The following is a 63,382-nucleotide window of genomic DNA, read 5'->3' as shown; positions in this document are numbered from 1 at the left end:
CCCAATTTCTTAACTCAACCCCTTGCGGGCAAGGGTAAACTAATGGGAGAGACGAGGAGGAGCCTTTAGAGATGACAGCAACCGATGTCTCAAAACCCTTGTTCTGCTTTGTTGTCTCGTTGTCATTTAAAAGCAGTTCACCAAACTTGAAATATTGAGACAAATGGGCTATTTTCATTTTTTCTGCTTAACTTCACGTCCCTCGAGGCGTGCATTTCATTTTTCCCTTTTCTTGACTCGTACTTTCTCCAACTCAGCAGTTGTTGGCCTATACCCCAATCTGAACCTTTTCTTAGCCCTTGGAAGAAAAAGCACCTCTGGATTTCCTTGGTCTTTTCATAGTCCTCTATGCAATTGAAAACCACTTCTTATCATTGTCTTTGCAAACAATGTAGATGTTTTAGACAGATAATGAATTAGATACAAGCCCTCAGTAGAAAAAATGTTAGCATTAGCAACTTCAAATGACCTATACGAACACTCCAAAGCTTCTTCTATCGCCTCAACATAAGGGGGTGTTGACGTCTTTGTCACAACCATGTCCTCTCCATAGACGATGGCTTGACCACATTCCACAATAAACTTTACTCATTGTTGTAGTGAAGATGAGACTACCCCTACTGAATGGATCCAAGGTCGTTTGAGCAGACAACTATAAGAAGAGTTCACATCCATTACCTGGAATGGCACATTGAAGGTGGAAGGTTCAATTTTTAGGAAAATTTCTAATTACTTCTCTATGAGCATCGTCAAAAGCCCTAACAACCACCGTACTTGGCTTTAAGTAGGATGGATCTACAGGTAGTTTTATCAAAGCAGATCTTGGCATAATATTCAGAGATGATCCATTGTCAACTAGGACCTTTGCCACATGGTGGTCCTTGCATCTTACAGATATATGTAAAACCCTAATGTCTCACATGCCTTCAGAAGGGATCTTTTCATCTATAAATGAAATACAATTTATTGCAGTTATATTTTCAACAATCTCACTAAGTGCATCATTGAGATGTCCTATTCCACGTGTGCTCGATTTAAAATATCATGCAAGACCTTGCAATGAGGTTTAGAGTTCATGAATAATGACAAAATTGATATACGAGCTGGGGTACAATGAAGTTGTTCAATTATTTTGTACTCATTCTGTTTGATTAGCTTTAAAAACTCACATGCTTCCACTTCAGAGATAGGTTCAGGATCAATCTACTTTTCCATTAAAATAGTTTTCTCGATAAAAAACTTGCTCAAAACATTCAAGTCATTTTCACTTTTTACCTGAATGGCTTTGCTCTTGCGTTGTCACACTTCATCTTCTAAGTTTTTTTGTGTGTAGCATCTTCCACTACTAGTCATCCCTCCTGCTGTTATAGAGGCAACATTATCTGTTATGAATTGGCATTCATATTTCCATGGTACAACTCGATTATTCTTATAAGAAAAAGGACCCGATACTTCTATAATCATTATCTTCGGCATCTGAATACAAGTGGTGCTACTCAACTTCCACTTATATTTGATGATTAATGGTTCTCGTATAGATGACGCCTTTCCAGAAGCATCAGAAATCATATCAATCTTAGCCTTTTGTTTGTTCGTCTGACTCACTATTAAAATTTTTGCGTACATTAACTTCTGTCTTCATTCCTAAACTCAGCACAAGTTTCTATGGAATGCTCACATGTCTTAGAATGACATTTGGGTTTTGATTGACATTTGGGTTCCTCTCCAATCTTATAAAATTTCAACGAGCCAGCTTTTAGTAAACTTTGTACTTTAGCTTTCAACATATAGTAATTTTCAGTAGAATGCCCCATCGCTCTAGCATGCTACTGACATTTTGCAATTGGGTCGTACCACTTGGAGTATGGTAGTTGTAAAGTCGCTTAAGAAATTAAAGCGACCTGATGACTCTTTAGTAACTGTGACAATAATTCAGTATACGACATGGGTATAAGGTCAAAAGGAGTCTTCTTCCAATTATTTTTTACAAAACTTGAATTTGGCTGACGTTGTCCACCATCGTGAGAATTAGGAGAGTAATTTGTTTGCCCAACTACAGGTGATGGCATACGTGTAGCTATTCTTTAGGTCGAGTTCACCTTGTGCACCTCCCCTTCCTTCGTTTTTGGTGTCATCACTTTTATTGATTCTGAAGCATAATCTGTAATTCTTCCATTCTTCACTCCAAAATCAATTGTTTCTCCAATCATAATAATGTTTGAGAAGTTAGTCGAGGCACTGCCAATCATTCTATCGTAGTATAAAGTTCGTAGAGTATTTATGAACGTAGCTGTGAATTCTCTATCTGTCAAAAGAGGTTGTACTTGTACGGCCACCTCCCTCCATCGTTGCACATACTCCTTAAACGACTCAACACTCTTCTTCTTCATTCGTTGGAGGTCCAAACGATCCTGTGTCATATCAATATTATATTTTTACTATTTTAAGAAGGCATCAGCGAGATCCTTCCATCCATGCACTTGTGAGCCAAGTAACTGCATATACCAACAAGAGGTTGGGCCAATCAAACTATCCTGAAAACAATTAATGAGAAGCTTGTCATCGTGAGCATAAGCTGACATCTTTCGACAGTACATAACCAAGTGACTTTTTGGACATGTAGTTCCATTATATTTCTCAAAATCTAAAGTCTTGAATTTTGAGGGGATTACTACATCTGCGATCAGACATAAACGCGATACATTAACATCCTCGTATACATTTGCACCTTCAATAGGTCGCAACCTTTCCTCCAAAAGTCTAGTCTTCTTCTGCTCCCTTGATCCTCTAAGACCTTTCTACCACCCTCCATGATAGGGGTGGATACTGGATCACTTGTTTGAGCTGCTTATTGCGAGGTCTGATTTAACTCTAGTATAGGAAATGACAGGGGACACTGTGTACCCTCCAAGTCTGGGTAGACATCATTTTTGGAGTAAATTCAAGAGGGAATGCAGATGTGTCATCTATTTGATTCAAACCGATCTCCACATGTGAAGATGTTTCTGCAAGACCCTTCTCTCTCCTGACATTGAGTAATTTTAGAATTTTTTTCATCTGCTCTTTCAAATCCTTTACGTCTGGATGTACTGCCTGGACCTGATCATTAACTTGATCATCCATGATCCTTGCCTTTCTTCTCGTCTAGTAATGATGATGAGTGAATCCTGAGCTATGTTGTAACATTTAACCTTTTGATCTTCCTTCCTTTTATAAAAGAACGAAAAAATGATTTAATTAACCGAAGAAAAATATACATAAATAAAAGAAAAAAGAGAATGATAAAACATAGTCTTTCATTTTAAAATATCATTAGATAGGATGACAATAAACCTTAAAAGTCTACAACTATTACACATGAAATTTTAGAAAGGTACGATGAGATATATGTCTATGACTCTAATGGTAGCACCCAAAATGTCTAAGATAATGCCCTATAATCCCAAAGAAATAGAAAAACTCTTGATTGCCTCATTGTGTGGGTACGATGTCTTCTTGGAGGGATATAGCTGGCGTTGAGAACTAATCTGCCATTCTGGCCATATGCCTCAGCTTTTCAACTCCTTGTTCAATCTGTGTTTTAACAGCCTCATATCTGTGTCTTAGAATGTTATATTCATCTCTCCAAATTGCAAAATCTGCTAACACTTCTTTATGCTCATTATCTTCTATTACCACCTCTTGTGCATTGCGACAAATCAACAACTAGTGTTCAAAACTTGTAATAGCTTCCTGTAGAACTGCATTTTTGCGCTCTTCTTCTGTAAGTCGTATTTTATATTCTTTAATCGAATTCTGTAAAGTCTCAATTTCTGTAGTGATCCTTTGAGTTGATGTCGCTTGCTCATCTAATGCACTTTGAAAATCTACAGCAACCTTGCTCACTCTTTCCAACTCCTGCTTCAATTCCCTAATGCACACCTTTTGAGCTTCAGCTTCATTATGCAAAAGTAGCAATATCTCTTAATAGTCAATTGTTTTTCTTTCCTATCTGAATAGCCTCAATGTTTAAAAAATCCATGTCCTTTTCCAACTTTGACTATCTTTGAAGATGTCGTTTGGCCTCTTTCAATTGTCTTTGAGAAGTTGTAGCTTTTTGTACCCATCACTTAACTTCTTTCCTCAACCCTTCATTCTCTGTTGCTATGACATGGTTCATTTCTCTTAATCATTTCAAGTAATTTTCCTAATCATCATGGTTTATCCTAAAAACATTGCTAGTATCCAATGATTGTGGAGCAATAGCAAATTCAACCCTGTTTCTAGCAACCCTTCAAATGTCATATTGATTTGTAGTACCCTCTTAATGTTGTGGACTCTTCATTCTTCTTACAACCTTCCATGCCTCTACTGCTTCTTGCACCTTGACAACTGTCTCATCAGCCTCGTACGAAAGACCCCAATCTTCCAACCTATAGATGACTGGTGCAAATTGTTTTGACCATGTCTGGCGCAATACCAATAAAGGAGAATAAGCAATTCCAACATAAGCCTAAAAGTGGGACAAATAGTAATTGTCCACAACAGTATGTTAAAGACCTTGTGGGCACCCATGGTACTCTCCAGACTATTTCTTCCATTGTTACCTAACTTAGGAATTGCATCCAAAATGAAAAGTTCAGAGTCTCGTGATTCCAAAGTGCAGCATTGAAGTCTCAAATGGTATTCCTCATAATTTTCCAAGGACTGCTAAACTTTATCCAAGGACACTCAAAATCACTTGGATATTTCAAATGACTGGAAATCCATATGAAAAGCATTGAAGCGTAGTCGAAGAATTTTCTCTTACCCTTCACTCAACAATAGCTTAATGGTCTAGAGGTTTCTGCTAGGATTGAAATGATTGGATTAGCTCCTCTTTCCATTCCAACAAATATTTTAACCGCTTCTACTTCTACGTACGTACCCCTTGATTCTCAGGAAGATAATTGTACTGTAAATACATAGTGCCCAAAGAGATAGATCTTTCTTCTTCGATAAATATTCGCGTGCAAGATTAATTAAATAATTAATAGGGATACAACTTCTCCCTTCCTTGGTCTTCATATTAGATTTGTGAACGTCACCCATAAACTTAGATAAGGACCTTTGCAAAGTTAATTTTCAATTATGCACATAGACCTTACTTCCGATGTAATGTGGTATACTGACTAATGCTTGATATTCCTCTAAAGTAGGAGTTCAATCAAATGCGTTGAATGTGAGACATTTCAACACGAGATCCCAAAAAATGCACCAAATGTTGGTATACATGAGGTCAACTATATTTATGTATGCCTTTATGAACTCCATTATATACTCCTTGGTCAAAGTCTCCTGTAAGCTCTTCATACCTTCCATGTTGTTGACAAACCCTAAATGACATGTTTGAGGAAGAGAAATTTCCAAACTCTTGGGCCAAACTGTATCTAATTCTTTCTGCAACTGCTCTGACCACTGGGCCAAACTTTCTCATGAGTCTTCACTAGGAAACTTTTGGGCAAATAATCTAGGCGAATTGGTGTTGACCATCCTAAGATTGAAGATAATAAAATATGAGTATGAATGCAGGGCATGAAATAAATAAAGAAAAATGCAAAGGCTCAAGCAAATTAGTGAGGATACTGCTAATGTCTTAAATGACCAAGGTCCCTAACTTATTATGTAATAATACTTTATCACACGACCAGATTGAGCGAGAACTTTTTCTGTGCCAACACGAAAGCATAAACTCCTCGATGGTCAACACTACTCCACTCTCAAATCTAAACCTAATGGGTACAACCCGAGTAGAGGGCTCGTGATAGTGTGTGGAAGATATATGAATTAATAAGGTAAACATGTAACGCCCCAAAATTTAAGGTAATTTATTTTGATTATCTTAAGTTTAAATTTTATAATTTTGGGTGTTTTTTGTTGTATTTGAGAAAATTTGATTAATTGTATAGTTGATTGTATAATTAGTTAAATTTTGAATGTAAGATAATTATATTATGTGGATAATATAATTAAGTAGGGATATTTTTTTTTTTAAAGCTAAAGATGATTGGTTTGAAAAGAGAGGAAAATTTGAGTTTAAAGAGGAGATTTGGTGGGATTTAAATGAAGAGAGAGAGTGTGAAGATTTTTTCGAATAGAGAAAAAGAGAAAAATAAAAATAAAAGGATTTATTTTTATTAAATAAGCTTCGGGATGCATGGAAACCCATCATCTTCTTCAACCAAACCCTAAAACTCTAATTTCTTCTCAACCGCTACTGTCGCCGCCTGACTTGTCTGCCGATCGCCGTAAGGAGCACCAAGCCGACTGAATGTCCTCTACACTGCGTGTTTCCAGCCAGCCGATCGCCCAATCCGACCCGAGCGTCTGCACGTCACAACCATTTGTGCTACATCGTCGTTCTCCATGCAGCAGCTCCGCCAACCAATCGTTCGCGCAACATCGTGGTTCGCCGTGCAGCAGCACCGTGAACGGGCCATCATCAGTCAATGATCATTGCGTAGCCGACCTGTCTCCGTCAGTCACCACGAAAACGATCCGCGCCTTCACTGATCGCCTCCTAGTCGCGTCTGAGCCGCGTGCACACTTACGAGCTACACCTAGGCCGTTCGAGCCGCATCCCCCAGTTGTCGAGTCGTCTTCTCCTTCAACCGTCCACAAGCTGCGAGCCGCGTGCATGTCCTTCAGCCAAGTCGTTTCCCTGCCAAGAGAGCCGGCCGTTTTCCTTTAGCGGAGCCACCTAGCCAGTTTTTCCCCTAGCCAAGCCATAGTGAGCCACCAAACTTATTTTTGGCTTTTTACCTAATTTTTGGTAAGTTTGAGTTGGGTTTTGGTTAGTTCCCAATAAATGTTGATTTTTTTACCCTAAATAATTTAATTATGGTTTAATTGAATTATTTTCATGATAGATCAATTGGAAGTTGAACTGTGGAACCTTGTCCTAAATTAAGGTTGAGTTGGATCCGACCTCAACTTTGGGTAAGTTGAATTAACTAAATTTTTGGATCCTAAATTAACTGCAAATTGAGTTATTTTCTTAGCATTTTACCCTTAATGCTTAGGATCTTTCTTGGAAAGCTTGACCTAGCTGTCAGGACTTTAATTCTTGGGATTAAGCTAATCTCCAGGTAAGAGATTCTACTACTAGACTTTCGATTGAAATTAAGAGATCGCATGTGTGTATGGTTATGCATGGACGATAGCTAAATTGCATAACTCGATGTTATTTATGAAGACAGACATTGTAATGATGATTGATGTTGATGAATGATGTTATGTTATGACTAGTAGTATGTTGATGAGGACGACTGCATTATGTTATGACTAGCAGTATATTGATGAGAACGACTGCGTTATGTTTATGACTAAGGTATTTGGATAAGTATGCTATGCTATGATTGTTATGTTATACCATGTTTATGATAATGTTATGACACGTTACATGCTATGGATAAGGTGCACTATTAGCTTCATCTATTACAGTCGTATCCACATGAGAGTCCCTCGAGATCACCACCTTTTATGACTGTGTAGTCCAACGGGATCACCAGTCCATTATGACATTGACATTGACATAGACATGATTATGAGTGATTCGACGGGGTTACTCATAGCCCGATCATCTTAGTGCTTCCTTTGGGTACACTACAGACTAATTTGTCCTAGGTGTTCCTTTGGGTTCACCGAGGGCCAGATATGTTCCTACGGGACCACAAATTGTACGTGTTTGGGAACCTGCCAGTTCAGGGGTACTACCTTTATAGGACTCTAATAGGAAGTTAACATACACCTAGCGGGACTAGTAGTGGGTCCCTAGTATATTTTTTATACTCACTCTTTCTTATTTAATTTTACAGGCAGGGGTAGAGGTAAGAGCCGAAAAAAGCTGGCGAATGACAAGAAGTGGTTGTGGCGAGCCATAGGGATCTCTTTTTTCTTCCGTTTCATGTCATTGGATCTGACGCATTATTTTATTTTATTTATTTATCTTTAAAACTAGATAGGGCCCGAGCTAACAGTTTGTTTTAATTTTATCTTTAAAAAATTTGTTTGTGAATTTAATAAGTATTCGAGGTTTTGTTTCCTTTTCATAATTTTTATTAAGAAATGTTATTATCTTTTTAATTAGTAATGACCTCAGCTTAGTATAAGGACTTGGGTCGTTACAAAACAAATATGTGAGGTTAAATGTAAACCTAAAGGGTAAAAGGTCCCCAGTTAGGTTATTTCATGTGCCTACATGGGAGCATAAACTCATCGAAGGAAACACCACTCCATCCACGTTTCTAATCCTATAGGTAAGCTCAGGTAAGAGGCTTATGGGTGTGTGTGAAATATCAAAGAAACATAACAAATAACATTAACAATAAAAGTTAGAGAACAAAAAATGGAAAAGAAAAAAATGCAATGTCAAACTCTCAAGGTGGGACCTCAAGTCCTTAGTGGAGTCGCCAAACTGTCGCCACGTGCCTGAGACGACGCGGATCAACCGATACCTTTAAAATGGGTTAGTTTTAAAACAAAATAAGAGTCACCATCAATCTTTTTTACTGTGAGATTAGACACCGAAATATATAGTAAACACTTTTTATATAAAATCATAAAAAAAAAATGGTATGTGAAAGCTAGAATTGAGTTTGGGAGTTAAATGTGTAAAGGGAAGGTGTTAGCATACCTTAACACCCGTAAAAGCAATGACCAATATTTTTCTTTCCTTTTTTCCTTCAAAACTTAAATCGAAAATGTTGTTTGAAAAACTTTTACATCTTTTTAAAATGATCTCTTATTTTATTCTCATTACTTCCATATTCGAAGCAACAATCCCCCTAAAATAAGTGGAAGAAATCCATTCATTAGGCTATATTGAGAAAACATTTCCTTTTCTTCTCATCTCAAGAAAGTGAGAAATTAGTACAACTTCTCAAAATCCATCATCAGAATAGCCTTCTAATAAAGATATTTTTTTAAAATATTAATTAAAATCATTTTTTCTTGGCAAAAAATCTTGGACACCCATTATAAGATTTTGTTTAAGGAAAACGGTACAAGTTATTAGAAAAGATTGATTAAGAAAACCTGATGAAATCATAGAATAAATTTTGAATGTTTGAAAGACATGAAAAAAATAATCACATTAGAGACAAATTTTCTAAAGGATAAAAAAGAATCTTTACGAAAGATCTTAAAACTTGAAGAATTTTAAATTAGAAAGGTTTAAAAATATTTAAAAAGTTTAATTAGAAAGGGATTAAAAATTTAAATAGGAAAGAAAATGATGTTTAATAAGAAAATTATATAAGTAGAACAAGATTAAAGAAGCAATCACAATAAATTAAGCAAACATAAAATAGCATATTGAGATTTTGATAAAAAGAAATATTGGAGATCGATCTCGGACTTCTAAAGAAACGATTTTCTCATCTCAAGAATTCTAGAAAATTGGACTCCCAAATTTCCTAGATTTCGTTGTCAGATTTTTTTTTTAAAAAAAAAGAAGAAAATAAAGGAAAATCAGATACCATTAAAGAAAAATATCACATGCATTAATAAAAAAAAGACTTAAAAAAATGAGTAGATAATAAAACAAAGAAAAACAAATAACAGAAACATAAGATCAATATACAAAACAAAGTGAACTTTAGCATAAGTAGATGATGATGGTAATGGTGATGGTAATGGTGATAATCATAATAATAATAATGATAAATAAATAAATAAATAGTATATTGGTTAAGTTTCATAAATATAGTAAACCGGTAAAATATTTATGGCTTGTGTAACAAAATCCATGAAGTTAGCCATTTTTTAAGTATTTCAGGTTTGCCCTTCCGTCTTTCTTCTCCATTCGTCTGTTCCATCGTCTTTCTTCTTTTTTTTTTCTTTCTTCCCATCTTCGTCTGTTCCATCGTTTTTCATTCTTTTTCCTTTTTTATTGGTTCAAGATCGTGTATATAATATAAAAGATCTATTTTTTTCAAACTTTTATTTGGTTGTTCAAGATCGCGTATTGAATTTAAAAGACTGGAAACAAATATCGTTTAGATTTGGGTGTTTAGATTTGGGTAGCCAAATCTACCCAAATCTAAACGATCGTGTATAAAAAGTTGTCAAATTCAAATGATCATGTACAAAAAATCTTAAAAAAATCTATTAGATTGGGGTAGGCAAATCTAAACGATCGTTTACAAAAAGTATAAATCTAAACTATCAAATCTAAACGATCGCATAACCAGATTAAACGATCGTGCAACCAAAATTAAACTATTATGTACAAAAAATTTAAAAAATAAATCGTTTAATGGTTACCCAAATCTAAACAATCGTGTACAGACAATTTAAAAAATAAATCACGATCAAATCTAAACGATTGTGTGCCAAACAATAACCAAATATATTACACGCATTGTTGACGGAGTGGTTCATTGGGTATTTTTGGTATTTTCCATGGAGGGCTATTTTCGTTTTCGAAATTGTTTTATACAGTGTAAATATTTTATTGATTTGTTATATTTGTTATAATAAATGAAACTTTAAGACTTTTTTTAATTAAGCAAAATTATTTTATTTTCTCAAATACTCACATATATCTAATTTTAAATATATATATATATATATATATATATATATATATATATATATATATATATATATATCATTAATGCAATAAATAAATGAAGACATAATAAATAGATAAAAAAAGAATAAATATAAAGAAAATAAATAAAATACAATAAAGTAAAAAAAGGATATTTAAGCAATAAATAAATAAGGTGGTATATAATATCAAGGAAAATTTTCATAAATATAACAAACCACTAAAATATTTACGACCCGTGTAACAAAGCCCATGAAGTTAGCCATTTTTTAGATATTCCAAGTTTGCCCTTCCGTCTTTCTTCTCCTCTTTGCTGCGATTTCTTTCAATCGTCTTTCTTCTTTTCCTCTTCTCCTTTTTCCAATGCGATTTATTTTTTATCGTTTTTCTTCTTTTTCTTTTTTTTTTTTTTATTTCCATCGCCTTTCTTCTTTTTCTTTTCTTTATTTACGTCATTTAGATTTGGGTGAACATATATAAAAATAGTCAAATATAAAGAATCGTGTATAAAGAATCTTGAAAAAAATCGTTTAGATTGGGGCCAATCTAAACGATCGTGTAAACAAAATAAACGATCGTGTAGATAAATCTAAACGATCATGTACCAGAAGAATTATAAAAAAAATCGTTTAACTAAATCTAAATTACAATCGTGTCCAAAGAATCTTGAAAAAATAAACGATCATGTAAACAAATCTAAACGATCGTGTACCAAAAGAATCTTGAAAAAAATTGATTAGATAAATCTAAATGATCGTGTATCAAATATATTATACACGTTGTTGACAGCGTAGTTGACGAGACATTTTTTGGTATTTTTCATTGTGGACATGTGGCCTTTTAATTTTTTCGGAATTGTTCTATACAGTGTAAATATTTTGCCGCTTTGTTATATTTTTTAAAATATAAGGTTAATTTTCATAAATATAACAAACTACTAAAATATTTACAACTTGTGTAACAAAGCCCAAGAAGTTAGCATTTTTTAAATATTCCAGGTTTGCCCTTCCGTCTTTCTTCTCCTTGCTGTGATTTCTTTCTATCGTTTTTCTTCCTTTCCTTTTATTGTTTTCCGCTACGATTTCTTTCCATCATATATCTTCTTTTTCTCTTCTTTTTTTTACATCGTTTAGATTTGGGTAGCCAAATATGATTTATTTTTATCATCTTTCTTCTTTTTCTTTTTTTTCTTTTGCTGCGATTTCTTTCCATCGTCTTTCTTTTTTTTAATCTTCTTTTTTACGTCATAACCAAATCTAAAAGATCATGTATAAAAAAATCTTTAAAAATTCGACTAGATTAGAATAGTCAAATCTAAACTATCATGTATTAAAGAATCTTGAAAAAATAAATGATCGTGTAAACAAATCCAAACGAACGTATACCGAAATAATCTTGAAAAATTCGTTTAGCCAAATCTAAACGTTCGTTCATGTAACCAAATCTAAATGATCGTGTAACCAAATCTAAACAATAGTGTAACTAAATTAAACGATCGTGTAACCAAATTAAACGATAGTGTACCAAACAATAGTCAAATCTAAACAATCGTGTACCAAATATATTACGCCAGTTGTTGACGGCGTGGTTGACGAAGCATTTTTTGTATTTTCTATTGTGGGTCTGTGGGCTTTTTACATTTTCGGAATTGTTCTATATAGTGTAAATATTTTTCTGCTTTGTTATATATTTTAAAAGACCCCTAAATATAAAAGTAACAAACATAACAAATAAATAAATAAACATATTAAGCAATAAATAAAAAAATGTAGGAAGTACATAAATATAAAAAACAATAAAATATAATAGAGTAAAAAGAAAATATTAAACAAAAAATAAATAAATACATGGAAAAAATGAGAAATATATAACTTAAAAAAGTAAAAATCAAAAATCAAAAGATATTAAAACAATAAACAACTAGATACATAATAAAAAGTACAAAAATATAAAGGAAATAAATAAATAAAAACACAATAAAGTAAAAAGAATATAAAAGCAATAAAACATAATAAATTAATAATAACAATGCTAATAACAATGCTAATAACAAAAGAAGACATAAATGTATAAAAAAACAATAATGAGACAAATACACTCATGGAAAAAATAAAGCATTAGAGACATGCAGCAGCGGAAGTTAAAGATCATGCTTTACTCTATATGCATCTAAACGATTTAGAAGTTAACATGCATCTACTAAGTGATGGACTTAAACGAAAAACCAAAAGGTAAATGATGTTTTTACCTTTTTAATTCTGAACTTCTTCTTTAATCCAACGCTTCTTCTCTGCCTGAAAAACACGAGCAAGGACAACCACCAAGCTAACCTACTATGCTCAGGACCAAGAACGGAGTTGTGGGACTTGGTTTTATGAAGTGGAATATTGAGAGAGATGGGGAATGTATCGTTTAGGTGTTTGTTATTCAGAGAAAAACTCATCATCTTCTCATTCGGTAATGAGAAGTTTTATATGAAATTTACATGCAAATTACATGTAAATTATTTCATATCTTATCAACACCTAACCAATTCATTAACTCTTTAATGAAATTAGTGGCTTCAAATTCATAATAATTTGCCACATTTCCCATTAACCGTTAATTAATAAAGTAATTAGTCAAAGGGACATTTTGGTCATTTGACCAATTTAAGTCAAAGTCAAACTTTGATTTTTTACTAATTTTCTTGTCTTGACTAATTCTAATCTTCTGAGTATGAATTTTTATTCATTTCTCTAGAATTCAAATCATATTTGGATATAAATTCGATCAAAGTTTAAAATCAACATGTTGACTTTTTTATCGTTCTCTAAACTTTTCAAGCTTTTAAATATGAATCTATATTCATATTTATTTAAATCATATTTAAACAGAAAACTTAAAGTTTATTTCTACCGATTTATATCTTATATATTTGTCGGTTTCTCTCTCTTATCTTTATTCGAACAATTCGAATTACTTCAACATACTTGTTCTTAGTTGAATCCATATAGCTAGTAGGGGAACCTAATGGACCTATAGATCATGGGCTCCAACGATCCGAGATTAACTGGCTAAACTCTTTTAAACCATAGTTAATCAACCTTCGTTAACTAAAAAGTCATTTCACTAAAGACTCTTAGTTGCACTCCCCTCACTATAGATACATTTCTGTCCACCTGATATAACCATGATGGGTAAGTTGATCCTTCACAGGTTGTTCGTAATCTTGGTTCAAAACACTGTTTTGCCCCAGAGATTACATCTTGTTCCTTAAGACCCACTGATCCACTATTGAACAATTGGTTTAAGGTCCAACCTTTAAACCAGAATCCTTCTCGGGCCAATGAGAAGGTGGGACCCCTTGTTCAAGACTTGGATTCAGTCCTTAAGGGAACAACCTATCTACTATCCCAGAAGTGGGTATGAGTGAATTTCATCTTGTACCCTATGTCCCTAGCTATCCACTCGGTCTTACCCCTAAAATGGGAGGCTTATTGGGCCAGCAATGTTGAGCTGCCCTAACCTATGAAGATCTAAGGAAAAAAGTTAGTTTGCCCCTAAAGAGTATGCTCTCTTTATTACCTAAATTTGAAAAACCTTCTCCAATAGTAAAGAAGCCAAAAGATGAAGGGAAATAAAAATTAGGGTTTTTTTTATCCAAATTATATAAATATTTACTTTTTACATTTTACTTTCCCACTTTTCATCATTTATCAATTAAAATAATAATAATAATAATGCTAAATATGTACGACCTTACTTGAACAGGATCTGTTATATAGGTTGTACATCTGTATCCTTGAGTTCTAAAAAAATAATGCTAAATATGTAACGACCCAACTCCTTATACTAAGTCGAAGCCGTTAAAATTTCAAAAGATAAATAAAGTTTGTAAAGTCTGGATAAAACGAAACGAAACCTCAAAAATTTATTATTTAAAAAAAAAAAAACCTAATCAAAACTAATATGTGATATGTAAAAAAATATTAAAATCCTAACTCGGGCCCTATCTAATTTTAAAGAAATGAAATAACAAATAAAGAGTAATAAAAAGGCAAACACTCAAGGTCTAAACTCGGACATAAAGCGGAAGCAAGAGATCCCTATGGCTCGCAACGGTCACTTCTGGTCGCTCGCCAGCTTGTCCTTGCTCTTACCTTTGCCCCTGCCTGAAACATGAAATGGAAAGAGTGAGTATAAAATACTCAGTAAGGGACCCACTACTAGTCTCGCTAGGTGCCTGTTAACTTTCTATTAGAGTCCTGAAAATGGTACCCAATAACTGGCACGTTCCCGACACGTGCAACATATGCTCCTGTAGGAACAAAATTTTGTCTTCGGTGAACCAAGGGGAACACCTAGGACAAACTGGTCTGTAGCGAACCCGGAGGGAACACTAAGACAATCGGGTTGCGAGAATCCCATCGAATCACTCGAATCATATCTATATCCAAGCCAGACTGGTGATCCCATCGGACTACGCAGTCCTAAATAGGTGGTGATCCCGAAGGACACCCATGCAGGTACGACTCTAATAGGCTAAGTTAACATGCACCCTAACCATAGCTTACACATAACATAGCATCATCACGTCATCATGTCACATCCTTATATCAAAACATAATATCATATCATACCACAACATCATGTCATATCATCACATCAAATCGCATCATTATATATTATCATATCCTAATCAAACCACATGTCGCTATGCAATCTAGTCATCGATGTGCATAACCCAGAATGTATGCGATCTCTTAATTCTACTCGTAGAGCTAGTAGTAGAATCTCTTACCTGGAGATTTGCTCAACGAGTCCTAATCGCAAGGTCACGCTTTCCCAGCTGCGACGTCCTACTGGTTAGAAAACAAACTTCTCATAACTTGATCACACCCAACGATTAAAAACTCCAAACATTCTAATGAAGTAACTTACCTTAGGTCGAAGTTGCGACTTGATGTCACACCCCGGTCTAAGTTTTCCCCTCTAACCTAGATCGTGGTGTGAATCTACTCCTTAAACTCAAACCTTTCATATATAGGATTAGTAAAACATTTTCCAAGAAATTCTATAAAAATTTTGGCAGAGTCTCCCCTGAAAACGAACTAACCATACCTGAAAAATAGAAGAAAGACACACTTCTATACTTTTCAAAACTCAATTATCCTCGAGTGTGTCTCACCACACACTCATCCAACATAATCCAGAGTCCCAAACAAAGTTTATATTCAACTACGAACTAGTTACAAAGGAATTACAATTTAATAAAAGACCTCACAGACTCAAATTCTCATCATGACTCTCATTTCTTCTAATAACCCAATAATACAATAGAATGCATAAGTATATACTACACAATGAGATACTACAACCACTGCCAGGAAAGCACAACCAATGCTTGGTCCTAAACCGTTACCTAGAGGGGAGAAAACATGAGTTGAAACTCAATGAGTGGCAATTTTGTTTATTTTTCTCAAAAACTTATAAAACATACATTTAACGGTTTAGTTATAAAATCAACATCGAAATGATAATTAAAACATTAGAATCATGTATTACCATAAACCATAAGTAAGGCCAACAAACTTGTATCCAAACCAACCATGGCAAGGCATCTAAATATACGGCCAAAGATAGCTCGCACATGACTAAAAATCATGCCGCCAAAACTAGCTCACGCATATTTAGTACCCGCCACGATAACAACCTCCATCCAATCCGATCCAACCAATCCAATCAAACCAATCCAATTCATCCATGATAGCATACTAAGCATACGGCCCAAGGATAGCTCACACGTGATCCAATCTACAAAAAAACACACGGCCAAACGGAGCTCATGCATACTTAGCACCTAACACGGCAACAACATACCGCTCCTATTTGCACATAGAGCCACCCAACCATGGGTTAAGCTAGGCCCGAAGCCATGTCACAATCCTCCATCCATGTCCTCACCTAGGCTCAGGTTCTCAAATCTCTAGTCACGGCCTCTTTCAGCCCCGGAATCCCTGACGACTGTAGGTGGCGCTACGGAAACACATTCACGTAGTCTTAAGGGTAATCACCAACATCCATAATATCACATAATTCAAATTTAAAACCAAACATAGTTAGAAACTCATTTTCACATCATTTTCGATCTTTTGCCATCAATACATACTTTTAGAACTTATTTAAATCTAGTTATAAATCAATGAAGATTTTAGAAATCAGTTGTCATCCAGAACTTGTTTAGTAAAGTTGGTTTCAACCACAATTCCGAAGTACAAGAGTTCATGGAATACCGAAATTCATATTTGAAAACACTTTTGACATATAGATCATAAATCAATCATACAAGTAATCGTCACAATTACAGCGTACTATAATAACATATATAAATTTATAACGAAAATATTTGAAAATAACCACTCACAATCAATTACTCGATCCCCAGGGATTTTACGCTTTCCCCACTTCAATTTGGCCTGAAACAACGTTTAAGGTCACATCATTGTCTTCACTTAGCAAGACAACACAATAATCTCTAAAATTACTTCATTACGAGCATTCAAACTATTTTACATTTGTTGAGTCCTTACATTCTCAAATCTCCTTGGACTAGACTAAAAATCCACTTCAAACCTTTAAACTTCAAATTTAGATATTTAGATTTAAATCGACTATGTCAACATGAACCAACTAACTTTAAACTTCATAAGGCCACCTAGATCCATTTTATGTTTCTAAGGTCCTCAATTTGTCAAAGCACTTAGGATTAGACTAAGCCTTTCACCTACGAACCCTTGGACTTGAAATCTAGATCCTTAACCCCATGAGCATCCAAGTTAGTTCAAATTCAACGGGTCTTTTATGTAGATACAACAAGCTCAATGGATCGTTTATGTGGATTTATGTCCATTATATCAACAAGAGACCAACAACCTTAAGTACTTTTAAGATTTAGATTGAACAATCCCTCAAATGGTTTACTTTAGGCTATTTGGATCCTTAAACTTCAACTTAAACTCTTAATGCCACAAGCACCCAAACATGAGAGAACCAACTAAAATTTATTTAAACCATATCAAAATCACCTCGACAACACATTTCTCAAAATTTTCCAGATTCACAACATGAACTTCAAATGATCATAACTCTTCCAATACTTAACCAAAATACGTTTTCTTTATGTCAAAATCTTCATTTTGATGTCCTCTATAAATTATATGCAGGAAGGAAAATACGATTCCCAACAGATTGCTACAGAATTGGCCCGAAACAGAGAATATTCAAAAACGGAGTCTTCTGCTATCCCCTGACTTGTTTATAAAATTAAGCTTACTTCCAATGATATTTAGTTCACAATTTCTTCATACAAGTTGTAGTAAATTGAATAAGCTTTCCAACCATAATAAATAGAGATCCTAATTCCACTGGTACACTCCGAAATACAAGAAAAACCAGAGACCTCTTGATTTTGGGTGAAAACACTTGCTCTGTCTTTTGTGTGAAAATTCACCCAATAAACCTCATTATTTGCTTAAACTCTCTTCATAAAATTTGTTCGAAAATGAAATAGCTTTCAGAAAATGCAAATCTCACCTCTTATATCTTCTTGAGAAGCTCAAATCGAAATAAAAACCAAAAGTGTGCAGCGGCAGGACTTCTATCGACCATGGGCTGCTAGACGATGGAAGAGAAGGACGGTGAGTGTAAGGGAGCGATGGAGAAATAGGAAGAGAGGACCATGGGATGAGGGAATCGGCAAGGAGAAGAAGAAGAAGAAGAGGATTTTTTTTTTGAACTCCTCTCTCGAAGAATGGAGAAGGAGAAGAAGGGAGAAATTTTCTCTTTTTTCCTTTCTCTTTTCTTTTTATTTTTTTTTATAAAGAAAGATGTAAAATGTCTTTTATGCCCTCTACTCAAAACAAATCTTCAACTTTGGCCTTTTCCTTAGCCTTTCCATTACCTATTAAATTTCCAAATATTTAACAAAATAAAATTGCTCCAATGATTCAACCCGTGAAGAATTTACACTTGGATTTTAAACTTGTATTTTACAACTTAAAGAATATTAATATACATATAAGGAGAATGGAATGAGGGCTTACACTTGAGCTCCTAAGTCCCACGCACCAATATCAAATGAACCTAAATGCTCCTTGAGATAAATAATTTAATTTTAAGCCCAAAATTAAATTATTTGAGATCCAACAAATTTTAAATGCTTAACTGGACATTCCAAAACTCAATCAACTTACCAAAACTAGGTGCAAAGGACCGGAGCAGGCTGACGGCTCAAAGACAGGCGAATCGGCTCAACCAGAAGGCAAAAATCGGCTCGGCTCGTGCGCGCAGGACGACTTGGCAGGCGGCTCACGCGCGCAGGACGGCTCGACAGACGGCGCATGCATGCAGGACGGCTCGGCAGGCGGCTCACGCGTGCAGGACGGCTCGACAGGCCTTGGCACGGAGCGATCGGCTCACGGAGAAGTGGCGCAGGTTGAAAACCGGGTCGGTGGCGAGGCGCAGCTGTTCTGGTCAGGAACGGGTGTGTGACTCGGGTTGCGGAGGCGTGGCGCGGCTGTGCTTCGCAGGCTTCGACGACCGGCGCTCGACGTGCGACGGCGTGGCTGAGTGAACGGCTGGCGACGCGGCTGATTTCGTGGCAGTAGCTGGCGGAAGAACTCGGGCGGACGGCTGGAACTCGGCATGCAGCGGCTGCAAAGCGAACGGCTGGCCAACGATCTGGCACTCGGCGTGCGACGGCTGTGGAGCGACCGGCTGGCGATGTTGGTAACGGCGTGCGGCGGCTAGGGTTTCCTTTCCCCCTATTCTCTTTCTTTTTTTCTCTCTTTTTTGCACGGGTTCCAAAGCTCATTTATATAAAAGATAACCCAATATTAAATTCCCTTTTCCCTTTCCTTATTGTATTTCAAAAACAACCCAACCTCCTCTCTCCTCATCTAAATCTCACCAAACTTTCCTTTTTCTCTTTTCCTTTTTTTTTTCTTTCTCAAATAAAACGCATAATCTCTCCCCTCAACCAACCAAACATCTTTAATTTAACAAACTATATTATTTTTTTTTTCATAAGCCAAAACATTATTCTCATAATTCAATTGTTAAGTCCTTAAGTCCAATATGCCCCCAAACATACCTAGCCAATACAAACATAAATTCCAACTTAACAAAATTTGATATTTTAAACTTTCCAATAAAAATCAAATTTCCATGAGGTAAAATCTTCAACATTTACGTAACACCCAAAATCTCAAAATCGAACTTAAGATAATAATATTAAATTCCTAAATTTTTGGGGCGTTACAATCTTCCCTCCTTTGAAAAACTTTCGTCCTTGAAAGTTCTAATCCTCGAACAGCTCGGGGTACTGGGTTCTCATGTCCTCTTCTCTCTCCCATGTTGCCTTTTCAACTCTATGGTTTCGCCAAAGAACCTTGACCAGAGAAATTTATCGATTACGGAGTCTCTTGACCTCCCTTGCCAAAATCTCAACGGGTTGCTCCTCGTAGCTCAAGTTCTCATCAATTTGTAATGGTTTGAAGTCAACTACATGTGTCGGGTCTGTGACATGGAATACATCATGTACTACAGAAAATGATGGGGACAACGCCAAACGGTAAGCTACAAGGCCAATCTGCTCCAGTATCTCAAATGGCCCTACGAAACGTGGACTTAGCTTCCCCTTCTTCTCAAACCTCAGGACACCCTTCGTCGGTGCCACCTTCAGAAAAACCATGTCTCCCATGTCAAACTCGACATCCTTACACCGAACATCAGCATAACTCTTCTGTCTGCTCTGTGCTGTCAACATACAAGCTCTAGTCTTCTGTATGGCTGTATTGGTGGTCTGCACTAATTCGGGACCTAGCAGTCGTCGTTCGCCTATCTCCCTCCAACAAACAGGAGACCTGCAACACCTACCATACAGAGCTTCAAACGGCGCCATACCAATGGTGGCCTGATAACTGTTGTTATAGGCGAACTACATCAAATGAAAATGGGAGTCCCAACTCCCTGAAAACTCTAGCACACAGGCTCGCAGCATGTCCTCCAAAATCTGGTTCAACCTCTCTGTTTGACCATCCGTCTGAGGATGAAAAGCTGTTCTTAAGTCTAACCTCGTGCCCAATACAAGCTGAAGTCCTTTCCAGAACTTCGATGTGAAACGAGCATCTCTGTCAGAAACGATAGATACCGGCACTCCATGCAGTCTCACTATCTCGGTCATATATAACTGTTCCCACTTACTGGTAATGTAAGTGGACTTCCTTGGAACAAAGTGGGCTGACTTCGTGAGTCTGTCAACAACAACCCAGATCACTGTATAGCCCTTTAGAGTTCTAGGCTGTCCTGAAATGAAGTCCATCAACACCCTCTTCCATTTCCATCATGGCACATTCAAGGGTTGCAACAACCCTACTGGCCTCTGCCTAGGTGCCTTCATCTGCTGGCATATCAAACATCTACTGATAAAATCTGCCACTTCTCTCTTCATGTTCCTCCACCAACAGACACACCTCAAGTCTTGGTACATCTTCGTACTTCCAGGGTGCATAGTAAATGGAGAACTGTGAGCCTCGGTCAAAAGCTTTCTTGACTATACTGTCTTTCGGCACACACAAACGTCCCTCAAACGTAAGACCATCGTCAGAGGATATGGAGAAATCCTCACCTTGCCTTGTCTCTACCAAACGACGCTTCTCGACCAGGTAAGGATCCTTTAGCTGAGTGACAATAATCCTCTGTCTCAAGGTCGGCTGCACTGACAACTGAGCCAACAATGAAATAACCTCTCCTACTGAGACTGCAATTTTGGCTCTCTCAAAATCTCTGAGTAAGGGGGCCTGCTTCGTGATAAGCGCTACTGAATGTGCAACCTTCCTGCTCAACGCATCGGCTACTACATTTGCCTTACCTGGGTGGTACAGAATCTCGCAGTCGTAATCCTTCACCAATTCAAGACATCTTCTCTGTCTCATGTTCAGCTCCTTCTGGGTGAAGAAGTACTTTAGGCTCTTATGGTCAGTGAAAATCTGTATCTTCTCACCATACAGGTAATGTCTCCATATCTTCAGTGCAAAAACTACTGCTGCCAACTCTAGGTCATGGGTAAGGTAGTTCTGCTCGTGACTCTTCAACTGATGGGAGGCATAAGCAACTACCTTGCCCTGCTGCATCAGCATACAACCAAGTCCTTTCTTGGAGGCATCACTGTAGATCAGGACTGGTGCAGACACAAGCTTCTGCTTAAGCTCCTGGAAGCTACTCTCGCAAGCTAGGCTCCAAACAAAAGGAGTCCCCTTCCTGGTCAACTGAGTCAAGGGACTGGCTATACGAGAGAAGTCTTCCACGAACCTCCTGTAGTAACCTGCCAAACCCAGGAAACTACGAATCTCGCTAATTGTAGACGGTCGACGCCAACTGGTAACCGCTTCGATCTTTGCTGGGTCCACAGAAACTCCCTCACTGGAAACCACGTGGCCGAGGAAAGTCACCTTCTTCAGCCAAAACTCACACTTTAAGAACTTGGCATACAGCTTATTGGCTCGAAGAGTCTCCAAAACCTGGTGCAATTGCTTCTCATGCTCGGTCTCAGTCTTGGAGTAAATCAAAATGTCATCAATGAAAATTATGACGAACATGTCTAAGAAATCCTTAAACACCCTGTCCATCATGTCCATGAATATCGTAGGAGCATTAGTCAAACCAAACGACATCACGATGAACTCGTAGTGCCTGTATCTAGAACGGAAAGCGGTCTTAGGGATATCACTATCCCTGATCCTCAATTGGTGATAGCTTGATCGCAGGTCGATCTTAGAAAAGACAGTGGCTCCTTGCAACTGATCAAACAAATCATCAATCCTGGGCAAGGGGTAACGGTTCTTGATTGTCACCTTGTTCAGCTCTCTGTAGTCAATGCAAAGGCACATTGACACATCCTTCTTCTTCACAAACAACACTGGTGCTCCCCAAGGTGACACACTGGGTCAGATGAAACCCTTGTCCAACAACTCCTGCAGCTGTACCTTCAGCTCCTTTAGCTCAGCTGGAGTCAATTCTGTAAGGGGCCCTCGAGATAGGAGCAGTGTCTGGCTCTGACTCGATGGTAAAGTCTATCTCCCTGGGAGGCAGAAGTCCTGGAAGCTCGTCGGGGAAAACATCGGGGTACTCCCTTACCACTGGTTCGGAGGACAGGGAAACTTCTGGTTCTCTTGTATCTACTACGCTTGCCAAGATGCCCCAAGTACTCTGACTGTGTAGTTTACTAGCCTTCATGGCTGAGATGACCTTGGGTATACATACAATTCCTGTCCCCCTAAATTTGAAACTAGGCCCACAGGGAGGGTGAAAAACGACTTCCTTACCGAGACAGTCTATACTTGCATAGTTAGCAGACAGTCAATCCATGCCTAGGATTACGTCAAAATCCTACATGTCTAACACTAGTAAGGTCACATCTAACATCTGTTTTGCTATCTCTATCTGACATGCCTTTATCTTTTCTTGAGACAACAGAACCTCCCCAGATGGAGTAGAAACAGATAAAACACCACTCAATGGTTCTACTTCTAACCCAATATGTTGAACGAACACAAAGGATATGAACGAATGGGATGACCCAGAGTCAAACAGCACGAAAGCATAGTGTCCCAAGATTGGGAGCGTACCTATCACCACTGTACCGGCTTGCTCGGCCTCTTGACGGGTAGTGGCAAAAACACTTCCCTGCTGGGAAGTGGGAGGCTGGTGCGGGGTGGTTTTAATGGGTTTCTGAGGACAAGCGTCGGCGGTATGTCCTGGTTGCCTGCACTTGAAGCAAACTCCGCTCCCAGCCAAGCAACGGCCTCTATGCACTCTCCCATAGCTAGGACAAACGAGCAGCTCTCTCAGGGTTCTCCCGGCTGCTGCAAGCTCCCGACGATACCGCTAGAAGACACCTCCTGACCTCAGATTTCGCTGCGTGTCAATTCAGGCTGCAGCTCCACCTTCCTCTTCTGTCCAAGGGCTGACCCTCCGCCGGCAGCCTTAGACGAATCAGCTCTCTCATGCAGGCTCAAATCTAGTGCCAGGCGTAAAGCATCAGCATGAGTGGTTGGTCTGAGGGCTCGAACAATACCCTAGAGGTCTAGTCTGAGACCTCTGACAAACTTCTTGGTCCTAGCCTCCTCATCCTTCACTACATCAGGGGCAAAGCGGGACAGCATGTCAAACTCAACGTCGTACTGCTCCACAGTCATGTCACCTTGTTCCAAGTTCATGAACTTTTGCTGCTTCGCGTACTTTACGTTAACAGAGAAGAACTTAGCATAGAAGCTCTCCTTGAACTGCTCCCAGGTTATCTTGCTGACATCTCCACCCAGCATCCTCTCAGCAGTCTCCCACCACGCGGTGCCTCTGTCCTCCAGGAAGAAAACTGCGCACTGGACCTTCTGGTCCTCAGGGCACTTCATGTACCTGAAGATCTTCTCTATAAAGGTTAGCCACATCTGGGCCTTGGTGGGATTGTCCATGGATCCGTCAAACGCTTTAGGATTGTACTTCCTAAAGTCTCTCAGATGTTTGGCCTCAGTCGACAGTTGAACCGGCTTGAGCTGAACTCCCACAAGGGTTGGAGGAGAGACGGTCTGGGCTTGAACAGGGGCGGCCTGGGTCTGCTGGGCCGCGAGGAAAGGGGCTAAAGCAGCCTGTAAGCATGTCCTGATAGCACTGCTCCATCGCGACGAGATCCGCCTGGGTGACCGGTGCGTTAAGGTTGGCTACCTGTACAGCAGGTTGCTCCTCTAGCTGGGTACGTCCAGCTCCTCTGCCTCTCCTACCACCCCCTCGACGTGAACCTCTACGTGGTGGCATCTTTTCCTGAAGTTTCACCAGAAGAAACTTTTCACAAACAACCACAACACATATGCTAACTGCACTTATATTAACTACACCTATTTCATTCAGGCAAGATTGTGACTATAACATTCAGGCTAGAGACGAAGGGCCGCATAGCCGTAGGGGTAAAGCAAAACAAAACAAAACAAAACAGAGACTCACATCGTAAGTCAGTCTACAAAACCTAGAACATAGGCTCTGATACCAACTGTAACGACCCAACTCCTTATACTAAGTCGAAGCCGTTAAAATTTCAAAAGACAAATAAAGTTTGTAAAGTCTGGATAAAACGAAACGAAACCTCCCCAGATTTATTATTTTAAAAAAATCCTAATCAAAAGTAATATGCGATATGTAAACAAATATTAAAATCTTAACTCGGGCCCTATCTAATTTTAAAGAAATGAAATAACAAATAAAGAGTAATAAAAAGGCAAACACTCAAGGTCTAAACTCGAACATAAAGCGGAAGCAAGAGATCCCTATGGCTCGCCACGGTCACTTCTGGTCGCTCGCCAGCTTGCCCTTGCCCTTACCTCTGCCCCTGCCTGAAACATGAAATGGAAAGACTGAGTATAAAATACTCAGTAAGGGACCTATTACTAGTCCCGCTAGGTGCCTGTTAACTTCCTAATGGTACTCAATAACTGGCACGTTCCCGAACACGTGCAACATGTGCTCCCAAAGGAACAAAATTCGGTCTCCAGTTACCCAAGGGAACACCTAGGACAAACTGGTCTGTAGCATACCCGAAGGGAACACTAAGACAATCGGGCTGTGAGGATCCCGTCGAATCACTCGAATCATATCTATATCCATGCTAGACTGGTGTTCCGTCGAACTACGTAGTCCTAAATAGGTGGTGATCCCGGATGACACCCGTGCAGGTACGACTCTAATAGGTTAAGCTAACATGCACCCTAACCATAGCATACACATAACATAGCATCATCAAGTCATCATGTCACATCCTCATATCAAAACATAATATCATATCATACCACAACATCATGTCATATCATCACATCAAATCACATCATTATATATTATCATATCCTAATCAAACCACATGTCGCTATGCAGTCTAGTCATCAATGTGCATAACCCAGAATGTATGCGATCTCTTAATTCTACTCGTAGAGCTAGTAGTAGAATCTCTTACTTGGAGATTTGCTCAACGAGTCCTAACCGCAAGGTCACGCTTTCCCAACAGCGACGTGCTACTGGTTAGAACACAAACTTCTCATAACTTGATCACCAAACAATTAAAAACTTCAGACATCCTAATGAAGTAACTTACCTTAGGTTGAAGTTGCGACTTGAGCTCCTACTAGAGAAGTCCCACGCTCCAATATCAAATGGTTCTAGATGCTCCTTGAGAGAAATAATTTATTTTAAGCCCAAAATTAAATTATTTGAGATCCAACAAATTTTAAATGCTTAACTGGGTATTCCAAAACACAATCAACTTACCAAAACAAGGTGCAAAGGACCGGAGCAGGCTGACGGCTCAAAGATAGGCGAATCGGCTCGGCTCGCGCTTGCAGGACGGCTCGACAGGCGGCTTACGCGCGCAGGATAGCTTGGTAGGCGGCTCACGCATGCAGGACGGCTCAGCAGGCGGTTGCACGGAGCAATCGATTCACGGAGAAGGGGTGCGGGTCGAAAATCGGGTCGGTGGCGAGCTGTAGCTGTTCGGGTCAATTCGGGTTGCGGAGGCATGTCACGGCTTTGCTTCGCAGGCTTCGACGACCGGTGCTGGATGTACGATGGCGTGGCTGAGCGAGCGGCTGGCGACGTGGCTGATTTCGTGGCGGCAACTAGCGAGAGAACTCGGGCAGACGGTCGGAACTCAGCGTGCAGCAGCTGCGGAGCGATGGGCTGGGCGACGGTCTGACGCTCGACGTGCGGCGACTGCGGGGCGAATGGTTGGGCGACGATCTTGCGCTCAACGTGCGGCGGCTGTGGAGCGACCGGCTGGCGATAGTGGTGGCGGCGTGCGACAACTAGGGTTTCCTTTCCCCCTCTTCTCTTTCTTTTTTTTTCTCTCTTTTGTACGGGTTCCAAGGCTCATTTATATAAAAGATAACCCAATATTAAATTCCCTTTTCCCTTTTCTTATTGTATTTCTAAAACAACCTAACCTCCTCTCTCCTCATCTAAATCTCACCAAACTTTCCTTTTTCTCTTCTCCTTTTTTTTTCTTTCTCAAATAAAACCCATAATCTCTCCCCTCAACCAACCAAACATCTTTAATTTAACAAACTATATTTTTTTTATTTTTTTCATAAGCCAAAACATTATTCTCATAATTCAATTGTTAGTCCTTAAGTCCAAAATGCCCCCAAACATACCTAGCCAATACAAACATAAATTCCAACTTAACAAAATTTGATATTTTGAACTTTCTAATAAAAATCAAATTTCCATGAGGTAAAATCTTCAACATTTACATAACACCCAAAATCTCAAAATCGTACTTAAGATAATAATATTAAATTCCTAAATTTTTGGGGCGTTACAAAATATTAGTAAAATAAATAGATAAGTGAAAAATTAGCATCAAAATTAAACAAACAAAATAGGTGGTTACAACATGCCCCCCTTTGTTCACCCTTATACGACTATAGGATGGACAATGGTATAGACATCATTTTGTTCGGTTTCCTATATGAAATGGTCACTAAACTTATAAGAGAACTAAGCAGTTCTCAGCGAAGAAAATTAAGATGAAGAAAAAGAAGAAACAATGGATTAACATAAATACACACCACATAAACATCGAGGGCCAGGGATAAACAAGCGCCTCACGACAAAAAGAGAGTTGGAGACCAATGATAAACAATCGGCATCGCAGCAAAATAAAGTGTTGGGGGCCTAGGATAAACAAGAACCTCCACAGCAAAAAGTGTCAAGGGCCAAGGATAAATAAGTGTCATATGACAAAATAAGAATGTTGGAGGCCAAGGATAAACAAGCACCATAACAACAAAATAAAATGTTGGAGGTCAGGGATAAACAAGCACCTCAAGAGCAGAAGTGTCAAGGGTCAGGGATAAACAAGTGTCATATGACAAAATAAGAACGTTGGAGGCCAGGGATAAACAAGTGCCATCACAGCAAAATAAAACGCTAGGGTCCAGGGATAAACAAGCACCTCCATAGCAAAAATGTCAAGGATCATGGATAAATAAGTGCCACATGACAAAAGAGAGAGCGTTGAAGGCTAGAGATAAATAAGCGCCATCATAGCAAAATAAAATGTTAGAAGGGGCAATTTCAAACTGTTAAAAGGCATATATAAACATAAGTTATGCATGTATGCATGAGCATATTAATTGAATCATCACTTTCTTTTGTACTCCCAAAAGGTTAAAGTACAAAATAGTAAGAGTCCTTAAGTAATATTAGTTTCTGCTTTGAAAATGGTTTTATTTTAAATTTATTAGATTTAGGGTTTAATTTGGTTATAATTAAATTTTTGTTTACTATTTATTAAATCTATTATCGATTTGATATGAATTGATTATACTTGTAAATGGAAGAGTAGTTTGTTAAGTCTAATATTTATTTAACAACCTGTTTTATTTTCCAACTTATATTATTTCACAACCTGCATTCTCATATTTCACATAGTTTTGCTACTCTTATTATTGTTTATTTTTCAATTTCTATAATTGCAAAATGTATGAAAAATTCATTTGTTTTTAATTGCCATATTAATATAAAAATTTGATACAGGAAAGAAGTAATGTTTATTTTGTTGGGTTTTATGTCCTAAAACTCGTAGATAGTAAATATAATCAATTCACCATTATTAATAAAGTGTTTTATTATTATAATTTCAATAAGTGTTATTGATTATATTATTACTTGTCTTAGTAACCTAAACCCAATAAACTAACATCCTAAGTTGTTTGATGAGTCTTGAACAGTATGTAGAGACATACAGAGATCAAAGTTCAAGATCAGCTTAAAGGGTCTATAGTATAAGGTTAAGGTTAGGTACCTTATCCTGTTAACATTATGGATACGGCTCACTTTGTATTTGATACAAACACATTGATCCAATGCGTTCATGTATGCGACATGCGAGTGAGGGTATCCTATGCAATGAGTTTGCATAAGACCAGACCACAAAATAGTAATCACTAAATGTAACTCTGTTAACTAGTTGGGTTTATATTTCATTAGGATGACCTAGGTAACTTAGTCTTAATCCTGAGTTTATTATGAACTCTTGTTTGCGAGGGATTGTCCTTTGATTTGTACGGGTGAAAGTGGCCAGATTGTCGGCTCAATATGCTTATCATTTTGGGGACAAGACCGAGTGGGGATCTGGGAATATAATCACACAAGATGGAATTTACTCCTTCCCACCTTTAGGGTAAGTTGATAAGTGTTCCCTTAAATGGTGTCTCCGGGACTTGAATAAAGGGTCCTACCCTCTCTATGACACGAGAGGGATTTCTGTTTAGTGGTTGAACCATAAACAGGTTGTTCATTAGAGGAGCACTAGTATTTAAGGACTAGAAGTAACCTAGGAGTAAAACAGTAATTTGACCCAGCTTGTTTTACGAACACTTGTGAAGGACTAACTTACTGGTATTGGTCTATATCCATGGACACAGAAATATATCTTCAGTGAGAAGAGTTTAGTTGTGAGTCTTTAGTAGAGTGTACACACAGTTAACGAATATTGATTAATGTGGTTAATGAGTTTAGCCAATTAATCTCATATCGTTGTAGCTTCTGATCTGTAGGTCCATTAGCTCCCCTTCCTAGATCATAAAGAGTAATGAGATTTATTTATATTGGTTGTAATTTGAAATGTTCAAATTTACTTTAGGAATTAATATAATGTATCTTGATACATTATAATATAAAGTTTATATTTTAATTAGACTTTATTATATAAATTTAATTTTAGATATGATTCAAAATTATTATGAAAGAATAAAATATTTGAATGAGTTCAAATATTAATTTAATGTGAATTAGATTCATATTAAAACTATAGGTTAAAATTTAATTTGTATGTGATATATATTAAAACTATAGGTTATGAGAGAAATTTATATTTGAATATGATTCAAATTTTGGATTAAATTAAATATAAGATATTTAATTTAAAAATTAATTAATTGAAGAACTAATTAATAGTTTAGTTTAATTTGATTTAATTAAATTAATTAAATTAAAACTATAGATTATGCGAGAGATATTCATTGAAATATGATTTAAATGAAAATATTAATTAAATGTGATTTAATTAATTATTAAATTAATTAATTAGTTTAATATATATTAATTTTATAATTATTAAGTTAATATAGGGAACGTGAGTGGTTTTCCCACGTTTCCATTTATTCTCTCTAACTTCCCACTTCTTCTGTCTGAAGAAGAGGGAATTCTTTGTGTAACAAAACGAAAGGAGTTTTGTGATTTTTGCGAGATCCTCCCATTCCCTCTGAAAAAAATTGTTCTTTCTGGAAAAATTTCCTCCATCCAATTTTGGTTCCCACAAACCGTCTCCATCAGAGAATAGGAAAGTTTCCAAGTGGTGATGCCCAAATTGATGATTGATAGATTCAGAGTCATCAACGAGCGTAAGTTCTTCTTCTCTATATTTTTCTTGAAAGCATGCTTAGCCATAGAATTTTGTAATTTAATTTGCCAATGTATTGGTATTTTTTCCCAATTAAATTGAGTTATGGTCTCTGTTAATTCTTCTGCTGTGAAAAGGGTTTTCATCTCTTCAATTGGTATTAGAGCCATCTCAATTTTAATTGAGAATTTTAAGAAAATTTGCATTGGTTAGGTGGGATCTCTGCATTATGAATGTCGGTTTTGCAATTGAATGTTTCTGTAATTTTGGCCACAGATTTACTGTCTTGATAAGATCAAAATGTAAAGGTCCCTGCGTTTTTGGACATTTTAATTTGTAAATCTGTAATTTAGAGTCCAATTTTTGGATTTGGAGTGTTTTTCTGAGTTTTTCGACACCAAATTTGCCCTAAACGAACAACCGAAAGGCCATGAACTTGGATTTTTCGATTCTGTATGGAAACCGAAGCGAGAAAAAAAATTCTGCGACTGGAGGTAGAAGAAAGGATGACGTCAACATGACGTCAGTAGCAGCTGGGATAGTCTAGGAGCGGCTCGGTGGCTCGGTGCAGTTCGGTTCAGTGGCGATCGGCTCGGTCGACGCCAGTTCTTCATCTGGCGTCGGTTCAGGATGTTTTTTAGTCGGTTCTTCATATATTGGGTCAGTTAAAGCATTTTTTTGGTCGATTTGGAGCGGTTTTTGACTGGTTCAAGGTTTTTGGACCCGGTTTGAAGCTTTTTGAAGGTTTCGAGGCCGGTTTTGGAGCTTTGAAAGCACTTTTAGGATACTTTTAAGACTTTATTATTGTAATTATTGCTTTATTTTATGGAGCTCTTGCAAATTTACCAAAATTAGTTTGATAAATTAGGTCCATAGCACACTACTTTTAAATTTGCAAAAATGGCAAAATTCAAGCCCAGCCCACATTTGAAAAATGAAAAATTACAAATCTACCCACTAGAATTATCAACATTTTCACGCATCCCTTGATATGTTATTGATACACTCGAGTGTGGTTGATACACTCGATGTGTGGTTGATACACTCGATGTATGGTTGATACACTTGATGTCTTATTGATATACTTGTTTTGCTTTGTTGATACACTTGTTATGCTTTGCTAATACACTCGATGAATTAAATAACACTTGATACACATGATTGGTTTTATACACTTGATATGTTGTTGATACATTTGTTAAACTTTGAAAATATACTTAATCAATTAAGGATACTTGATGCACTAAGCATGATATATTACGTTATCGATACACTTGATTAGGTTTAATACACTTAATACACTACTGATAAACATTTTATACTTTCACCGATACACTCGACAGATTTAATACACTTGATACAGTTCATATGTTTGATACCTTTGATGTACTGTAATTGGTATATTTTCTATATCTACCGATACGTTCGATTGGTTAAAATATACTTGATACACTTGAGATTCTGATGATACACTTAATATACTTTACTAGTACATTTTGATACATATTATATGTTTGCTACACTAAGTTACATCATTCATATACTTAATAATACTACATTGAATTGCATAAAATTTGAAAAAAATGGAAATCATGGAGTAAGTATATCAACCAACTAATATATATAATATAAGTACATCACAACAATAATATACAAAATTGATACAAAGTAGGAAAAAAATAATGATTGGAGCCTTAAAAAGTGGGAGAAGAAATATGAGATGATTAGGACATTAAAAAGAAGAGATGAAATAAGTTATTGAATGGTAGTTTGAGAATAATAAAATATTTAAGATGGAATGTACTTTAAAAAGTGAGAATGTTGTCGTGTTTGAAAGCATAATTTGAAAGAAGTTTGAAGAAAGAACTTAGATTTAACAAAAAATGATTATCGAAAATCTGGATAAAAAATGGTGAAAAATAAAAGAAGAAGAAGAAGAAGATAAAGATGTTGAAAATGGAGATTGAACGAACGATGGTTTTTTTTTTTTTAAGAACCTACAGAAAACCAACCGAAAAATAGTGTTTGAAAAAAAAAACATTTTTTATTATTAGATTAATTTTTTATTATGAATACAAATATGATATAGAGGTTTACAAAAAATGAAGAAGAGAAAGTGGAAGATGAAACATCAAAGAGAGATGATCAATAAAGAGGAAAGCAGGGGGCAGTTTAGGAATAATAAAAATTTTAAAGTAAAAAAATATCTCCAAAATATTTTAAAGATTAAAATTTGTCATATTTGTAAAATTTAAAAAGTATGTATCATAATTGCTAAAACTTATTCTCATGGTGCTACCCAATACAATTTCCCTTATTTTATCCTAGGAGCCAATTTTACAGGTTCAATTGTTATTTAAATGTTTTATGGATGTCATTTAGATAAATCTCACCTTAGGTTAAGCATGTTCAAGCATTTTTATATATTATAAATGTTAGAATGTATGTTTTTAACGCATGATTGTGAATTTCATGAGTAATTTAAAATATGTTGATATTTTAAATATATGAAATTGGATAAGCATGATGCATGACATTACTTAGTTAAATATAATTTGTTATATTTAAATTAATGTCTTGTGTATGCTTGATTGATTTTCATATTTTATTTAATATAATTGTTATATTAATAAAGATGAAAATTATTGCATTGTGCATATATTACATCCATAGTTTAATATAATTGTTATATTAATGTAATGTAGGGGTGTTCAAAAAAACCGGTAACTCGACCAACTTGGATTACCCAACCCAAACCGACAGTTTGGGTTGGGTTAAATTTTATATTGGGTTGGCTTGGGTTAGAAAATTAGAGAAAAAAAGGTTGAGTCGGGTTGTCGGGATTGTGCAAGTTAGGGGTAAGGTTGACCTGGCCCAACCCGATTATATATACATATATAGATACACATATATATACACCTAAAACCTAAAAGTAAACCTCATTTTGAATGAACATTCTATACTTGAAATTTGAATGTATAACACATATATTTGTCACTTTGTACCTTCAATAATAATTTGTTCACCTTGCATATTGAAAAATAATATGAAAATTTGTCTAAATAAATTATGAAGAGATGAAAAGAAAAAAAAACAACCCGCCAACCCAACCCAGCCAAACCCCAATTTTTTAGGTTGGGTTGGGTTAGGTTGACCCTTACGAATTGAACCGATAGAATTCATTTTTTGCCAACCTGAATACTTTGGGTTGGTCCATAATTTTCCTCCAAACCGGCTTATGTTCACCCCTTGTAATGTATGCATGTAATATGGTTTTATTTAATTATAATTTGATTTTAATTATTTAAACCATAGTATGCATGATTATAGGGCTAATTACCTAATTTTATAATAGTTATAAAATTTAATAATTAAAAATCGTCAACCTATATAAAGAGTTGTATGCAAACATAGGATATTAAGATTAATTTGGTTTAATTTTAAATTGTTTAAAATTAAATAGACTTAAGATCACATCAATTCTAATAGGATTAGAATTAAGTCTTATTTTTAGTTTAATGAAACTAAATAGGACAAATAGGATTCAGGGTTATAAGGGAACTCCACCAGTAAAGTTCTGTCTAAGGCTGGGGGTACTTAAGTTGACGGTTTACGGAACACCTCCTACCTGGGAACTGCCCGGAACCGACGTTGAATTAACCTTATTCCTATTAGCATAAGATGTCACTAGGTAAATTAAATGGTTTAATACACCTAGAAACTTTAGTGTAAAGTTTTATTATAAGTGTTATAATAAGAATAGACTTAGTTAGATTCATTTAGCCGGAATTTAGCTAAGTACAACTAAACCCTAAATTAATAGAACATTTTAGTGGGAGAAAAATGGTACATATGATATATCAAATTTTTGCTCCCACGTCTCTAAGAGTTCACACGTGAGATCCATACTCAGCTTCGTGTCGTCCTGGGCACGGCCTCCCTTCGAAAAGTGTTTGTATGGGTCAATAACAAGGTGAATAGGGAAAATGTTCATAGTAAGTGGGAGAAGGACGCGTGTCAACAGATCCTACGGTCTCCTCCATTAGGTTGCCCCGTGAGATTTCTATGATCCGCCTGCGTGTCATCCTGGAGCGATCATCCCTTCAGAAGGCTTGATCATTTAAGTCAGAACATCGAAAACTCCAAAAATGGATAGGATTTCTTAGGTTAATCTTCAACAGTTGTCTTTCCTAACGGTAGCCTGTTGAAGCGTACCTCTGGGATCTGAAAACGGTAGGGTCACACTTACAGGATGAATTAAGTTAGTTAGTGAATCATGGACCGAACAACAATAGCTAAGAACTATAGGAATAAGAGTTATTCTAGTATTAGTAATTAGCTGAGATTGTCTCAATTCAGAAGAGGAGTAATTGATCACCCTTCGATGACTGTTGCTCTAAACTTCTGAAGTATAGTTGCAAAAACTAAATCATTAGTTTTATTAGGGTTCTTTGATTTTTTTTATTATTATTATTTTTTTGCTGAATTGATTAGAATATTTTATATAATGGGTAAAGACAAAGATAACTAATACGGTCAATTGTTTGCTATTTCAGCATGTCTTCCTCAATTATTGCATTGCTTAAAAAGGATCAATTAACCGATGAAAATTATGTGACGTGGAAATCGAAACTGAATATGATTCTAGTTATCGTTGATCTACGCTTCGTCTTAATGGAGGAATGTCCTCCTTTCCCTTCTCAAAATGCATTCCAAAAAGTGTTAAGGATGCATATGACCGCTGGACAAAGGCCAATGACAACACTCACCTCTACATCTTGGCTAGTATGTCTGACATACTGAGCAAGAAACATGAGATCATGGTCACTGCACGTCAAATCATGGATTCTCTTAGAGAGATGTTTGGGCAACCGTCCATTCAGATCAAATAAGAGGCTATTAAATACGTTTATAATTTACGTATGAAAGAGGACCAATCTATTAGAGAACATGTTCTCAACATGATAGTCAACTTCAACGGAGCGGAAATGAACGGAGTGGTCTTTGATGAGAAGAGTTGCAAATTTTTCAGTCTCTTAAGGGACAGAAAGAAGGAGAGGCAAATGTTGCTCATTCCAGGAGGTTTGCACCTTCATCTTCTGGATCTAAGAAAATTCAAAAGAGGAAAGGAGGGAAGGAAAAAGGTCCTACTGTTGCTGCTGAGGGCAAAGGGAAGGCTAAGGTGGCCATCAAAGGGAAATGTTTCCACTACAATGTTGATGGACATTGGAAAAGAAACTGCTCCAAGTACCTTGCTAAGAAGAAAAAAAGGGAAGGTAAATATGATTTACTTGTCTTAGAAACATGCTTAGTGAAAAATGACCAAAATGCCTGAATACTTGATTCAGGGGCCACTTATCATGTTTGTTCTTCTTTACAGAAATCTAGTTCCTTCAAGCAGCTTGAGGAGGGTGAGATGACACTCAAGGTTGGAACGGGAGATGTCATTTCAGCTCACGTAGTGGGAGATGCTAAGTTGTTTTTCGGAAATAGATTCATGTTTTTGGAAAACTTGTACATAGTTCCTAAAATTAAGAGGAACTTAGTTTCCATTTCTTGTCTTATTGAACATATGTACTCAATTAATTTTTCTATGAATGAAGCGTTCATTTCTAATAATGGTGTACATATTTGTTCGACCAAGCTCGAAAATAACTTGTATATATTAAGAACTAATGAAGAAAAAGCAGTTTTAAATCATGAGATGTTTAGAACATCTAACACTCAAAATAAAAGGCAAAGAATTTCTTCAAATAACAATACCTAACTTTGGCATTTAAGATTAGGTCACATAAATCTCGATCGGATCGGGAGATTGGTAAAGAATTGACTTCTAAAAGAGTTAGAAGATCATTCATTACCTTCATGTGAATCTTGTCTTGAAGGAAAGTTGACAAAGAGACCTTTTACTGGAAAAGGTTATAGAGCCAAAGAGCCTTTAGAACTTATACATTCAGACCTCTGTGATCCGATGAATGTAAAAGCTAAAGGGGGTTTTGAATACTTCATCTCTTTTATAGATGATTATTCAAGGTATGGTTATTTATACTTAATGGAGCATAAGTCTGAAGCTCTTGAAAAGTTAAAGGAGTATAAGGCTGAAGTTGAAAATCTATCAAGTAAAAAGATTAAAATACTTTGATCTGATCGAGGTAGAGAGTACATGGATTTGAGATTGCAGGACTATATAATAGAACATGGAATCCAATCCCAACTCTCAGCACCTGGTACACCTCAACAAAATGGTGTATCATAAAGGAGAAATAGAACCTTGTTAGACATGGTTCGTTCAATGATGAGTTACGCTAATTGCCTAGCTCGTTTTAAGGGTATGCAGTAGAGACTGCAGTTCATATCTAGAACAATGTTCCCTCGAAGAGTGTTTCTGAAACACCTTTCGAGTTATAGAGAGGACGTAAACCTAGTTTAAGTCACTTCAGAATTTAGGATTGTCCAGCACACGTGTTAATGACAAATCCCAAGAAGTTGGAACCTCATTCAAGGTTATGTCAATTTGTTGGTTACCCTAAAGAGACGAGAGGTGGTTTATTCTTCGATCCACAAGAAAATAGAGTGTTTGTATCGACAAATGCTACTTTCTTGGAAGAAGACTACATAAGAGATCATAAACCACGAAGTAAATTAGTACTAAATGAAGCTACTGATGGATCAATAAGGGTTGTTGATGAAGTTGGTTCCTCGTCAACAGTTGATGAAACTACCACATCAGGTTAGTCTCATTCTTCTCAATCATTGAGAATGCCTCGACGCAGTGAGAGGGTTATATCGCAACCCAACCGTTACTTGGGTTTAACTGAAACTCAGGTTGTCATACCAGATGATGGTGTTGAGGATCCATTGTCCTATAAACAGACAATGAATGATGTAGATAAGGACCAATGGGTCAAAGCCATGGACCTTGACATGGAGTCTATGTACTTCAATTCAGTGTGGGAGCTTGCAGGTCTACCTGAAGGGATAAAACCTATAGGGTGTAAATGAATTTATAAGAGAAAGAGAGATTCAGCTGGTGTCACACCCTGGTCTAAGTTTTCCCCTCTAACCTAGATCGTGGTGTGAATCTATTCCTTAAACTCATACCTTTCATATATAAGATTAGTAAAACATTTTCCAAGAAATTCTATAAAAATTTCGGCAGAGTCTCCCTAGAAAACGAACTAACCATACCTGGAAAATAGAAGAAAGACACACTTCTATACTTTTCAAAACTCAATTATCCTCGAGTGTGTCTCACCACACACTCATCCAACATAATCCAGAGTCCCAAACAAAGTTTATATTCAACTACGAACTAGTTACAAAGGAATTACAATTTAATAAAAGACCTCTCAGACTCAAATTCTCATCATGACTCTCATTTCTTCTAATAACCCAATAATACAATAGAATGCATAAGTATATACTACACAATGAGATACTACAACCACTACCAGGAAAGCACAACCAATGCTTGGTCCTTAACCGTTACCTGGAGGGGAGAAAACATGAGTTGAAACTCAATGAGTGGCAATTTTGTTTATTTTTCTCAAAAACTTATAAAACATACATTTAACGGTTTAGTTATAAAATCAACACCGAAATGATAATTAAAACATTAGAATCATGTATTACCATAAACCATAAGTAAGGCCAACAAACTTGTATCCAAACCAACCATGGCAAGGCATCTAAATATACGGCCAAAGATAGCTCGCACATGACTAAAAATCATGCGGCCAAAACTAGCTCACGCATATTTAGTACCTGCCACGATAACAACCTCCATCCAATCCAATCCAACCAATCCAATCCATCCATGATAGCAGACTAAGCATACGGCCCAAGGATAGCTCACACGTGATCCAATCTACAAGAAAACACGCGGCCAAACGGAGCTCACGCATACTTAGCACCTAACACGGTAACAACATACCGCTCCTATGTGCACATAGAGCCACCCAACCATGGGTTAAGCTAGGCCCAAAGCCATGTCACAATCCTCCATCCATGTCCTCACCTAGGCTCACGTTCTCGGATCTTCAGTCACGGCCTCTTTCAGCCCTGGAATCCCCTGACAACCGTAGGTGGCACTACATAAACACATTCACGTAGTCTTAAGGGTAATCACCAACATTCATAATATCACATAATTTAAGTTTGAAATCAAACATAGTTAGAAACTCATTTTCACATCATTTTTGATCTTTTGCCATCAATACATACTTTTAGAGCTTATTTAAATCTAGTTATAAATCAATGAAGATTTTAGAAATCAGTTGTCATCCAGAACTTGTTTAGTAAAGTTGGTTTCAACCACAATTTCGAAGTACAAGAGTTCATGGAATACCGAAATTCATATTTGAAAACACTTTTGACATATAGATCATAAAACAATCATACAAGTAATCGTTACAATTACAGCGTACTATAATAACATATATAAATTTATAACGAAAATATTTGAAAATAACCACTCACAATCAATTACTCGATCCCTCGGGATTTTACGCTTTCCCCACTTCAATTTGGCCTGAAACAACGTTCAAGGTCACATCATTGTCTTCACTTAGCAAGACAACACAATAATCTCTAAAATTACTTCATTACGAGCATTCAAACTATTTTACATTTGTTGAGTCCTTACATTCTCAAATCTCCTTGGACTAGACTAAAAATCCACTTCAAACCTTTAAACTTCAAATTTATATATTTAGATTTAAATCGACTATGTCAACATGAACCAACTAACTTTAAACTTCATAAGGCCACCTAGATCCATTTTATGTTTCTAAGGTCCTCAATTTGTCAAAGCGCTTAGGATTAGACTAAGCCTTTCACCTACGAACCCTTAGACTTGAAATCTAGATACTTAACCCCATGAGCATCCAAGTTAGTTCAAATTAAACGGGTCTTTTATGTAGATACAACAAGCTCAATGGATCGTTTATGTGGATTTATGTCCATTATATCAACAAGGGACCAACAACCTTAAGTACATCTAAGATTTAGATTGAACAATCCCCCAAATGGTTTACTTTAGGCTATTTGGATCCTTAAACTTCAACTTAAACTCTTAATGCCACAAGCACCCAAACATGAGAGAACCCACTAAAATTTATTTAAACCATATCAAAATCACCTCGACAACACATTTCTCAAAAATTTTCAGATTCGTAATATGAACTTCAAATGATCATAACTCTTCCAATACTTAACCAAAATGAGTGTTCTTTATCTAAAAATCTTCATTTTGATGTCCTATATAAATTATATGAAGGAAGGAAAATACGATTCCCAACAGATTGCTACAGAATTGGCCCGAAACAGAGAGTGTTCAAAAACGGAGTCTTCTGCAATCCCTTGACTTGTTTATGAAATTAATCTTACTTCAAATCATATTTAGTTCACAATTTCTTCATAAAAGTTGTAGTAAATTAAATAAGCCTTTCAACCATACTAAATAGAGATCCTAATTCCACCGGTACACTCCGAAATACAAGAAAAACCAGAGACCTTCTGATTTCGCATGAAAGCACTTGCTCTGTATTTTGTGTTAAAATTCACCCAATAAACCTCAAAATTTACATAAGGTCTCTTCAGAAAATTTGTTTGAAAATGAAATAGCTTTCATAAAATGCAAATCTCACCTCTTAGATCTTCTTGAGAAGCTCAAATCGAAATAAAAACCAAAAGTGTGCAGCGGCAGGACTTCTATCGACCATGGGCTGCTAGACGATGGAAAAGAAGGACGGTGAGTGTAAGGGAGCCATGGAGAAATAGGAAGAGAGGATCATCGGATAAGGGAATTGGCGAGGAGAGAAGAAGAAGAAGAAGAAGAAGAAGAAGAGTATCTTTATGTCTCAGCCCGAGGGGTTCATAACCCAAGGTCAAAAGCAAAAAGTTTGCAAGCTGAATCGATCCATTTATGGGTTGAAACAAGGATCTAGATCTTGGAACATTAGGTTTGATACTGCGATCAAATCCTACAGTTTTGACCAAGACGTTGATGAACCTTGTGTATATAAGAAAATCAACAAATGTAAAGTAGCTTTCTTAGTACTTTATGTGGCCGATATCCTCCTCATTGTGAATGATGTGGCATACCTTACTGACGTTAAAACTTGGCTAGCAGTCCAATTCTAAATGAAAGATTTAGAAGAGGCACAATATGTTCTTGTGATCCAAATCATAAGGGATCGTAAGAACAAAATGCTAGCATTGTCTAAAGCAACCTATATCGATAAATTGTTGGTTCGATACTCGATGCAGAACTCTAAGAAGGGTTTATTACCTTTCAGGCATGGGGTTCACTTGTCTAAGGAACAGTGTCCTAAGAGACCTCAAGAAGTTGAGGATATGAGACGTATTCCCTATACCTCACTGTAGGCAGCTTAATGTATGCTATGCTCTACACTAGGCCAGACATTTGTTATGCATTGGGAATAGTCAGTAGGTATCAGTCCAACCCAGGGTTAGACCACTGGACGGCGGTTAAAATTATTCTCAAGTATCTTAGGAGAACGAGAGACTACATGCTTGTGTATGGAGCTAAGGATTTGATCCTTAAAGGATATACTGACTTTGATTTCCAAACCGATAAGGATTCTAGAAAATCTACGTCGGGATCAATGTTCACCCTGAATGGGGGAGCTGTAGTATGGCGTAGCATCAAGCAAGGATGCATTGCAGACTCTACAATGGAGGTTGAATATGTTGTTGCTTGTGAAGCAACAAAAGAAGCAGTTTGGCTTAGGAAGTTTCTACATGATTTGAAAGTTATTCCAAACATGAACTTGCTCATCACTCTATATTGTGATAACAATGGGACAGTTGCCAATTCTAAAAAACCTCGCAGCCACAAATAAGGGAAACACGTAGAAAGGAAGTATCACCTGATCCGGGAGATTGTGCAACGAGAAGATGTGATCGTCACCAAGATCGCTTCGGAGCACAACATTACTTATCCATTTACGAAGACTCTCACGACTAAAGTGTTTGAGGGTCATCTAGAAAGTCTAGGTCTACGAGATATGTACATTAGGTAACCTAGGGCAAGTGGGAGATGTGTAATGGGTATGATGATGCCCTAGTTTATTGTATTTGTATATATACATTTTATATAATATACTTGTACATTTTACCATTTCCATTGTTTGAGGATTACTTTATTATGTACATCTCATAAGGACTAGAGTTTTAGTCCAAGTGGGAGTTTTTTGGGTTTTATGTCCTAAAACTCGTAAATAGTAAAATATAATCAATTGACAATCATTAATAAAGTATTTTATTATTATAATTTCAATAAGTGGTATTGATTATATTATTAGTTGTCTTAATAACCTAAATCCAATAAACTAACATCCTAAGCTGTTTGATGAGTCTTGAACAGTATGTAGAGACATACGGGTCAAAGTTCAAGATCAACTTAAAGGGTCTATAGTATAGGGTTAAGGTTTGGTACCTTATCTTGTTAACATTATGGATACAACTCACTTTGTATTTGATACAAACACATTGATCCAATGTGTTCATGTATACGACATGCGAGCGAGGGTATCCTACGCAATGAGTTTGCATAAGTCCGGACCACGAAATAGTAATCACTAGATGTAACTCCGTTAACTAGTTGGATTTCTATTTCATTAAGATGACCTAGGTAACTTAGACTTAATCATGAGTGTATTATGAATTCCTGTTTGCGAGGGATTGTCTTTTGATTTGTACGGGTGGGAGTGGCCAGATTGCCGACTCAATATGCTTATCATTTTGGGGACAAAACCGAGTGGGGAGCTGGAAACATAATCACACAAGATGGAATTCACTTCTTCCCACCTTTAGGGTAAGTAGATAAGTGTTTCCTTAAATGGTGTCTCCGGGACTTGAACAAAGGGTCCTACCCTCTCTATGGCACGAGAGGAGTTTCTGTTTAGTGGTTGGACCATAAACAGGTTGTTCATTAGAGAAGCACTAGTATTTAAGGACTAGAAGTAACCCAGGGGTAAAACGATAATTTGACCCAGCTGGTTTTACGAACACTTGTGAAGGACTAACTTACTGGTATTGGTCTATATCCGTGGACACAGAAATATATCTACAGTGAGAAGAGTTTAGTTGTGAGTCTTTAGTAGAGTGTACACACAGTTAACGAATATTGACTAATGTGGTTAATGAGTTTAGCCAATTAATCTCATATCGTTGTAGCTTCTGATCTGTAGGTCCATTAGCTCCCCTTCCTAACTGACAAAGAGTAATGAGATTTATTTATATTGGTTGTGATTTGAAATGTTCAAATTTACTTTGGGAATTAATATAATGTATGTTAATACATTATAATATAAAATTTATATTTTAATTAGACTTTATTATATAAATTTAATTTTGGATATGATTCAAAATTAATTTATGAGAGAATAAAATATTTGAATGAGTTCAAATATTAATTTAATGTGAATTAGATTCATATTAAAACTATAGGTTAAAATTTAATTTGTATGTGATACATATTAAAACTATAGGTTATGAGAAAAGTTTATATTTGAATATGATTCAAATTTTGGATTAAATTAAATATAAGATATTTAATTTAAAAATTAATTCTTGGAGAATTAATTAATAGTTTAGTGTAATTTGATTTAATTAAATTAATTAAATAAAAACTATAGGTTATGCGAGAGATATCCATTTAAATATGATTTAAATGAAACACTAGTAGAAAAATGGCCTACGATGACAGTTAAATGTTGTCATTAAAAGCTTTCGCGAAGTTTTTTGCAGTCATGGAAAGTATTTTATGACAGTTCTCCAAACTGTCACGAAATATGGTTTTTCATGACATAAAATAAATGTCATGAATTCAATATTTTATGACAGATTATAATTGTCATTATTTGTTTTCGATTACAGTTAATAACTATCATTGTTTATATTTTATGACATCGGATAACTGTCATTGTTTACATTTTATGACAGCAAATAACTGTCATTGTTAATATTGTATGACAGATATTAAATATCATTATTTATCTTTTTTGACACTTATTAACTGTCATCATTTCACTTTCCATGACATTAATTAACTGTCAATAAAACTTTTTCGATGACAGTTTTTTTTATTTTACATTTAAATGTCATAATTTTGTTTTTAGTCACTATTTTTCTTGCACTATTTTTTATTGAATTTTGTTTTTCATGTTGCCCTGCCATTACACATACCATTACACAGACCAATACAATCACATATGGAAAGAAACGGTGAACGCTTTAATATAAAGAAACATACGCTTTAAGTGTTAATACATATGGTTTGTTACGAACAAGCTATTTAAATAACTACATTTAAACCAAAAAATTTCCTACCAAACCTACAAAAATGCCTATACATTAATGAATTGCTGCAAATATGACTTCGCTGCTCTAATGGATTTTGGAAAAACCTAGTAAGAAAATAAAAGGAAACAAAATTGATTCAACAATACAGCTAAATGAATTACAAAACTTCACACAAAGTCCAAAACAAAACATATTACAGGTAACACATAAATACAAAACGCCTACAGAAAACACACGCATGATCCATAAACACCTACTACATTATGATTTCTATATTATAATACAAAACGCCTACGTTACAGCATAAAATTCTCCTGCTTCAATACATCAACAAAACTCTATTTGTATGGTGTTTGTAAATCATTCAACAATTCAGTTCTCAAATGAACCACTAGAAAAAACTCCAAATACTCTCAAGAAACTTAATAAAAAAATTTAAACTACCAGAAAAAGAAAAAAATGTTGAAATAAAATTGATACCTCCGGAGGTATAGCACGATGAATAAGATGTGCATTGCTATGAAGAAAGTTTAAAGGCTTTACTAGTTGAAGCAAACCATGTTTTATTTACAGTAATCCCATTTCCTGTAAAATGTCAATGAAGAACAAGCCGATGAGAATAGAGAAGCTTTTATGAATACTACAAGCATCACATGATTAGTGATCCAAACAAAAAAAAATCATAAGTATGACACATGTGAGAAGTATATATATGTCAGAATTCATTTTCTAAATTAACGAATGAAAAGGTCTATAAACAAAATTTCCCAACAAACTTATCAGAAATACTAAAAATGCTTTCATCTAAAACACTTCCACAAAATATTTACATTTACAAATGACAACCCTACAACTAGGCTAACAATTATAGATGCAATGAATTTATCAAGGTAATTTGAAGAAAGCAACCAAGAAACAAATGAAATCCCACTTAATAAAATCCAAAAATAATAAACCGAGACCAAAAAATGAAAAAAATGAGAAGCAAATGAAGCAAACAAAAAATATTTGATCCATAACATTCCACCACATGGAAGCAAATGAAGAAAGTATTACGAACCAAGAGAAAGTGAAGAGCTTACTTCTTCTATTGTAGACAACATATGAAGAAAGATAAATAAAGAGATGAAGCAAGAGATCAACTGCAGAAGGAAACAATGTGTGCCAAGGAGTACTGGAACCAACATGAAAAATGGTGGTCATTGTCAAGTTACTATGATATTGTAAAAGGAGAAGGAAACAATAATGTCAATCCTACTATGATATTATGTACATAACTTCTAAATAATAGCAACCCAAAACTACTCAAAACAGCATAAACTTTTACCACTTTTTACAACTAATGTCCCAACTTTCTACATCAAAGATCTGAATCTCCCAATACCCCAAGAAGCATTCTATCCAAACCCATGAATCCAAAAACCTAATTAAATTCAACTAAAATGCTAAAGCCCAATAACATAAATTTAGGGCAATGTTATACGTCGTATTTCAATGCACACTATGATACAACACTCCAAAGTTTTTCTAACCACTCCAAATAATATATCTTGCTAGCATACAACAAAAACTAATTACAAGAAATTGTATTGAATAGCAGAATTCAAGGAAAAATATACCGATCATAAATAGTAAAACAAAATTATGTTAACAAAACTTACAGCCCAGTAATTTCGATTGGAAATGTCCCAGCCACCTTCATACCTCTTTTAAGTAAGACAAAAACACTCATTTCCTCAGGCCAAATCAAATAGAAAATACATATTGCAAAACTTAAAGTTTTACTAAGGCATAGATCTTCAATAATTAATTTTTCACCTTTCTCAACCCTTCCCTTGAACAACTTCTTGAAAAAGAATATATTCAAGACCATGCACCATAAGGCAACAAAGATTGATCAGCCCCGTTAAACAATCAATGATAATGCACTGAAAAAAGAACCACAAAACAAAAAAACCATTCAAACATGAGTAACATAATTAACAACATTGAATGAAGCATTACAACATCCAAAAATTGACCACATTTTGTAGGAAGGAACACTGGATAAAATTAAGTGGAACAGAGAACACGGATTTTGCAGCATACTTATGGCTTCTTGTTACGTGAAGTTCTCATATATATTGAGACTAACAAATTAGGTATGAGAAGAATTACCGAAGTTGGATCGAGATGGCTCATACAAAAGGATGGAAAATTTATTCCTACTCTTTGCCATAATCATTATAACATACAATAATTTAACACTAATATTCTTAGAGAGAAGCTCAAATGAGCATAAATATTCCATAAATTCAAATTCATTCTCGCAAAGTCAAGCTGAAAAAAGATAAAATCATATACATACTAATCATCTCTTATAAGCACCGTTACCATTACTATCTTTCATATAAAAAAAGAACATGATTGTCTTAGTATTTAGTGAATTTAGAAAATAAAGAGAAATTTGGGAAAAAGCTATCTTATCCCTCAATGAAAAATGATGAGATGCTGACTATGTTTCTAATAGCTAGAACTAACTGCTTCACCTATTATTATACTGAACTTATAACCAATGCAGCTAACATACTCGCAATCTCAGAGTCCTAATTACCAGCATATAACAGATGGAAGAGGAAGCCCTAGGATTGGTGATTCAGACAAGTTACTGTGAAAAGTAATTTCATTTTCTCCAAAAGAAACTAATGCATATTTCCACTAATATCCCAAGAAAATGATAACATTCAAAATTATTATATTTTCTTCTGTTTCATTTTTTTCTTTTTCTTTTTTTTTTTAAATTATTTTTCTACTTTATTCTTATGCAGCATTGCTTCCAATTTCTAATTTCCTTCTATTTTTTAGCTAAACATTTTGTTTTATTTTATGATAAAGTATTAAATTCAAGTTCTATTTTACTCCCAATCTTTTAGTTTTATTTCATTTTAAGCTATGAACATTCAAAATATTTATTTTGGTCCATAAGTTTGTAGTCTTTGGATCCATGAGCATTCAAAATGTCTATACATAGATTTTTTAATACATAGTTTTTTTTCACATACCAAACAAGCAATGAAGGCTTCACTTAGAGTAGCACAAAACATTTTAGTAAATTGCCAACAGAACTCACAGTTCAATTTCACAATCATAACCAATGCAATAAAATAATTAAACCTTTTCCACACCCTTCTTACTACATAACACATCAATTAGGCCAACAAAAGTGGTAAGATTAGTAAATGCCCAGATTCTAACATCTAATTGCAAAATGCTATAGCATCATCTAATTTTTTTCATTTTAGAATCCCTGTATCAAGACACCAAAATTGAAGGCATTTGAAGGAACACCAAAACTATGACTGCAAAAAGAAAATGGTGAAGGTGGGGGGCAGCTTACCGTGGATTGCGCGCGAAAAAGAACACTTGTGGAGGTAGAGCCGGCATTTGACGTTCGAGGGGTGGGGGTCGCGGTTGTGAATATTAAGTGATGGGTAGATGGGTGAAGAAAATGGGTGGATGGGTGAAGAGAATGAGTTGTGTAAGTGGGTTTTTTAGAGAGAGAAAGAGAGAAAATGGTGTTGTCTTCTCCTCTCTATACAAAAAAAAACTAAAAAAAGAGAGAAAAGAGTAATAGAACCAACAAAAACATTCGTCCCTCCACTGTTGCTAACGATTTTTGGAGAGGAAAATCAGCGAGGGAGAGCTTGAATCGGCAAGGAAGAGAGGTTCAGAGGAAGAAGAGGAAGGAGCACGAAATTTGGGATGCTTGTTGTTGTGCCCTAGCAACGGAAGAAGAAGAAGAAGTAGCTGGTGAAAAAGAAACTCCAATTCCCTCTCTCTTCTTTTTCTTTCTTTGTATGTAATTTAAAATAAATATTTATAATTTGAAATTTTATATTTAATGACATTTAAAAACTATCATAAATTCATGACACTTAAAAACTGTCATAAATTCATGACACTTAAAAACTGTCATAAATTCTTCAAATCCGAAAAATTCCGTCTTTTCTTGCCAAAAACGCGCTTTTTGACATTTGATGACAGTTATTTCTTCCCTTTTTTTTCAATTTGGGATGGAACCATTTGTCATAATAGATGGTTTTTCTTGTAGTGAATTCAGATATTGTAGACATGCTAGAGCAACTACTAGAGAAGTAGCTAATCCTGGTATCGGAATGTAAGCGACCTGAGCAAGTAGGAAAGGTAGATGATCCCAACTACTGTAAGTATCATCAGGTCATCAATCACCCAGTAGAGAAATGTTTTATGCTAAATGAGCTAATTCTAAGGTTAGCTCGTGACAAAAAGATTGAACTAGACTTGAAGGAGGTAGCTCAAACAAACCATGCTGCAGTGACAATAATGTCAGAGGCTCCTCTGTCAAGATTGCTTTTTGAGCAAAGAGAAAGCTTGGTCCAGTTCAGGACCTTTAAGTCTATAGTTGTCCAATTTTATCAGAAAGTTACACCCGAGGATTCTCAAGGAAAAGAAATATTAGTCGAAGAAGACGATGAAGGGTGGATCGCTGTGACCCGCCGAAAGAAAAGACAGTCAACTCTGACCCAAAAAGAGTCCCGCTTCTACAAAAATTATAAAAGAGGGAATAAGGCTCAAAAGAATAAGAAGAAGAAGAAGAAGACTTGAAAGTCTAAGCTCGTGCACGAGGAAGATAGAAATTTTTTTTTACCTCAGCACTTAGTAACCTTTGTAGACTTCTTTCCAACAAGATTCCTTTGTGATCATCAGGATGAAAACTCAAAAATCGTTGCGTGTAATGCTATCAACGTAATGGAGGAAGAAAACATCCCTCCAAGATCACTAGAGGACAAGGGAGTGTTAAAAGATCTATCGATGTTCAATGTGGATGATCTGTTATCACTTCCTCAAGAAACCAAAACCATCTTTATTGATGCAATGTTAAATTCTGGAGCATCAAGTTCGAGTGCTCCAACCGCGACCGCGAGCACTTCTTATTGCATGTCTATAGACTTCTCAGATGAGGATTTGCAGTTGGGATCTAAACTTCATAATATACCCTTGTATGTTTCTGGATACATTCGAGAACAGAGAGTTGATCGGATTCTCATCGATAATGGATCAGCTGTCAACATAATATCGAAGTCAACTATGAGACAATTAGGTATCTTGATGGACGAACTCTCAAATAGCAAGCTGGTAATGCAAGGTTTCAACTAGGGTAGCCAAAGAGTAATAGGCACGAGAACTCACAATTGGTGACCTAAAGGCTAGTACATTGTTTCATGTTATAGACTCAAGGACCACTTATAAGTTGTTACTCGGTTGTCCATGAATTCATGGAAATGGAGTAGTAACTTCGACACTACATCAGTGCTTTACATTTTATCAAGATGGTGTAAATAAGGTTGAAGCCAACTCTAACCTGATCTCAAAGGTTGAGTCTCACTTCCCATATGCAAAATTTATTTGAAGAATGATGATATCCCAGAAGTCGTGCCTGTAGAAATTCCTCTTATAAAAAGAGAAGATAATTTACAACTAAAATCACTTGCAAGCAGGGAACCACATAAAAGTACATGAACCTTTAACTTTGGAAAGGGTGAGGCATCCACTACACCACAAAAAGTATGATTTTGATGGATGAAAAGACTTCAAACCCACCGATTTTACATTATGTCCCTCTGTCAAGATGCAATAAAGACGAGTCACCATTTGTAGAGTCCTCAAAAGGCTTGAAGGTTGGTGACATAGAAGTCCTAAAAGAAAGCTTCACTACACCGCTTACTAAAACAACAAAGCAAGAGAGAAAGATGGACCTGACAGAAGCAAACTTGCCTCAAAGGCGGACGAAACACGAATTCGACACTGAGGCTTACAAATTGATGGTGAAAGTAGGTTATAACTTCATAGTTGATCACACCGAATTCAAAAGCTTGAAAATTCATAAACAACATGTGCTCTCCTCAACCCAAAAGAAGTTGTTACGGAAAGGACATGCTATACCCATGTCAAGAAAAGGACTCGAATACAAGTCACCAGAGCCAATCCATATAACTAGAAAAGGGAAGGAAAGAATGATTGACAATAATCACATAACCATAAAGGAGGTTGATAGTATGGAAGAAAAAGAAGGTGACATTCAGAGACCGTATGAACATAAATGGAAGAGGGAGTTTCCTTGTGAGGCAAAGGAATAGGGAGAAATTACTAGCAATGTTCCTTCCCGAATGAAAAAAATCTTTGTTACTCTCAATAAAAGTCAAGGTTCGTTGAAGGTGAAAAGCCATGATGTTATACTAACAATCCGGAAAAGGAAGTCTCGAAATAAGGAGAAGGTAAAACCTCATGTCATCACATCACCTTTATTAAAGAATCATATATTGAAACTCCTGAAGAAGATGCGGAAGATGTCCCTCAAAGTTTAGAGGATGGTGGCTAATCTACCATAGATGAGCTAAAAGAAGTGAACCTTGGTACAATAGAGGAACCACACCCAACTTTCATTAGTGCATCTCTCTCTAGTAAAGAGGAAGGTAAGTACATGAGTTTGCTCACCGAGTACAAGGACATCTTTGCTCGGTCGTACAAGGAGATGCTAGAACTTGATCCAAAAGTAGTAATCCACCATCTTGTAATCAAACTACGGTATCGGCCGATTAAGCAAGCGCAACAACTTTTTCGACCAGAACTTATTCCTCGAATCGAGGTTAAAGTCAACAAGTTGATTGAAGCAAGATTCATTCACGAGGTCAAATATCCAACATGGATAGCAAACATTGTACCTGTCAGAAAAAGAATGGGCAACTTTGCATTTTTGTAGACTTTCGTGACCTGAATAATGCATACCCTAAAGATGATTTTCCTTTGCCCATCACAGAAATCATGGTTGATGCAACTACTGAGCAAGAGGCGTTATCCTTTATGGATAGGCCGTCTGGATATAACCAAATACGAATGGCCCTCTCAAATGAAGAAATCACAGCCTTCAGGACTCCAAAGGGAATATATTGTTACAAGGTGATGCCCTTTGGATTGAAAAATGCTGGTGTTACTTATCAACGTGTTATACAAAAAGTGTTTGACGATATACTACATAAGTATGTCAAGTGTTATGTTGATTGCCTTGTGATCAAATCCAAGAGACGAAAAGACCATTTGTAGGATCTAAAAGTTGTGTTCAACGGCTTGCGAAAATATCAACTAAGAATGAACCCTCTCAATTGCACGTTCGGTACGGCTTCAGGAAAGTTTCTTAGCATAATTATAAGGCAGCGAGGGATTAAGATAGATCAGTCCAAGATTCATGTCATTCAGAAGATGCCAAGGCTAAAGAGTTTGCATGACCTTAAAAGTCTTCAAAGATAATAGGCTTACATTCGAAGGTTTATCTCCAACCTAGCCAGTCGTTGCCAACCTTTTCAAAAGTTGATGAGAAAAGAAAAAAATTTTGTGTGGGATAAGGATTGTCAGAATGCTTTTGATAGCATAAAGAGATACTTGCTTAATCCTCCGGTATTAGAAGCTCTAATATATGACAAGCCATTAATAATGTACATTACTGCATAGGAAAGGTCTCTAGGCACATTGTTGGTACAAAGATGAAGAGAAGGGAAAAGAACATGCTCTCTACTATCTAAGCAGAACCTTAGTTGGGGTCAAAGTTAACTATTCTTCCATTCAGAAAATGTGCCTTGAATTTTTCTTTGCCATCGATAAGTTGGCATTATATGCATGCCTTCACTGTTCATTTAGTAGCAAAGGTGAACCCTATAAAGTATGTTCTGTCCAGGTCAATTATCTCTGGGTGCTTAGCCAAATGAGTTATTTTACTCCAGCAATATGACAAGTGCTATATTGATCAGACTTTCTGGCATACCACCCAATTTTGATCAGATTGGAAGTTATGTGAAGACTTATCAGACGATGAAGTTTTTTTTTTCACGAAAGTTAAGGAACCTTTGACTATGTATTTAGATGGTGCAGCACGAAGAAGTGGCGGGGGGTAGACACCATCCTCATTTCTCCTGAGAAACATATGTTGCCTTATAGCTTTAAGCTCGCTGAACTGTGCTTGAACAATGTGGCTGAGTATCAAGCCTTGATAATTGTCCTTCAAATGGCATTAGAGATTGGAGTATCATTCATAGAAATCTATGGTGATTCAAAGTTGATAGTCAATCAGCTCTCACTTCAGTATGATATGAAATATGAAGACTTGAAGTCGTACTTCACTTATGCTCGACAATTGATGAAAAGATTTGACAGTGTGATACTGGAGCATGTCCCTAAAATAGAAAACAAAAGAGCATACACATTAGGAAATTTGGCCACTACCTTGACAATGTAGGAGACTATAACTTTAAATATACCACTTTGTCAACGATGGATTATGCCTCCAATTTTCTCTAAATGTCAAGAAGCGAACGTGACAACATCTCATTTGATTGATGAAGAAGATTGGTGTCAACCTATCATAGAGTATCTTGAACATGGAAATCTTCCAAAGGATTCTCATCATAAAACTGAGGTACAGAGAAGGGTTGCACACTTCATTTATTACAAAGGAACCGTATAACGTCATTCTTTTGAAGGGCTCTTCCTTCGATGTCTCGAAAAGGAAGAGCCGATAAAAGCTTTAAAAAAAGCGCATGTAGGCATTTGTAGAGCAAATCAATCGAAACCAAAGCTTCAATTTCAGTTGAGAAGAATAGGCTATTACTGACCTAAAATGGTCCAAGATTCAATGGACTATACAGAGAAGTATGAGGCTTGTCAATACCATGCAAACTTCATACATCAATCTCTACAGCCTCTACATCCAACTGTGGCTTCCTAACCGTTCGAGGCTTGGGGACTTGATCTGGTTGACCATATTACACCAAAAATCATCAACGGGGCATTCTTATATCCTTGCAGCAACAGATTATTTCTCAAAGTGGGCTGAGGCCATTGCCTTGAGAGAGGGCGAGAAAGAGAATGTGGCGGACTTTATTTGTACGTACATCATCTATCGATACATTATTCCTCACCGAATCGTGATGGATAATGGATAATTTTCCAATAGCATGATAGATAAATTATGTGAACAATTCAAGTTCAAGTAATACAAGTCATCCATGTACAACACAGCTGCGAATAGCCTAGCAGAAGCATTCAACAAAACATTGTGCAATCTTCTGAAGAAAATTGTCTCCAAGTCGAAGAGGGATCGACAAGAAAGGATTGATGAAGCATTGAGGGATTATCAAACCACTCATCGCACTCCTACAAGAGTTCTACCATATTCGCTTGTTTACGTTGTAGAGGTTGTCCTTCCCCTCAAAAGAGAAATCCCATCACTAAGAATGGCAGTGCATGAGGGATTGACTACTGTAGACAATGCCAAGTTACGTCTTCAAGAGTTAGAAGCACTTGATGAAAAGTGATTAGAAGCTCAGCAAGCATTGGAATATTACCAAGCGAGAATGTCTAAAGCTTTTGATAAGCATGTTAAACCTCGCTCCTTTTAGGTTGGTGATCTAGTACTTGCTTTAAGAAGATCGATCATCACAATGAAGCATACAGGAAATAAGTTCACACCTCAATGGGATAGATCCTACATTGTCAAAGAAGTTTACACAAATGGCTTATACAGGATTGTTGATTGAGATGGATTAAAAATTGGTCCAATCAACGACAAGTTTCTCAAGAAATTTTATGCTTAACGTCATTATGTAAAAAAAAATCAATTGAACTACATTATGACTTGATCCCTATATTATAAAGGATACGTATGCAGCTTAAATGAAATTTTAAGTTCAATCCAGTAAAAGAGAAAATCAATTGAACTACGTTATGACTTGATCCCTATATTATAAAGAGTACGTAGGCAACTTAAATTAGGAAACTTAAAGAAATTTAAGTTCAGTCGTATATTAAAAAAAGAAAGAAATAAAGAAAAGGCTCTTGAGCTAGGTCATAATTAGTGCATCATTTATCACGAAGGCTACCAAACAATTTAAATATATATATATATATATATATATATATATATATATATATATATGAATACCAATTAAATGAGAAAAAGAAACAATGAAAAATTGCATTCAATATGAGAAAATGAAAAGTTGAGCAATCAAAGAATAAAAGTTTTATTACAAATTTATGGCTCGAAAGTTGAAATATCAAAAATGGATAAATCAGAGGAGGCAGTGAATCAGAGGGTCCATTTGTTCTTTAGCTCCTCTAGTGTGTTTTCTAAAGATTCACGAAGTGCTAACAACCTTTTTGCATCGACATCTCCAACGATGGGGGCACATTCAAGTTTGTCAATTTCCTCGGAAGTCTTTGAAATCCCATGTTGCTTCTGCTTTAAATGGGAAGCCTTCCACCATGAGGCTAGCAACCTTAAAGACCTCTAGATGAAGGAAAAGCTATTTGTTAACAAACACCAACACAAATAGCCAACAAGAGAGAAATGCCGCTAGATAGGTTTTGTCCTTGTGTTCATCTACAATGCCTAAATCAAGGAAATGTTTGAGCTCAACTTTAGACCAGGTAGGACGTCTAATGGGAATTCCATCTAGATTATGAGTTGAGTGAGGGCGAGAAGTTTTTTCAGCTTTCGAGTTGATGGCTTCGAATATTTTACCTCAGATCGCGTAACCGAGAAAAAAATCCATTCCCTCACAGGGATTTGAGAGTGATCCATGCGTTGAGAAGCAATGCAATAATAGGCTACAAATAAATGCTCACAACTTTTTGGACATGTGTTAGGTGATCATAATGTGCTTGATGGCAGGGAATGTTTTCTTCATAAAATCGACCTTTAATAGGGAGTTCTCCTAGCACCCATAAGTCTCATAAGGAGATGGACATCTCACTGGTTGGGGTGTGAAGGGTGTTCATTGAAGGACACCATACCTCACAGAAAGCCCAAACAATGTCATTGCGATCAAATGTGTACAAGGAGGCCATCACAACATTGATTAGGCGAGCTCTCTTGGGTATCATTGTATTTCTAGCAACAGCAAGCTCTCACCATTTCCAATAATGAGAAAGTAAAATTCTCCATGGACTTTGAGCACAATGCCCTAACAAATTTTTAGGTTGCTTATAATTCGACAACCTAATGTCGATTCTAGATTTTCATTTGGAGCCTTGTTATAGATCGAGGATTCAAGGAACCAATATGTTAAAGATGAATTAGGATTTACAAACCATTCCTTAGACCATTTAGGCAAAAGAATGAAATTGTCCTTCGATATTTGGGAGTCCGTAATATTCTCGAATGCTCCTTCTTTCACAGGGAGAATGACCTCACTCTCAAAGGATTTATTTTTATCCTTTAGGATAATCAAACACCTTTTGGTTGAATTAGAATACTCAATGAAGTGCACCATGGTGAAAAGTAGAATTCCTGCATAAAAGAAGCGATGATCAGATAAATAAATAATAAATAATAAAAGAAAATATATCGAAAATGTCTGATCGTTCCTAATAGGGAGGTGGATCCGATAGCAAATGCCCGATCATCCCCTAGTAGAAGTTGGATCTTTGACGGCGAAGCACAACAAAGATGTCTGATCTCTTCTATTAGGACGATAGATCTAACGGTAAATGTCTGATCATCAACTAGTAGAAGTTGGATCATTGATGGTGAAGCAGAACGAAGATTTTCGATCGTTCCTACTAGGGAGGTGAAACTGACGGTAAATGCCTGATCGTCTCCTAGTAGAAGTTGGATCGCTGATGGCAAAGCAGAACAAAGATGTCTAATCATTCCTACTAGGACGGTGGATCTAATGGCAAATGCTCGATGTCTCCTAGTAGAAGTTGGATCGTTGATGGCGAAGTAGAACGAAGATGCCCAATCATTCCTACTAGGATAGTGGATCTGATGGCAAATGCCCGATCATCCCCTCGTAAAAGTTGGATCACTGATGGCGAAGCAAAATAAAGATGTCCAATTGTTTCTACTAGGATGGTGGATCTGACGGTAAATGTCTGATCGTTCCCTAGTAGAAGTTAGATCATTGACGGTGAAGCACAATGAAGATGTCTGATCGCTCTTACTAGGATGCTGGATCTGACGGCAAATGTCCGATCAACCACTAGTAGATGTTGGATCGCTGACGACGAAGCAAAACGAAGATGCTCGATCATTTCTACTAGGGCGATGGATCTGACTACAAATGTCTGATCGTCCCCTCATAGAAGTTAGATCGCTGACAGCGAAACAAAATGAAGATGTCTGATCGTTCCTACTAGATCGGTGGATCTGACGACAAATTCCCGATCGTCTTCTAGAAGAAGTTGGATTGTTGACAGTAAAGTCACCCCTGTAAATGATATGCGAAAAAATAATAAAAATAATAAAAGAAGAAAGAATCCTCACCTTTTGAAGACGCATTTGGAAGCAAAGAGAGGTACGACAACTCTAATTTCTATAAAAAGAGAAAAATAAAAAACGACAAAAAGATAAAAGTAAAAATAAAATAAGAAAAGAGGAAAAAAGAGAGAGGGAGAAGAGAAGTTTTTTTTTTCTCTCATACACTTGTTATGCTTGATGAGGAAAGAATAAACAAGGCATGAGTTTCTTTATAAGGCCAACAAATCCTATTCCTAATTGGATTTGGAATGATTTTAAATATTTTTTAATAATAAAATAATATTAAAATTCAATTATCTTATATTATTTTATTTTGGATCTCCAATTTCACTTTTTTAAGATATTTCTTTAATTTTTTAATTTTTTAAATAAAATTAAAATTCAATTATCTTATGTTATTCTATTTTGGCATAAAATCTTGAATTTCACTTTTTGAGATATTTAAAAATATTTTAATATTTTAATTTTTAAAATAAAATTTAAATTCAATTATCTTATATTATTTTATTTTGGGATAAATCTCGAATTCCATTTTTTTAGATAATTAAACATATTTAAATATTTTAAAATTTAGATTTTACCCCCAATTTTAAAATTAAAATTTGAGTTCAAAATTCATGTCAAATTAACTTGCATATATGACCTCCATTTTTATCTCAAATTTAAATTGGAGCCATAAATCTAACTTTATTCCAAGATTGAGGTATCCTATTTATCTCAAAATTAAAATTTGTCAGTTTAAAATTAAAATCGGTCATTCCAAATTCTTCTGAACCCTCAAGACAAATCGGGGTATGGTAGAAACTTCATCCTTATCTCAAAATTAAAATTTGGTTAGTTCCAAATTTTATCCCAAAAAATCAAATTTAAATTTTTATCCTCAAATCAAAGTAAGTTGCGAATAAAACCTTGAACTTTTCACAAATTTAAATTTTTATCCTCAAACCAATCTTTATTTCAAATTTCAATCAAACTCATGTACTAAATTCATAGTTTGATTAATTTGATATGTCGAATTGAGAAAAAAAAAATGCTCATATTTGACTTCAAATTTATCTTTTTCAAGATTCACCCAGCCATTTATGTGCATAAATCTGGAAAAGGGCATTTGTTGAATAATAAATTTTGGAACCAATCACAAATTGTCACGTCATTTACTAAAATAATTGGATTTGAGATTAATTAAAAATTGGCATTTGTCCTAAATTAAAATTAAAGACATAAATTAGCCAATTCTAATGATATCACATGTCTTTAGTACGACCGTTGGATCAAATTAATAATTTTGGGTTCAATTAAATATTATTTAAATATTATTTAATTCGACTAAAATTTAATTGAGTCCAAAAATAAGTTTAATTTAGCATAAAGATTAAATATGACCCAAACCCATATGGTTGAGTCCATGGATCTGGTTCATGGACCAACTAGGCCAAGTCCATAAAGGCCCACCAAAGAACTTTATAAATAGAGGAGTTCTATTCATTTGTAAAGGTTGGAAAATTTTCGACTCCAAAAAGCCTAGAGAGAATTCTCCCAAAAGCTAGAAGACTCCCGACCTCGAAGATTGAAGCTCATTTGAAGATACAAACTTTTTTCCAAGACTCCAACTTCAAGAATATCACGATCTCCGCTTCCTCAAATCAAGTGTAAATGTCAAAGCATATAACATAAGAACTCGTGACAGTTATTTTGCATCATCTAGGACGATTTAGCATTGACCAAGCATCTGGATCTCAAAGCATATAACATAAGAACTCTTCAAAAATAAAAAATAAAAAAATTTTATTCAATACTCTCATTTCCAACAGGTCAAAATCATCAAATAATATTTGGATAGAAAATAGTACCAGTTGGACTTAATGGTGGTAATGAAAAATTGTGAGCCATTTGAATTTCACTTGTAGTTTTATCTTTCTCCCCTGCATTTAGAATTTTAGAGCAAGTTCAGAAAATGAGAAAACTAAATTAGGTAGAAGGTAAAAAATACAAGATTCATCATATCTGTGCCTAGAACCCTAAAATTTTCTGCAGAGAAGAACACAAGTTAGAATTTAAACAAAAATCTTATCATAATGTCTAAACAGCAGGATAATCGCCACAACACAACTTCCAATACCATGTACAAGTTCAATATATGCCCTTATGATTAAACTAAGTTGAAACAGCTAGAAGCCCATATATAAGGTTTGGTTTAACCAAGTGGATTGACAACAAAATTGACACGGATCGTACAGAAGAGCAAACAAGAGATTTAGACAATGAGCAGCTCAAGAGATTTGAAAGTTTATTTTCTTCAATAGAATAATAAAACAGCTGCAAAATCTAATATTATAGAGAACATTTCCTAAAATAATTGAAAGGTGTGTCATTCGATTATTGGACAATGAAGTTTTCAGTAATGATCACAAAATCAAAATCAAGTTAGGTCATCAAACCTAGATCGTGTCTGTAAAATGATGCTCAAATTCAGCTGGCATGGTGCAGCATTTTGACATTTCTACCACATAAGAATAGATAAAAAGATTATTAACTTGTAAACTAAAAATCAACACCCATTCAAACTAAGAATATACAAACATATATTGTACATACAACGAATCATGCTTCTATTCCTATACAATAAACAAAATTTTGGAAAATTGCCTCCTTGAAGGGCTAAGAGCTGCAAGATGTAAATTAACAACAAATTTAGTTGATTAAATACATTAACTAAATCGTCAAATCACCATCTCTTTACTCACAGACCTTGTCCTCCTTCAAATTCAAATATAACCAGTTTCCTTTTGAAGCTTTGTACAGCGTGATAACAACCCGAGTTGGTTTCACAAGCAACTTGCACAAACACAGATTGCAAAAAAAGAAGAAAAAAAATCCCAACACATTACATTAAACATTGCACAAACACAAAGCCCAAATTTCAGATAAAGAACTAAAAAGAAGCAATTAGAAGAAGAAGAAGAAGAAACAAACTCACTGTCTGGGCCGTCAAGTTGAGTGACAGCATCAACGTATCGTTCATGAAGCTCCACCATCCAATGGAGGTGCGACTTCAGATCCGACGTGAGAACCAAACAAGCATCATCGAGTAGATTCGTTCCATCTAAAGAACCCTGAAACTTACCCCCACCGTCGTCCATCGGCAGTGCCGGAATGGCAGAGTACATTTCGATCGGTTCCTATGAAAACCCAGATAGCATTTTTGCTCTGGCGAGTGGGGAAAAAAATTGAGAACCAAAGGACCAAATGTTAAGGGTGTTTGCGTGAAGAAGGGAGAGGGGAAGAAGGAGAAAATGCGTGATTAGAGAAGATGAGAGATAGGAATGAGATCGAAGAGGCTGAAGGAGAAGAAGAATCGTGCCAAGGAGGAGATGAGGGCTTTTTATTATTAAAATGTATTTTAATTAACTTTTATTTTAATAAATTTAAATAAAAAATATTTTTATTAATTATTTAATAAATTTACCTTCTATGACAACAAATAACTGTCATGTATAAGTGCAATCCAAAACAACGGTTTTTTCCCATTAAAAACGTGAATTTTGACATTTATAATTGATGACATTTAAAAATTATTTGTAATTGATCACATTTAAAAACTGTCATAGATTTATGACACTTAAAAACTGTCATAAATTCTTCAAATCCGAAAAATTCTGCCTTTTTCCGCCAAAAACGCGTTTTTTTTACCTTTGATGACAGTTATTTCTCCCTCCTTTCATTTTGGGATAGAACTAACTGTCATAATAGATGATTTTTCTTGTAGTGAAAATATTAATTAAATATGATTTAATTAATTATTAAATTAATTAATTATTTTATTAAATTAATTAATTAGTTTATTAAATTAATTAATTAGTTTATTAAATTAATTAATTAGTTTAATAATTATTAAGTTAATATAGGGAACGTGGGTGGTTTTTCCACGTTCCCATTTATTCTCTCCAACTTCCCACTTCTTCCATCTGAAGAAGAGGGAATTCTTTGCGTAACAAAATAGAAGGAGTTCTGTGATTTTTGTGAGATCCTCCCATTCTCTCTAAAAAAATTTGTTCTTTCTGGAAAAATTCTCTCAATCAAATTTTGGTTTCCACAAACCATCTCAATCAGAGAATAGGAAGGTTTCCAAGTGGTGGTGTCCAAATTGGTGATTGATAGATTCAGAGTCGTCAACGAGCGTAAGTTCTTCTTCTCTATATTTTTCTTGAAAGCATGCTTAGCCATAGAATTTTGTAGTTTAATTTGCCAATGTATTGGTATTTTTTTCCAATTAAATTGAGTTATGGTCTCTATTAATTCTTCTGCTGTGGAATGGATTTTCATCTCTTCATATTTATGGATTTTATGATTTAAATTCAATAAATACATGAAATTTCTCATTTTGAAAAGTTAATAAATTGTTTTTAAACAAAATATATCAACAATTTTATATTTAAAAATTGGTTTTCTTTGGAGTTTATTGATTCTTTAAATACATGAAATTTTCCATTAAACATCTCTGATGGAAATCAAAATATCAAAGTTTGATATTTTAATATTCTTAAGGTGAATAAAAAAAAATCACCTTTTGAAACAAAAAAATTAATTTCATCTTTCTAATGGCTCTAATGCCACCTTTAATTAACAATTCATGCTTAGCTTTTTTTCGTAGATATGAATTGAGAAGCATCGGACATTTAAAAAAAACTAAATAAATTTTGGTAAGCATTTTGGGTGTTGTAGGGTGCTAACACTTTCCATACACAACTGACTCCCGAACCTAAATCTGAATTTACATAAATCAATATTTTTAGTGATCAATCACACCTTAATATGGTTGGTGGCGACTCCAAACCTAATATTTATTAAGATTAAATAATTGAGGACGTCGGTCGCTCCATGTCGCGACGATTACGGTAGTTCTATCACTTTGAATATCAATGCTTTTGTATAACTTTATCATTTTGCTTATCTCCAGCCCTATACTCTCCTTGCTTCCTGTTTATATTTTTCTCATATCTTAATGAAGCGAGAGTGATGAGGGTGCCATCGGGGTGTCCATCTAGTGGAGATGTTTGGTGGCACCCAACTAACCCAACGTATCCTTTTCAAAAAAGGAAAACTTTAACTACAACAAAATATGTTTATCCTATCCTCAGTTGCAACTACAACATTGTAACTGTAACGCCCCAATAACTAAGGTAATTTTAAATTTTTAATTTAATTATCTTGGTTTAAATTACTTTTGTTAGAATTATTTGAGTGTTAATTGAGATATTTGTTGAGAATTGTTGGTTGTGGAAGTTAGAATTATTGTTTAGTTTTTGAAATTGGGATTTTGGTGTTGTTAAAGATTCGATACTGGTTGATTAAGTTAATAAGAGTTAAGGAATTATAGTTAATTATATATAAATATATATAATAAATTTTTGAAAAAATAATTATATTAGTGATGATATAATTATTAAGAAAAATATATTATATTGTTGGGAAGAGAGAAAGGTTGATTGGATAGAAATTAATTGAAGAGAGAGATTGGTTTATTTTTTGAAATTAAATAAAAGGAAAAAAAAAGGAAATAATGATAATAATGATATTATTATTATTATTCATTAAATAGTCTTCAGTAGGCTGATTGTACAAATTATTTTAATTGAAGATTGTTAACGAATTTTTGAAACAAATGGTGGAATTTTCTCAATGTAAGAGATTCTCCTACTAGACTTTCATGTTGAAGTTAAGAGCTTGCATGTAATTTCTCTATTATGCATTGATGTAGCTAAAATGCATAATGTGTTGATGATGTATGTTGATGACTAATAGTCATGACTGATTTATGATGATGATGATGATGACTGATTTACGTTAATGATGATGTATGAAAGTATTAATCACATGATTAAGGATGTTATTATTAATATTCATGGGAATGCATTTTATGATGTGTTATATGTTATAGATTGATTGTTCTATTAACTTTATTTATTAGATTCGTACTCATATGGGTGTCCCTCGGGATCACCACCTTTTTATAATTGTGTGGACCGATGGGATTACCAGTCTGTTATGATATGTTATGTTATGAGTGGTCCAATGGGGTCACTTACAGTTCGATTGTCTTAAATGTTCTTCCGGGTTCACTGAAGACCGGTTTGTCATAAGTGTTCCTTCGAGTTTACCAAATACCAGTTTTGTTCTAGGCATTCCTTTGGGTTCATCGAAGACGAGATGTGTTCCTAGAAGATCATTAGATTGCGTGTGTTTGGGAATGCGCCAGTTTAATGGTACTTCTTTACGGGACTCTAATTGGAAGTTAACAAACACCTAGTGGGACTAGTAGTAAGTCCCTTACTAAGTATATGTTTATACTCACTCTTTCTATGTTTAATTTTTCAGGAAAATGTAGAGGTAAAGGTAAAGGGAAGCTAGCGAATGACAAGAAGAGACCGTGACTTGCCATAAGGAAACTTTTTGCTTCCGCTTTTACTTTATAGTTTTGATTTCAGTACTTTTGTACTTTGATTATTTCTCTTTTAAAATTAGATAGGGCCTGAGTTAGGATTTTCTTTTTAGAGATTTATTTCTACATACTTCTATTTATGATTTATAAATGAATTGAGGTTTTTCGGTAAAAATTTAGAGTTATCTTTCATTTTGTTAAGCAAGTTTTTATATATTATTATTAATTAGTAATGACCTCAACTTAGTATAAAGAGTTGGGTCGTTACAACTATACTATTATGACTCAGAGTACCTCTTGATAGGAAGTTAACAGTTTTACCCCTAACGGGACCAGTAGTGAGTCTCTTACTAGGTATATTTTTTACACACCCTTTTCATGTTTAACTTTTCTACGCAAAGGTAATACGAAAGGTAGACTGGCGAGAGACAAGAAGGACTCGTGAATGTCATATGGAAATCTTTAAAAATGCTTCTGCGTAACGTTTTTACTATTTTTAGTTTTGAGGATTGGAAAATGAGTGTCATGTTTAGAACAACTGTTTGTTTTTTGTGACTTTATAAACGATGTTTACGAACTTTTAAATTGTTTGAAATATGGCCCGAACAAAGTTTTCTTATTTTTTATATTTACTTGATTTAAAACAGGTTTTAGAAACTTTTATGTTTAGATGAAGTGTCTTTATATTAAAGTAATGACCTAAACTTAGTTTGAAAAATTGGGTCTTTACATATAACAAAATTTTCAATTTGCACATATTCAATGTCAACAACTTTTTAGATTCAAACATTAATTAGAATCAAATTAATTTTGTATAATTTGGTGGAATCGTATAGTTTCGATTATTTTTTGAAAATGATATTTGATCTGCTTAATTTTATGATTAAAATCAATAATATAGAAAAAAAGACACAATTTGAAGTAACCTTAATTTATAAACTATTATAATTTAGACTATAATAATCTACACTTTAAACATAAACTATTATCATAAAAAGTAAAATAATCATCACCCAAACACAAACTAATTGTAATACTATGTACCTCAAACACAAACTATAACAACAACACTCTGTGTTGTGCTCAGCCATCATGGATATTATTAGATGAGTTGCAGTACACAACAAGAAGAAGGGGTTCTGTCAATGCAGAGATACGTCGGCAAAAGCCAAGAGTGCGTCAAGAGAGGCTCCACCGACGCAGAAACAGACGTCGACAAGATTATCG

The 63,382-nt window shown here is 35.5% G+C and overlaps 1 protein-coding gene and 1 long non-coding RNA gene across 19 annotated transcripts; both read right to left on the bottom strand.

Annotated features, from left to right (window-relative positions):
• Positions 1-14,437: 14,437 nt before the first annotated feature.
• On the bottom strand, positions 14,438-47,279 carry LOC103490983 (uncharacterized). 3 transcript variants are annotated; one of them, XR_007821883.1, is made up of 11 exons: positions 46,762-47,271; positions 45,204-45,313; positions 45,047-45,091; positions 44,468-44,559; positions 43,866-43,970; positions 38,535-38,586; positions 37,689-38,146; positions 37,245-37,545; positions 15,497-15,676; positions 15,357-15,417; positions 14,438-14,727 (listed from the first exon to the last, which is right to left on the bottom strand). It is a non-coding gene; the product is annotated as an uncharacterized LOC103490983 (long non-coding RNA). The 3 variants fall into 3 exon arrangements; XR_007821884.1 differs by lacking the exons at positions 37,245-37,545; positions 37,689-38,146; positions 38,535-38,586 and adding an exon at positions 16,980-17,031 and having other exon boundaries at positions 15,497-16,614; positions 46,762-47,279; XR_007821885.1 differs by lacking the exons at positions 37,245-37,545; positions 37,689-38,146; positions 38,535-38,586 and adding an exon at positions 16,980-17,031 and having other exon boundaries at positions 15,497-16,591; positions 46,762-47,278.
• Positions 47,280-56,987: 9,708 nt separating this feature from the next.
• On the bottom strand, positions 56,988-59,088 carry LOC127143759 (protein PHR1-LIKE 2-like). 16 transcript variants are annotated; one of them, XR_007821880.1, is made up of 6 exons: positions 58,694-59,088; positions 58,465-58,551; positions 58,312-58,381; positions 58,155-58,216; positions 57,567-57,638; positions 56,988-57,475 (listed from the first exon to the last, which is right to left on the bottom strand). XR_007821880.1 is itself a non-coding variant. In XM_008450751.3 (4 exons), the coding sequence occupies exons 1-4, from the start codon at positions 58,881-58,883 to the stop codon at positions 57,453-57,455; spliced, it is 372 nt and encodes a 123-aa protein (XP_008448973.1). In that variant the 5' UTR covers positions 58,884-59,088; the 3' UTR covers positions 56,988-57,452. The 16 variants fall into 16 exon arrangements, 5 of the variants coding, with proteins under 5 accessions (XP_008448973.1, XP_008448972.1, XP_050942471.1 ...); XR_007821875.1 differs by having other exon boundaries at positions 58,312-58,551; XR_007821878.1 differs by lacking the exon at positions 58,312-58,381.
• Between the last annotated feature and the right edge of the window lie 4,294 nt (positions 59,089-63,382).

The sequence above is a fragment of the Cucumis melo genome, chromosome 6, assembly GCF_025177605.1.
Source record: "Cucumis melo cultivar AY chromosome 6, USDA_Cmelo_AY_1.0, whole genome shotgun sequence".
In the NCBI taxonomy this organism is placed as follows: Eukaryota; Viridiplantae; Streptophyta; class Magnoliopsida; order Cucurbitales; family Cucurbitaceae; genus Cucumis; species Cucumis melo.
This window is presented reverse-complemented; position numbering and strand designations above follow the sequence as displayed.

Bases quoted from the DNA above. Each gene is read 5' to 3' on its own strand.
- LOC127143759 (XM_051086514.1), bottom strand. From the start codon at position 58,883: ATGTACTCTGCCATTCCGGCACTGCCGATGGACGACGGTGGGGGTAAG. The intron at 58,552-58,693 runs GTGAGTTTGTTT...TGTTTGTGCAAG, and splicing joins TCAACTTGACGGCCCAGACA to TTGCTTGTGAAACCAACTCG. The intron at 57,639-58,464 runs GTCTGTGAGTAA...TTCTAAATGCAG, and splicing joins TGAATTTGAAGGAGGACAAG to GGGAGAAAGATAAAACTACA.